This window comes from Helianthus annuus, chromosome 9 (genome assembly GCF_002127325.2).
Source record: "Helianthus annuus cultivar XRQ/B chromosome 9, HanXRQr2.0-SUNRISE, whole genome shotgun sequence".
NCBI classification, from domain to species: Eukaryota; Viridiplantae; Streptophyta; class Magnoliopsida; order Asterales; family Asteraceae; genus Helianthus; species Helianthus annuus.
The window spans coordinates 175,173,839-175,245,927 of record NC_035441.2 but is presented as its reverse complement, the minus strand read 5'-3'; the positions used below and the strand labels follow the sequence as shown (position 1 = coordinate 175,245,927).

At 33.7% G+C, this 72,089-nt stretch overlaps 3 protein-coding genes and 1 non-coding gene across 14 annotated transcripts; 2 read left to right on the top strand and 2 right to left on the bottom strand.

Annotated features, from left to right (window-relative positions):
- Positions 1 to 12,305: 12,305 nt before the first annotated feature.
- Positions 12,306 to 29,492, bottom strand: LOC110876809 (protein FAR1-RELATED SEQUENCE 5-like). The gene is made up of 5 exons (XM_022124971.2): positions 29,426 to 29,492; positions 22,943 to 23,577; positions 13,943 to 14,089; positions 13,100 to 13,663; positions 12,306 to 12,929 (listed from the first exon to the last, which is right to left on the bottom strand). Exons 1-5 carry the CDS (start codon positions 29,490 to 29,492, stop codon positions 12,306 to 12,308), a joined length of 2,037 nt encoding a protein of 678 aa, XP_021980663.2.
- A 433-nt stretch (positions 29,493 to 29,925) lies between these two features.
- Positions 29,926 to 30,705, top strand: LOC110876808. Its single transcript, XM_022124969.1, has one exon. The coding sequence runs from the start codon at positions 29,926 to 29,928 to the stop codon at positions 30,703 to 30,705; it is 780 nt and encodes a 259-aa protein (XP_021980661.1).
- A 727-nt stretch (positions 30,706 to 31,432) lies between these two features.
- LOC118482536 lies at positions 31,433 to 31,526 on the top strand. Its single transcript, XR_004868570.1, has one exon. It is a non-coding gene; the product is annotated as a small nucleolar RNA snR60/Z15/Z230/Z193/J17 (small nucleolar RNA).
- Positions 31,527 to 62,139: 30,613 nt separating this feature from the next.
- Positions 62,140 to 66,176, bottom strand: LOC110879707 (glutamine--tRNA ligase-like). Of its 11 annotated transcripts, XR_004867931.1 has the most exons (9): positions 66,057 to 66,175; positions 65,800 to 65,959; positions 65,404 to 65,609; positions 65,157 to 65,222; positions 64,940 to 65,067; positions 63,801 to 63,927; positions 63,587 to 63,723; positions 63,411 to 63,510; positions 62,140 to 63,330 (listed from the first exon to the last, which is right to left on the bottom strand). XR_004867931.1 is itself a non-coding variant. In XM_035977895.1 (8 exons), exons 4-8 carry the CDS (start codon positions 63,808 to 63,810, stop codon positions 62,726 to 62,728), a joined length of 375 nt encoding a protein of 124 aa, XP_035833788.1. In that variant the 5' UTR covers positions 63,811 to 63,927; positions 64,940 to 65,067; positions 65,157 to 65,959; positions 66,057 to 66,172; the 3' UTR covers positions 62,140 to 62,725. The 11 variants fall into 11 exon arrangements, 4 of the variants coding, with proteins under 4 accessions (XP_035833788.1, XP_035833789.1, XP_035833787.1 ...); XR_004867929.1 differs by having other exon boundaries at positions 65,404 to 65,959; XR_004867930.1 differs by having other exon boundaries at positions 65,157 to 65,609.
- Positions 66,177 to 72,089: the final 5,913 nt, after the last annotated feature.

The following is a 72,089-nucleotide window of genomic DNA, read 5'->3' as shown; positions in this document are numbered from 1 at the left end:
TGACTTTCTCCTATTTCTGCCCAACATACGGGAGTTCTGCACTTGCGTCCATATAGTGCTTCGAATGGAGCGGCTTCGATGCTTGAGTGATAACTATTGTTATAGGAGAATTCGATTAATGGTAAATGGTTATCCCAATTACCACCAAAGTCAATTACACATGCTCGGAGCATGTCTTCTAGAGTTTGGATCGTCCTTTCACTTTGTCCGTCTGTTTGTGGATGATATGCAGTGCTTAGATTGAGTCGGGTTCCCATTGCTTCTTGGAAGCTTGTCCAGAAACGGGAAGTGAAACGACTATCTCTATCCGATACAATGGAGAGTGGGACTCCATGTAAGGATACTACTTCATCCACATACAACTTGGCTAACCTTTCCATGCTAAAGGTTTCTTTCATAGGTAGAAAATGAGCAGATTTGGTTAATCGATCCACAATTACCCAAATCGCATCGTTACCTTTTCTGGTTTTGTGTAACTTAGTAACAAAGTCCATTGTTATGAGTTCCCATTTCCATACAGGCATTTCTAACTGTTGTAGTAGTCCTGAAGGTTTCTGATGTTCGGCTTTAACTTGTGAACAAGTTAGACACTTAGATACGTATTCGGCTATATCCTTTTTCATTCCTATCCACCAGAAATTCTTTCTTAAATCTTGGTACATCTTATTGTTTCCTGGGTGTACAGTATACCTAGATTTATGAGCTTCCTCTAAAATCTTAGATCTCAAATTTCCCTGTTTAGGTACCCAAATTCTGCTTTTGTGGAATTTCCAAATTCCATCATTTCCTTGTTCCAATTCTTTTAGGTAACCTTTCATTCCTTCGGCATCGTCCTTGATTGCCGTTTCCTGAATTTCCTTCAATTGTTCCATTAAATCTACTTGTAGATTTATTCTAAAAGCACGGACTCGCCTTTGCTTCTCATGATCCTTACGACTTAAGGCATCTGCGACTACGTTTGCCTTTCCTTCGTGATATTGAATATCACAGTCGTAATCACTCAGGATTTCCATCCATCTTCTTTGCCTCATATTTAACTCTTTTTGGCCAAATATATACCTTAAACTTTTATGATCTGTATAAACAGTAAACTTACTTCCATACAGATAATGTCTCCATATCTTAAGGGCAAAAACTATAGCTCCTAATTCTAAGTCATGAGTAGTATAGTTTTCCTCGTGCTTCTTCAATTGTCTGGAAGCATACACAATTACCTTCTTGCGTTGCATTAACACACATCCAAATCCTAATTTTGAAGCATCACAATATACTTCAAAATCTTTTGTTCCTTCTGGTAAGGCTAAGATTGGAGCATTGGTTAATTTCTGCTTCAAGATTCTAAAGGCTTCTTCTTGTTTAGGTCCCCATTCAAACTTAATGGCTTTACAGGTTAGCTTAGTTAATGGTACAGCTATCTTGGAAAAATCCTTAATAAACCGTCTATAATACCCGGCTAAACCTATAAAACTTCTAATTTCCATTGCGGTTTGCGGAACCTTCCAGTTGGTGATTGCTTCTATCTTAGCGGGATCTACGTAAATACCTTCATGATTCACCATGTGTCCTAAGAATTGCACTTCTTGTAGCCAAAATTCACACTTCGAAAATTTGGCATACAAATTTTCTTTTCTTAACAAAGTTAAGAGTGCATGCAAGTGCTGACAATGTTCGTCCTGACTTTTTGAATAAATAAGTATATCGTCTATGAAAACAATTACAAATTTATCCAAATATGGTTTACAGATTCTGTTCATCATGTCCATGAATGCTGCAGGTGCATTAGTTAACCCAAAGGGCATGACTGTAAACTCATAATGTCCATACCTAGTTCTAAAAGCAGTTTTAGGTATGTCTTCTTCTTGAACCTTTAATTGATGATATCCGGAGCGCAAGTCTATCTTAGAAAAGTATTTAGCGCCTTGTAATTGATCAAAAAGATCATCAATCCTAGGTAATGGGTATCGATTCTTAATTGTAACCTTATTTAGCTCTCTGTAATCGATACACATTCTCATTGATCCATCTTTCTTTTTCACAAACAACATTGGTGCACCCCAAGGGGATGAACTAGGTTGTATAAATCCTTTGCTTAGTAATTCATCTAATTGCTTTTTCAATTCTAGCATTTCGGTAGGAGCTAATCGATAGGGTGCCTTGGCTATCGGTGTAGTTCCTGGAATTAGATGAATCCTAAATTCTACCTCCCTATCTGGTGGTAACCCAGGTAAATCTTCCGGAAATATATCTGGGTATTCTGAGACTATAGGAATTTCCTTAAGTTCTTTACCTTTAGTACTAATGATTACTGAAATCATATATACTATTCCTTGTTTTCGTTCATAAGTAGCAACTTTCATTACTGCTATGAACTTCAGTGGCTTTCGAGGTTTATCTCCTGTAATCATGATTACTTCTCCAGTAGGTGCTTGAATTTCTATGGAGTTTTTATCACAAATGATTTGAGCATGGTTGGCTATTAACCAATCCATTCCTAATACAACATCAAATTCAGCTAATTTCATAGGTAATAGGTTTGCAGCAAATTTATGACCTGAAAGTTCTATTTCTACTTTTTGCAAAACCTGATTGATTTTTACTGAATTCCCATATGCGGTTTCGACTGTAAAAATCTGCCTAATGGTAGTTAAGGGTAACTTAAGAGCTTGGCAGAATGAAGTATTTATAAAACTTTGGTTTGCACCAGAGTCAAACAATACTTTTGCATAAACGTCGTGAACTAAAAACGTACCGGCTATCACATCCGGGATGAGCTCTGCTTCTTGAGTGGTTAGCTGGAATGCTCTGGCATTCTTCTTAGTAGCTCCTTCGGTCGCCTTGGTTTTGTTGTCTACTGGTTTGACTAACTTAGGACATTCTGTTTTGAAATGTCCGGCTTCTCCACAATTGTAACAAATTATGGATTTCTTTCTGCAGTTTTCTTCACGATGTCCTATCGTTTTGCAAAAATTGCAAATTTTATTACATTTTCCAAAATGTTTCTTTTTGCAAATTTTGCAGAATGGCAAAGTTGAAGATTGCCCTGCACCTCTTTTCTTGAAATTACTACTATTACCCACCCTAAATCCTTGGGTAATTTTTTGAGCTAGTTCCTTCTTCCTGTCTTCATCTCTTGTGCGTATCAATTCATCAGTCAGGGTGTTAGCTAGTTCTACAGCATCGTCAATAGTGCGAGGTCTCGCAGCCTTAACGATATTGCGAATTTCGCTAATTAATCCCCAAATATAGCGAGAAATGAGTACCGGTTCTGGCGAAGCCAATGTTGGTACCACTCTAGCATATTCAAAGAATGTCGAAGTATAACCACGACAATCCACACCTAACATCCGATGAGTTAGGAACTTATTTGCCATTTGTTCCTTTTCATACTCAGGACAGAATTTTCTTTCTACAAGATTCTTAAACTCCTCCCAAGTCATAGCATAAGCCCTATTTCTTCCTTTAGCTTGTAACACAGTGTTCCACCATTCGAGTGCTCCTTCTTTAAACAGATTTGATGCGTACATGACCTGATCATCTTTGGCACACTTACTTGTTGCAATTACTGCTTCGGTTTTCTCTAACCAACGCAGTGATGCAGTTGCCCCTTCATTACCTGCAAATTCAGTGGGTTTACAAGCAAGGAATTCTTTGAAAGTGCAACCAGGTGTTGCAGCTTTCAGTTTCTTAGGGAGCGGCGTGTGCTGGGATTCATTATCATGATTAACATGATTATTGCCCCCGTTTATACTATTACTGAAGTTATCTTCAGAAGTACGTTTACTAGGAACAATATGTTGTGGTTCGATTGGACTTTTTACAGCAGCAACGAATGCTGGAATAGCATTGGCTATCCCTTGAGCAACAATATTTTCAATATCTTGTCTAGTCATATATTGATCCCCTGGATGTTGCTCCGACCGATTAACCTCATTTACCGGTTCATTACCAATATTTGCCATCTGATAATATATATATAAATTTATTAGTATCTGATAAATAGCAATTACACACAAACAATCAAACAATAATACATGTATAGTCAAAACTATCGATTTCTCGATTCCATTTTATATTGGTTATAGTATGCATCAATACACACCAATATTTTACAAAGTTTTATTCGTAGTTATGTTACAGACTGATTTTACTATTTACTTTTACTATTACACAACTATAGTTTTACCACCCTCCTATCTCTCGCCACTTGTCGTTCTAAAAACGAAATTCCCTTTCATCATACTTCCAGGCAATTTGTCCCCCTATCTCCCTGATTCTATTTTCTGCATCCATCAATTCTTCACCATAATGGCGAAGATCAGCCATATTTTCGTTACTCATTGGTGGATTAGGTAGGGGCTCTGGATCGAATTGTGGAAGAAAGGAATAAGGGTCGTTGACAATATTTTGAAATTGCCAATCATTCGTCCACCATTCGTCCATTTCTACAGGTTGGGAGTGGACTATTGGTTCCGGGATTGCTGGTTCAAAGTTCACAGGGAGTGGATTTTCACTAGGGTAGGTAAAAACATTCGTACTGACAGTTGAATAGTCTCACAGCTTGCCAATAGGAAATCTATTTCCTCCTGAAAAGTTATTCCCTAGTTTTGGTTTGAGCTCTCTCCAATTTCTATCTGAGTTGGTCTAGAACCTTGTCGTACTTCCATTTCTATATCTTTAGAATATTCCTCAAACTGTTTTTCCATTTGCCTAGAATCTTTCTTGACTTCAGTTTCCATCTCTTGCTGTTTAGTACTTTCTTTGATTACAATTTCTTTTCCTTTTCCTAAAGGGTTGTTTATTTTAGGAAGTTTTGTGGCTGGCTTTTTCCTACGGATACGACTACCCCATACATAATTCTTTCTTTTCTTTCGTTTTGGCTTTGTCAAAGGTGGAGCATTGAATTCTACAGGTTGTTCCACATCAGCAAAGTATCCAGTGAAATCTTTGGAAACTTCTACATTCACCGGGTAAAGATCGAGGTTCTGAAAGGCTTCAGATATCTCATTCATGCTGTGTAGCATATATGCAAAATGCACAAAAATACTTAAGTTAAAACTTTGGAACAAAGTTTAATAAATAAACATTGAAGTTTTATTGCACACTATTTGTACAAAATAACAGGAAAGAACACACTCGGATTTATTTATTTATTTACTGGGAAGTGCTATTACTAGACTTAGGGTATTTATAGATTTGCATGTTCTGCTACTGTAGATAGCATATACAAATTTGCCCATTTCTCATCTAGCTTGTCTTCCCAAGGTGATTTATTGATTAATTCCTGGGTTTCCTTTTTAATCCTCTTTTCTCGGATTTGCTCTTTACTTTTCTTAATAATTATACTCCTTTTTCTAGGAGAAAGCGGTTTCTCATATTGTGCTTTTCGCACAAATATTCCTTCTTCAGGAATAGTAGGGAGTTTTGAAGATGAACTTCCCTCTTCATAGACTGACCTATCTAATTTAAGATAGATATCTTGCAGCTTTTGCTTACCCATACTGTAACTAACAAATAATCAGTTTATAAACACATAATCACATAATAGTAATCAGGAAAAATTAAGTATCTCTAAATACTTAATTAGCTTAACTCAGTGGCTCTGATACCACCTCATTTCTGTCACGGCCCCCGACCCGGTTTGACCCGTTTCAGGAGCCGCGGGACAGAAATCCCGTGATATTTATTTAATTGAGTTTAACAGCGGAGTTTTATCATCAGGATCGTTATAAAGCTAAAAACTTTTCCCGATTATTTTATTTCACAATTCGGGATAAAATCCCGGTAATTTACAATAACATGATTTTACTAATAAATCTTTATTTTTAGAAAACATATTTCTCTATTTTATAATGAGCCACTTTCTTAAGCTTGAAATGCTCCCCAGCACTTTTTCCTGAATTACAATAGATCACCTGAAACATGTTTGAAAAAGGTTTTATCAGCGGGAAATACTGAGTGAATCATTCAGTTTACTAAAATGACTCGTTTGTTATAATTTACAGTATTAAGAGTTTTTACATATGTTTCTGATATCTACCAACTACCCACAGTATTTATCACTCGACCGGATCTGTGACTGTGGTCATATCACCATTGGCTGCCCCAATGAATGACGTATATCACTAAATTTTAGGTTCGCCCACCTAATGTGATTAAAACAGTAGTAATGTGCACAATACCCCACATACCGGCTGTAATTTGGTGATTACATAAACTTAATCACTGTAATTATAACTCTGAAAATAATTTGGAGTATTGTAAAACAGTTGATAAAAAGAGAATGACTCACATTGCAGATTTAACCCGGACAGAATATGGTTTAGCCTTGTGAACCTAATTTAAATAATAATGCACACAAAACCGGGTTAGTGATCAATACAGCATTTACGATAACTCACGAGATCAAATTCTCACAACGAACGACAAAGTGCGATACTTAAACATCCATCGATTTAACGACGAATGGCAACGTATAACCCTATGTGGGCGGCACTTAAACATCCATTGGATATATTGATCAGTCGGAAAATGAATCGTAATAGCGATCGAGTGATTACCCTGTTTTGCGGCAGTAATTCGATATTAGTATACTATGGACTGTTTCTGCTTATAACTCGACGTCTACAAGGAATTCTTACGTCGTTTTCAACACAGAAAGCAATTGCCAATGTCTGCTATTTATAGTGATTTTTGGACAGGCTTACGAACCGTATGCCATTTCCCCTTACGGTCCGTAAGGGGTGCAATCTAATTACATAGGCTAGCTGGGTATGGGACTAGCTTGCATGACTCACTATTAAATTGAAATTCAATCTGGACAACGTAATATTGTGGATAAATATCACTAGGGTTTATCCCCCCTGAGTTTTAGGGGCCCTGATCCTAATTCCGATTGTTCTGAAAATTTTAGGGTTAGTGCAGAATTACTTGGGTGTCTCAATTAGGGTTTTCTTATTGACTAATTATCATCCTAATTATGGATTTTAATGAGAGTTATTACACAATGCAAAGTAGTAATGTTAATCAAAGATTCTTGCCATCAATGAAAAGTGACAAAAAAAAACCCAGGATTTTAATTGGTGTGAATATATTCTGACCGTTTTAAGGCATACAAGAAGACAATGGCCTGGAAATGAGAAGCTCTTCAATGGACCTATTGCATTGTTAGCGGTATGAAATCTGATCTTTCACTATTGCTACATATTTGCTGAATGCTTGTTTAGGCTGCTTGTTTATATTCTTTGTTTGTTTAAAACTATACTTTATAAAACGCAATGTATATTATAAAACGCAATGATCTTTCATTTTTGTTTCTTTATATTCTTTGTTTGTTAAAACTTCTTTTCTAGTTTAAAACGCAATGTTTTTGTAAAACGCAATATATTTAAAGTTACAAAACATTAGTTTTGTAAGTTGTTTACAATGATTTATATTTTAAAACACAACAAAATTTGAATTGATTATATTTCTAAAACCCAATGATTCATACAGATACTATATGCTTACAAAAAACAAGGATTTGACGATGCTGAAAACACTGAAGAGTTCTCTCTTGATAAAATTGACTCTACAACATTACAAGAATTTGAAGATGAATTGGAAATTGCTGCGCAAAATGAGGGGAGATGTCTTGTAATGGATAAAAAGAAAAAAGTCAGAAAGAATAAACAAAAAAAGAAAGATGAAAAGGATGAATTTTATGTTTATCCAACTGAATCCGAGAATGAATACGAAGAAATTTTTGAAAATGAATCTGAAGAAAATGATGAAGACGATGCTGAAGAACAACCAATCACATTACTTAAAGCTGCAACAGACTGGATTGATCAAGAGAATCAAGAAAATGTTCAAAACAGCCCAATTAAAACCAATGAAACTGAGAAAACAAAAACAGAAAGTGGAGGATCATGGGGGCAATTCTTCATTAAACCATCAATAGGAAATAAAGATAAAATGTGGGTAGACAGTCAAAGCCGACTGCGTAATTTCATGCCATCACAAAATCAAAGTGAAGGTCTTTCTGACATTCATTCAACAAAAAGTGGCGATGAAAATATGAAGAACATTGAAGATAAAAAATCACATGAAGAATATCTTGTGACTGTTTTGGATGATCATTTAAAAGGATTTGAAGAAATTTTCGAAAACATCCAATCACGCATAAATGAGATTGTCGAAGAATATCCAAACAGTGAAGCTCTTCATAACAAAGTAAACGAATGGGTGTCACTGATGGAAAAATTAAACCATCAAGCAAAAAAGCACAAGAAAGTTAATATTGATTCAACTATGATGGAAACACCATCAAGATTTCTAAATTTGAGCCAAAATGAAGACACTGAAAATCAAATCATTTCAACTCCATTGATTATAAAACGCAATGATGATGATGATGCAAAACGCAATGAGGATAACACAGCTGTAGTCCAGTCCTCCAATCCAGAAAAAATCAGTAACAATGACCCTGCATCTATTCTGCAAACACACATTAAAAAACCTTCAATGGAACAATCATCATTTAGCGAAGAAACTCCATCATTAATGTTGGGGATGATCAAAAAGACAGATGAAGAAGAAAAAAAATCAAATCAAAAGAAAATTCAGGATAATGAGGTACCATCCTTTGATTTGAAAATTTCTCAGTTGTCTTCAAATGTTGATGAAAATGAAGTTGAAGTTGATGCTACTCCTCACGCTGCACAAACCGAAATTCAAGCGGAATCTGAAAATAGATCAATCGAAAAAGATGTTCAAATTACTGGAATACAAACAATGTTTGATAGAATTGAAGAACAGGATAATACTGAAAAGAAAACCAGTGATCTAATTCAAAACACATCATTCCTCAACCCACAAGAAGATCCGTATAAAACACCTGCAAAATCAGTTCATCAAGAACAACCAACAACGGATATAAGCAAAACAGAAGAAATAATCACAAGGATGGTACGACCTGATCGAGAGAAAAATGTACCAGAAATATTTTGTTCACCGTACTATCTAAGACAAGTAGCAATGAAGGAAGCAAGAACGGCACACGAAAACAACATATCGGGATATGCTTTCCATGCAGAAGGAGAAATGATGTAAAAATTCATTTATATACACTAAAACAAAAAAACAAAAATAAAGAAAATTATAATTTAATTATTAATTTTTTTTTGCAGGGATACTCTCTTTGAAATTAAAGATCATGTATTTCTATATAGATATGCTGTTGAAACAATGAGGCCAGGATTGGAAATCACCGGAGAAGTAATCAATTGTTGGTCATATATTTTGAATGAAGAAGAAAAAAGAAGATCAAAAGACAACAAAACTCCAATATTTTTCTGTACTATTCGAATGCTGGTATGATATATAAAACTCAATTTTTCTGTATTCGTATAATGAAGTATTTTGAAGTTTGATTGAATGAAGTTTTATAAAACGCAATTGCAGTTTTATTTCTTTAATAAAACGCAATGCTTACTTTGTTTGAATGAAGTTTTATAAAACGCAGCTGTATGTTTTATTACCTTCATAAAACACAGCTGTATGTTTTATTAACTTCATAAAACGCAATAATATGTTAATTTGTTTAATTTTACGCAGGCTTTTCCTTTGAATGATAAGGGAGAAACAAATAAAGAAAAGATGATAGAAGCATTCACAATGAACATAGAAAAAATTCTTCAAGGTGCAAAGCTAAAAAGCATAAAGGATTTTAAAATTATCCTTGTCCCGATTCTCTATATACAGCATTTCTTTGTGATCTCCTTCAATCTTGAAGAGAAACAAATATTCATCATTGACAACAGTGCCAAAAAAGAAACAAATAAAGCTAAATATGGGGATGTGCCTGAAAATACAGTAAGTATTCTTACTTATGCTTTTAAAACACAAATATAAACCACCTAATCTTTTTGTTTTGTTTTTTTTTTCTGTAGAGGAATGGTTTGGCAGCTTACCTTAAATCTGTTGGACATGAAAAAGCAGATGATATAAAGGGAATAACCCCTGTTAGAATGCAGATGAAATGGAGGACACAATATAATGGCATTGACTGTGGTATATTCACTATGCGTCAAATGGAATGTTATCATGGAGAACCGGTCGAAAAATGGGATTGTGGGTTTAACGTGGAGTATGAAGAACCTGCAAGGGGTAAAAACAAAAAAACAGTCAACAAGCAGACCGCACAACTTGAAGATTTAAGAAGAAAGTTCATCGCGAAGATATTATTGCACGAAATCAACGAACAAAGAGATTATGTTATTGAGGACTCAAAGAAGTTTCGAGACCTCAGTGCGAAACTTAAAAAACAATCCTATGACACTAGTTTAGATAGGATTAAAGACAGACTTTCTCTTGCTGGTTTACTTTGATTTTGAAATGCTACTTATTATAAAACGCAATGTTTTTTCATTTAGCATGTTTTTAATATAACTCATTATTTTCTTGATCTTGCTAGTTACTTTGATTTAGAAATGCTACTTATTATAAAACGCAATATTTTTTCATATAACGCAATATTTTGATGATATTTTTAAAATGAACTTATTTGTTTGTTATTTTAAAACGCAATATGTATCCTTTAAAATTATTTAAACATTATTTTGAAAAAAAAAATATTAAAATATATATACAATTTATAGAACGCAACATTTTAATAGTATGCTATAACTCAACATTGTCAATTTTAATTTTAATATGTTTTGAATATAAAACGCAATGTTTTTTCTAATTATTCATTTCCAAACATATAACGCAATATAATTTATAACGCAATGCAATTTTTTTTTAAAATTTTTATAACACAAAAAACAAATTAAAAACATAATTACAATAAGGACAATAATAAAAATAATATATTATAATCTTCTAAAACGAAATGTTATAAAAAAATAAAATAATATACAATATATGAATACTGTATAATAGAAACTGATACAGTTGATTAGACCAAAAGCCTTAAAAAGCCTTAAAAAAGCCTTTTGGATTCCTGATACCAAATACTGTGTATGATTGAACATTCAATTCAAAGAAAAAAAATAATCATTTTTATTATTAAACAGTTGATTCAAATTCCTCTACCAATATATAAGAACAGAAACCCTAAACTATTTTCACATTGCTCTCATCATACACCAAAAATACACCAAATACCCAACACACACAAACCCTAAAATGGCTAATCCACAACTATCAGTTTGGTGGGTTAAAAGAGACAATTTCGTTCTTCAATTCCTTGATGGAAAAAAAAAATAAAATACCATTCCATTGCTTCTGTTCTTCATAACTGCAATGAAAATGTTTTGAAAAGAATGAACGAAATAGGTATACCACCTTCTTGTTACACAAATCAAACAGCCGCACTATTCAGAATTCTACACAAGAGATATGGTGATCCGAATCAAACTACAACTAAAGATGCCCAGGTTACATCTTGGGAGTTCATTGAGGAAACTTTCAAAGTTTCAGTGACTTGGGACGATGGTGAAGTGGAGATGTATGACCCAAATGACATATCTACCAGTGAGGATCTAAAGTTTTTGAATCAGTTATCCGAAATACCAATCATCAACAACTCTGGTAGCAAATTTGCATAGAAGCTCCAAAACGCAGTAGTCTCACAGGTTGAACTTTGCGTTGAATCTGAAAGTGATGAGGAAATCCCTGATGGAAGCTTAGGGTTCTCATCCGATGAAGAAACAAACTTTGATCCATGAAGCTGATCATGCTAGTAATTTTTCTTTAATTTTGTGGTTTGAAAACATCATGTTTGTGGGTTTAAAAACTATCATCATCTATATAACGCAATGTTTATTATATCCAATTGCATTTCTTGTTTAATTTTATGTATGAACTGTATGATAATAAAACGCAATAATCAACAAATACCATTTAAAGTATATTGTATTGTTCTATGTATATAACGGAACAACCAAAAAAAGCTGATAAGTGATTTGGAAATCCCTGATGGAAGCTTAGGGTTCTCATCATTTCTTCTTTAATTTGATATATGATCTGTGTTACAATAAAAAGCAATAATAAAAAAACAATTTAAAATATATTGTTCTATGTATAAAACGCAATGTTTATGCTAACCACTTGCATTTCTTGTTATGATTGTTCTATGTATAAAACGCAATAACGATATATTGTTGTTATCATAAAACGCAATTAAACAAAACAAACTGATATTTATGAAGGATATCTCAAAACGTAGTAACAAAAAGAGATGAAACCTATACATCATAAAACGCAATGATAAATTTTTTTTACTTATTGATATTTGATTTTGACAGAATTTGTATACATAATTACATTGCATTGCTAGAACCTATAGCATTAGAAGAAACCTTATCTTTACATGTTCGACTGTTAAGTCCTTTTCCACCACATACACGACACGATTTCTGGATCTTTGATGATTTCTGAATTGCAATCTCACGATTAGACTTGATCCTTTTTTGTACACCGCATCCTTTGGTCCTTACTTTGATCGGGACACGAATCATAGAATCTGATTTTTCTATGTTCCCTCCAATATCAGCAAATCTTTCTTTGCGACTAGGAGGCGGCACAGCAACCATAACCTCATCCGCTTTATCAATATAACTTTTAATATGATCCCTGTAACGACACAGTTCATCTAAATCGCCAACCAGCCTATTAACCACATACTCATTTGCAACAACGATTTCTCTATAAACTTTATCAATTTCACTATTCCTACAAATTCCATCAAATCGAATATTGGAATGATTTGATCCCACTGAAACAACATCTCTCATCCATCTTCTATGAACATATCTTCTAGGAAACTCACTTATATCCTCATACCGTAATACGTAAAATATATGGCGGCACAATATACCAAATTGTTCAAACCGTTTACAAGAACAACTTATACTTAAACCATCTTCTTCTTTGCTGTATTGCACCTGTAAATAAGATTAAAAATCTATATAAAATTAGTGAAATGTAATATAAAACGCAATGAATAATAAATATAATACAGATATAACCATATGATCATATAATGTTAAAACGCAATAAAACATGAAAAATAAAACGCAATAGATATTTAAACAATATAAATTTAAAAAAATACCTTGAAAAAAGAAGTGCATGGCTGTCTGAAATCCTTTATTTCAAAATATTGAACATCACCCACAGTATCAACAGACTTTGACATACACTTTGTAATAGCAGCATCAATTTCAATCTGAATATCCTTAAAAATTGTTTGGGTATATATTTCTGATGCTTGTTTCTCCAATACAAAGTCACTCCAGGGTTTACACTCAATATACCTTGTATCATGATCATTCCTCCTATGCTCATGCCTTTGAATATCCATTGCAGTCTCAAAATGAGTGAAAAATTCAACAAGTGTACATCTTGGATTGCAAATCTGACCAAAGAAGTAATTCTCGCTTTCACATCTTGACGTAGCACGCATAAGCCCAGCCAAATCCTCTCCATGGTAATAAGCAGGAATCCAATCAAATCGAAGATCGTACATGTCTTTTAACCACTCATGATTTTCCAATCCAAAAGTAGACATTATTGAATGCCACTCAGTTTCAAAATCTTCTGGAATAATAGTATCATTCCAAACAACATGAGTCATCCTTGTATTAAAATCAGTGTTTGCTGACAAAACAGGACCAACCTGAATAAAAAGTTATAAAATCATTAAACATAAAACGCAATAATTTAAAAACCAATATATTGAAAATGGTAAACATAATGCATTGATTGTAAAACGCAATTGTTTTGTAATTCTATTGATAAAAATGTTAGAGGATCTTATTGTATAATACATAAAACGCAATAATAAAACAATTATAAAATTGCAGTTTGTTATATCATAAAACGCAGTTAACACCTTTGTCTTCAATTTCTCCCATATATGTCACATACATAACCTATGCCTACTTCTTGGAAGTGCATCCTTAATAGCTCTCTTCATTGCAGCATCTTGATCAGTAACAACAACTTTAGGCTCACTTCCAAAAGCATTAACAAAGCATCTTAAAAGCCATCTATACGAATCTGCAGTCTCCGAACCAAGTAATGCACCACCAAATGTGAATTCCTAAAATGATTATCAATACCAGTAAATGGTACAAAAACCAAATCATACCTGAATAAAATCAAATTAAAAAAGCATTAGAAAAATTAGAACAGGATATATAACACAATAGAATATACAACGCAATAAATCAAAAAAACTTACTTGTTTGATTTATAAGTAGCATCAAAACCAAATATGTCACCAAACACTGTATAATTTTTTTTTGATTGCTCATCAGCCCAGAAAAGCCCTTTCAATCTTCTATCTTCACCAATAACATAATTGTAACACCCCAAAAATATAAATCCTTATATTAAAATGAAAGAGATTTAATAAACGAGAATTAACCAACTAGAAATTTTAATTTAGTTAAAATTACAAATCTTGAAATAACTCATGATAGAGTTAAAACACTTAAAACTTAGGGATGGATCAAAGTTAAGGGACCAAACTTAGCAAAACTGAAACCTTGTTTACTAATGTTGTAGTAAACACCAAACATACACAAAAGTGTATGCCTGGGTCGATCAAAACACAAGGGAAATCAGAAGTTCTCTTCAAGAACCCTAGTTCACTAGAATTTGAGCAATTGGAGTCCAATTCAGTCCCAAATCGAATTCCAAACACAAACTAGTGATCACCTCGTCATAGGGATCAAAAGGTATGTAAAATTTAGTGAAAATCCTATAACTTGAATTTCTCATGAAATTGGGAAATCTGAAAATTTGATGTGCATGTGTGTTACTTGGCTAGTTTAGAACTGATTGGGTGTTTTAGGGGTGAAGACCCAACCAATTCCATGTGAAAACATGACCAAATTCAGGAAAACTCCATGAACACCTTGAAGGTGGGTTGTGGGTTTTACATGAAAATGATGAACACTAGGTTTTAGATGACTACCATAGTGTAAATTGATCATAGAAGATAACTTATAATAAGAATATGATGTTACATGCTTTATGAGAATTTCTTTGATAGTGAATTAGCAAAAAATGAGCTAAGGACTTGAATATGAATGACATGAAAATTCTGCCCTCAAGGTGTTTGTAGAAATGCCTCAAAGAGGGCTGATAAATAGAAATTTAAAGCTTAAACGCCTAACTAAGATGTTCCGGTATATTATGCAAAATGATGTCTAAAAAGGGTTCTAAATTGGTCTTGAATTGAACTCTATAGGACAAGATACCGGGACGTCGAGCGGACAAGCCGGTGGTGATTCTCGTTTGAAGGGCGTGCGCTAAGGTATGTAACATGTCTCGTTACATTATGTAAATTTTAGATCGTGGTAGTGGATTATAAAAGTTCTAGTTAAATTGGATTGGAGCGAAGGCGTTGTCATATTTGAATACTAGTATGAATGATGAATTTAGCTCGTTGGTAGTTGCCAAGAAGGAAGGGAATTCCGTAGGCAAGCCAAACGGGTCAAACAATCAAGTAAACAAGATCCATATTCCGAATATGATAAATTGATGTATGTAGTGGCTATAGTATGATGTACTAGAAATATTAGACCTGTGCTACTTTGATAATGCAGGATGTTGAAACCCGAAAGTTGAAATTTTTGGTTGAAATGCTCAAACCAAACAAAAGCATGAATTCCCAGGTGCTACCGTAAATTACGGTGTCACCGTAATTTACGGTAGAGGGTTTTGATTTATGGTGGTTTGCTCCTGTGTTACGGTGCAATCAGGAATTTCCAGCACTCACCGTAATTTACGGTGGTACCGTAAATTACGGTGGAGCCTGGAACACTTTTATATTCTTATTCTTTTTAGTGGGTAGTTAAGACTTTAAACCTTATCATTCTTAACCATCAAGAGCTAACGATCTAATTGTTGATTCTTAGGTATTTAGAAGTCAAGGATGGCGATCAAGCGTTTAGATGAATGAACCGAACACTCCACTTCGAAGCTTCCGCTATGTTAAACTTGTTAAACAGTGTTTCTTTGGTTGTAATCAAAGTCTTAAACAACAATATTACGTTCTACTTTTGTTCTTAGTAGGCTAACCAGTAAAAGTTTTTGAAACTTATGTAAATTTTAATGGCTTTTGGTATAAAATAGATATTAAATTCTAATATAAAAACAAGGGTGTAACAAGTTGGTAATCAGAGCCTCAGGTTGTCAATAAGTGTTCGGTTCAAGCTTGATCGACCATCCGGTAAGAACTAATCTTAGTTAACAAATCTTATATTACGTAAAGAACGAGAAATGAACAGATATGCATGAAAAGAGCAAGTAAGCTCAACCAACAGCAAGAACAATCAAATCAAGTTGTGAACTTGATTGAACCAACAGCAAGAACAATCAAATCAAGTTGTGAACTTGATTGAACCAACAGCAAGAACAATCAAATCAAGTTGTGAACTTGATTGAACCAACAGCAAGAACAATCAAATCAAGTTGTGAACTTGATTGAACCAACAGCAAGAACGATCAAATCGAGTTATGAACTTGATAAAATCAAACAAGAACAGCATGTATTAAAAATGAAATGTTTTAACAATTTGTGTAAACATTTCAGAAACGAAGATGGCTGATAAAGGTAATGATGATGCGGTGCCAAGAGTCACCGAACAAGTCAGGGAGGCGATTGCTGAAGAGGTTGGAAAGGCAATCGAAAACAGTCTGGCAGGCTTCATTGATAGAATTCAAAACACAGTTCTATCAATGGTAGAAGATAGAATCAAGAAATTAGAAGACGACTCAAAACTTGAAAAGGAAAAATATGGAGGAAGAAAACCTTGTTCATACAAGGAATTCATGGCTTGTAAACCACCGGTATACAATGGGGAGGTTGACCCAATAGTGTGCCAAAGATGGCTAAGTGATATCGAAGGGGTATTCGAGAGAACCCATTGTGATGTAAATGACTATGTGGCCTATGGTACGGGTCAACTAAGAAATCAAGCAAAGGATTGGTGGGATAACAAGAAGAGAGAGATCGGTGCTGAGGCCGTTAAGATCATGACTTGGGATGAATTCAAGACGCCATTTCTGAAGCATCATAGCCCCAAAGCGGTTATGAATAAAATCAAGCAAGAATTCATGCAGCTCAGGCACAAAAACGAGACCATAGACAAGATCACGGCAACGTTTATGGATAAAATGAAGTTTTGTGATGATCTTGTAACAAACGAAGAACAAAGGATATATTATTATCATAACATGTTGAGTGCCGAGTATAGGGAGTTTATCACCCCTTCCAAATACGAGACCCTTACCGAGATTATAAATGCTGCTCGGGAAAGGGAAATAGAGCTGAAAAAGAGTATCGAAAGGGGTGAACGGAGGGCACCTGATGTAAATCCCAGCCCTACTAAAAAGGCACGAACAAGTGAGAGCTCAAAGAAGTCTGATACGAAAGGCGGGTCACCGGGTTGCAAAATTTGCGGGAAGGGCCATAAAGGCGAATGTCATTACAAGGATAAGCCTTGTCCTATATGCAAGAAAACGGGACATATAGCCTTATCATGCCTGGAGAAGGTAACGGTTTGTTACAATTGTTATCGAACGGGTCATAAGAAATCTGAATGCCCGGAGTTGGTTGAAAAGAAGGGTGGGCAGGAACAGAAGGGTGAAGCCCCTAAAGCAAAGGCAAGATCTTTTCAACTAACCGCCGCAGAAGCCAAGATTGAACCTGACGTGGTCTCAGGTATATTTACTGTAAACTCGATTCCTGCACGTGTGTTATTTGATACGGGTGCGAATAAATCCTTTGTTTCATATGGATTTATTCGACATCCTTCATTTATTCTAACTAAATTACCTGTGCCCTTAGAAGTAGAGATAGGTAATAATAAAAGTTTTATTGTTTGCGATGTATGTGAAAATTGCAAACTGAGCATTGACGATGAAGAATATTTGATAAATCTAATCCCGATGTCGATGGGAGAATTTCAAGTCGTCGTTGGGATGGATTGGCTATCTCGACACCATGCAAAGGTCGTGTGTTTCCGTAAAGAGATAAAACTGACATCTCCGAGCGGGAAACACGTCACTATCTATGGCGAGAAAGGAGGCAATCCCATTGTATGCTCAATGTTGAAAGCACACAAGCTAATGAAGCAAGGATGCAAAGCATTTATGATATACGCAAATGAACCCGAAAAAGAATCACGAAAGGTTGGAGATGTACCGGTAGTACGAGATTACGAAGATGTTTTTCCGGAAGAATTGCCGGGGGTACCGCCCGAACGGGAAGTAGAGTTCGGAATCGAATTGATTCCGGGCGCGAAACCCGTAGCAAAAGCCCCGTATCGACTTGCGCCATCAGAATTGCAAGAATTGATGTCCCAAATCCAAGACCTGCTTGACAAAGGATTCATAAGACCGAGTGTGTCTCCTTGGGGCGCACCGGTATTGTTCGTGAGGAAGAAAGACGGGAGTATGCGCATGTGTATCGATTACCGGGAGTTAAACAAACTCACGGTAAAGAATCGATACCCGCTCCCGAGAATAGACGATTTATTCGACCAACTACAAGGTGCGAATTGGTTTTCCAAAATTGACCTTAGATCGGGGTATCACCAATTAAGGGTCAAAGAAGAAGATGTGCCGAAGACGGCTTTCCGCACGAGATACGGACATTACGAATTCCTTGTGATGTCATTCGGACTAACAAACGCGCCCGCGGCTTTCATGGACCTCATGAACCGGGTTTGCAAACCGATGCTGGATAAGTCGGTCATCGTGTTTATCGATGACATATTGGTATATTCGAGAAGTGAAGCTGAACACGCACATCACCTACAAGAAGTGTTAGAAGCCCTTAGACGAGAGAAGCTATATATGCAAAATTCTCTAAATGTGCCTTTTGGTTACGAGAGGTACAATTTCTTGGCCACATTATAAGTGCTGACGGAGTACTGGTGGATCCGTCAAAGATCGAGGCGGTGTCAAAATGGAATTCCCCAAAGAACCCTTCTGAAATTAGAAGCTTTTTGGGACTTGCGGGATACTATAGGAGATTTATTCAAGATTTCTCCAAGATTGCGTCGCCACTAACCAAGCTGACCCGAAAGACAGAAAGATTCATCTGGGGTATTGAACAAGAGAAAGCGTTTCAAACGTTAAAAGAAAAGTTAACTCAAGCTCCGGTACTAACACTACCGGACGGGGTTGAAGACATGGAGGTTTATTCGGATGCTTCATTATCGGGACTCGGATGTGTATTGATGCAACGGGGCAAGGTTATAGCCTATGCCTCGAGGCAATTAAAGGTACACGAACAGAAATATCCTACGCACGATCTCGAGTTGGCGGCGGTAGTGTTTGCATTAAAAATATGGAGGCACTACTTGTACGGAGTAAAGTGCACCATATTCACCGACCACAAGAGTTTGAAATACTTCTTCGATCAGAAGGAGTTAAATATGCGACAAAGGCGGTGGCTAGAAACGGTGAAGGATTATGATTGTGAGATACGTTATCACCCGGGAAAGGCTAATGTAGTGGCCGATGCGCTGAGCCGCAAATCGGATTATACCCCAATACGGGTACGATCAATGCAACTGGTTGTGACTTCAAGCTTGCTTGAACAAATTCGAGAAGCACAAGATGAAGCTGTAAAGGCAGAAAACTGGAAAAAGGAAAGAATTATCGGCCAAGTTAAGGATCTAGAGGTGGGCGGTCACGGCCTGAAGACTCGCTATAATAGAATCTGGGTCCCTAACACGTGTGGGGTTAAAAAGCTTCTACTAGATGAAGCTCATAAATCCCGCTATTCCATTCATCCGGGAGCGACCAAAATGTATCAAGACTTGAAGCAAAACTATTGGTGGCCCGGAATGAAGCGGGACACGGTGAAATACGTGGAAAAATGTTTGACGTGTCTGCAAGTCAAGGCAGAACACCAAAAACCATATGGTAAACTTCAGCCGTTAGAAATTCCGGTTTGGAAATGGGAGCAAATTACGATGGACCTATTGACCAAACTGCCTAAAACAAGTCGAGGTTTTGATGCTATTTGGGTAGTAGTGGATAGGTTAACCAAAAGCGCTCACTTTATTCCCATTCGTGAGACTTATACTTCGGAGAAAATGTCGGAGGTTTACACCAACGAAATCATAGCAAGACATGGGGTACCGATATCCATTGTGTCGGACAGAGATACCCGGTTTACTTCAAAATTCTGGCGTGAATTCCAAGAACAGATGGGAACTAAATTGTTCCTTAGCACTGCTTACCATCCACAAACGGATGGGCAGAGCGAGAGAACAATACAGACATTGGGTGATATGCTACGGGCTTGCATTATCGACTTTGGGGGTAGTTGGGATGTTCATTTACCTTTGGTCGAATTCGCATATAACAATAGCTATCACGCGAGCATTAAAATGGCCCCGTATGAGCTATTATATGGCAGAATGTGTCGGACTCCGGTATGTTGGGGAGAAGTGGGTCCGCGGGGGCTAGCGCCAACCGATATAATCCGAGCTACGAACGCTAAAATTGATATAGTTCGGGCACACTTGAAAGCGGCTCAAGACCGGCAAAAGGCATACGCAGATAAAAGAAAAAGGCCAATTGAGTTTCAGGTTGGCGATATGGTCATGCTAAAGGTTTCCCCATGGAAGGGTATCATTAGATTCAGAAAAAGGGGGAAGTTAAGCCCGAGATTTATTGGGCCATTTAGAATCACTGAACGGGTCGGTAAAGTGGCTTATCGACTTGAATTACCTGAAGAGTTGAGTGGAATTCATAGCACATTCCACGTATCACAACTTCGAAAATGTTTGGCCGACGAAACGGCTCATGTCCACTACGATGACATCGAGGTGGATAACAGCCTCAACTATGCGGTAAAACCAATTGCGATTTTAGATCGTAAGGAGAAAAGTTTGAGAAACAAGATAATAAGTCAAGTCAAAGTCAAATGGGAGCATAGAAGGGGCTCGGACACTACATGGGAGTCTGAGGAAGAAATGCGACGACTCTACCCCACATTATTTGGTACGTAATTCGGTTTCGGGGACGAAACCCCTTTTAAGGGGGGTAGACTTGTAACACCCCAAAAATATAAATCCTTATATTAAAATGAAAGAGATTTAATAAACGAGAATTAACCAACTAGAAATTTTAATTTAGTTAAAATTACAAATCTTGAAATAACTCATGATAGAGTTAAAACACTTAAAACTTAGGGATGGATCAAAGTTAAGGGACCAAACTTAGCAAAACTGAAACCTTGTTTACTAATGTTGTAGTAAACACCAAACATACACAAAAGTGTATGCCTGGGTCGATCAAAACACAAGGGAAATCAGAAGTTCTCTTCAAGAACCCTAGTTCACTAGAATTTGAGCAATTGGAGTCCAATTCAGTCCCAAATCGAATTCCAAACACAAACTAGTGATCACCTCGTCATAGGGATCAAAAGGTATGTAAAATTTAGTGAAAATCCTATAACTTGAATTTCTCATGAAATTGGGAAATCTGAAAATTTGATGTGCATGTGTGTTACTTGGCTAGTTTAGAACTGATTGGGTGTTTTAGGGGTGAAGACCCAACCAATTCCATGTGAAAACATGACCAAATTCAGGAAAACTCCATGAACACCTTGAAGGTGGGTTGTGGGTTTTACATGAAAATGATGAACACTAGGTTTTAGATGACTACCATAGTGTAAATTGATCATAGAAGATAACTTATAATAAGAATATGATGTTACATGCTTTATGAGAATTTCTTTGATAGTGAATTAGCAAAAAATGAGCTAAGGACTTGAATATGAATGACATGAAAATTCTGCCCTCAAGGTGTTTGTAGAAATGCCTCAAAGAGGGCTGATAAATAGAAATTTAAAGCTTAAACGCCTAACTAAGATGTTCCGGTATATTATGCAAAATGATGTCTAAAAAGGGTTCTAAATTGGTCTTGAATTGAACTCTATAGGACAAGATACCGGGACGTCGAGCGGACAAGCCGGTGGTGATTCTCGTTTGAAGGGCGTGCGCTAAGGTATGTAACATGTCTCGTTACATTATGTAAATTTTAGATCGTGGTAGTGGATTATAAAAGTTCTAGTTAAATTGGATTGGAGCGAAGGCGTTGTCATATTTGAATACTAGTATGAATGATGAATTTAGCTCGTTGGTAGTTGCCAAGAAGGAAGGGAATTCCGTAGGCAAGCCAAACGGGTCAAACAATCAAGTAAACAAGATCCATATTCCGAATATGATAAATTGATGTATGTAGTGGCTATAGTATGATGTACTAGAAATATTAGACCTGTGCTACTTTGATAATGCAGGATGTTGAAACCCGAAAGTTGAAATTTTTGGTTGAAATGCTCAAACCAAACAAAAGCATGAATTCCCAGGTGCTACCGTAAATTACGGTGTCACCGTAATTTACGGTAGAGGGTTTTGATTTATGGTGGTTTGCTCCTGTGTTACGGTGCAATCAGGAATTTCCAGCACTCACCGTAATTTACGGTGGTACCGTAAATTACGGTGGAGCCTGGAACACTTTTATATTCTTATTCTTTTTAGTGGGTAGTTAAGACTTTAAACCTTATCATTCTTAACCATCAAGAGCTAACGATCTAATTGTTGATTCTTAGGTATTTAGAAGTCAAGGATGGCGATCAAGCGTTTAGATGAATGAACCGAACACTCAACTTCGAAGCTTCCGCTATGTTAAACTTGTTAAACAGTGTTTCTTTGGTTGTAATCAAAGTCTTAAACAACAATATTACGTTCTACTTTTGTTCTTAGTAGGCTAACCAGTAAAAGTTTTTGAAACTTATGTAAATTTTAATGGCTTTTGGTATAAAATAGATATTAAATTCTAATATAAAAACAAGGGTGTAACAATAATCACATGTGAAACCAGGACAACATTCTTTCTTCCTAATAAGACGCCTAACTACCATTTCTGCATCATACTCTCCGATGTAAAGATTCAAATCCCTTCTATAATTCTTACAATCAACTTTACTAGCTCCAACTTCACCAAAACCACCATACATTGTTTTCATAATATTGAATGCTTTAACAGGTCCAATATTGATTGCAGACAATCCAGATATAAAATTTTCTTTCACATAATCGATACTTCTGGCAGCCGGTAAGAAATGAATATCTTCATCTTCAACAAAGATATGATTATGTTCTTCTTCAAAGTAGTAGATTTTAAACATATTATTGTTCTCTAATATTAGTTTCACATGAGCATTGCATCCAACTCTTTTTGAACCTCTATTACGTCTAACAATCTTTTTACTATTCTCAACTGAACCAGAATCTATTTCTTTGCTAACATGAAATCCTTCTTTTGAACAGACAATATATCTTATTTTTACTAAACCACCAACATTTTTCCAAGAGGTATTTTTTCTTGCAGAAAAACCTGCAGCAAGTGCATATCTCTGATAAAATGCAAATGCCTCATCAAATGACTTAAAAAGCATTCCAACAGCAGGTGTAATAGATCCACTAACTTTAGGTTTGAAAAACTTTCTTCCACTGTTTATGCATACACGTTCCTCCCACTTGGAAATGTTATCTGAAACAATTAAAAAGACTATAAAACGCGATACCTCTTACAGAATAATGTTTTTATTGATAAAACTAAAAATATGTTAATAAAAATTTAAAAAATACAAAACTTTAAAGTTTATAAAAGCATAAAAAGCAATACGTTCAGTAAAACGCATCATGTGATCTGAAACACTTTACAAAAAATCATAAAACGCAATACAACCTATATAATAATGTGTTTACTGTTAAATCTCAAAATATGTTAATAATAATTTAGAAATACAGACCTTTAAGGTTTGTATATGAACTATTATGAATAAAAGAATAAAACGCAATACATTCAGTAAAACGCATCCAATGATGAACAAACAAAAATTGTACAACAATAACAGATATAGCTTTATATAGCTTTATATTACATAAATCTTAAACTACAAGTTTGTATGCATATAATTTAATTAATATCATAAAACGCAACTCTTCACTAAAACGCAATAAAATGATGAAGAAACAAAACAAACAAATTATGTTAAATTATACAACAATAACAATTAAACTTATGAAATATCAAATATTAATTACAGAAACACGAATTATAAAACGTAAAACAATGAAATTTGGACAAAAATAACAAAAAATAACTCAAAATTGAAGCTAAACATACCAGCAGAGTCTGACGAAGACGTTGAAGTTATCGAATTGACAAACGAAAGAAGATTAATGTTTGAAAATAGGTGAATTTGCGATCGATGGCGATTTAGGTTTATGAAATCTTCAATTCTGTTATGAGAGTGATGAACTAAGAAAAGAAGTAACAGAATCTATAAATTAGAACGAAGATATGATAATGTAAAAAGACGAAAAAGCCCACGCGTCAAAAAATTTAAAAAAAGATGATGAACGGCTGAGATTGCTTCCTATCCTTCCTAACGAAAATTAACTTCCTATTTGATCTTTACCCTATCTAACTATATAAGTCAAGGCACAAAATATAAGCTAATTAAATAGCATTACTCAATGGGGCATACCCTCTCACTACGTACTAAATAAGTCTACATCCCTCCCAATTGAATTTCCGGGGCTTGGAAACATGCAGCTTTAAGACTTTTTATGTCCTTTACAGCCTTCTTCACATCTAGAAGGTGTATGCCAGAAATGAGGGCTTCTTGCATTCAAAGGAAGCTTCCTTTGAGAGAGAAAATTGAATTAATGGAAGAGTAACGGCTTTTAAGCTAGCATGCATGGGAAATGAGACCCCGCCAAGCTCTTTTTTAGGCTAGAGGGTATGGTGATGGTCCTCCCTCGTAGGATGATCCGTCACATAGGCGCCACATCATAGTTCTCCCAAGAATGGTCCATCCCAGAAAACTAGAAGGTATGGAGGATGGTCCTAGATGATCCTATCCCACTACTTTTATGTTTTTATTTTTTTAATCTTCTACTTTTTTTTAACATTTAACAAATAAATTAACAAAATATTTTCATTAATATTAAAAAACATTACATAAACTTAAAAAAAAATACATTAAAAGCAACAATTGTATTATTTTTTATTTTTAATTTAAAATAAAAACCAAAACCATTTGCAGCACACACTATTAAAGATTTTATTTTTCTAAACAAACATCATTTGTTGCAACTAGCCTCCATCATCTTCTTCATTAACCCTAATTCTCTAAAACCATCTTCCTCCACTTCTTCGATTTAGCAAACACAACCTACAACTTTGATTATCAAAAATTACAAATCCCTTCAACAATAAAATCTAAACAACACTAAATTCTTTCTGATGTAGCAGTAAACAATTCAGATCTAGAAGACTGAAGACAATATACCTTTCATCACCTTTATTTTTCCATTCGTTTTATCCGGCGGATTTCCGGCAACTCCAATCCGATTCAACCCACAACTCAAATACTATTCCGAATTTAATTTTTTTTTTTATTTTTAACGGTCAAAAATGATGGGGGCCCACAAAAAACGGACCGTCGCCAACGTCTTGAGCAGGATGCATAGGATGGGGACCCGGGGGGGGGGGATGGTTTGCCGGCGTCGCCGGTCCTCGACGAGGGTGGGGACGAACCCAATACCCTCTAGCCTTATTAACTATCAACACAAGAAATAATAGAGAAAGAACGTGATACTTCCTCTAATAAGTTCTTTTGATTCAGTCATGAAATAATAATGTATTAATATGCACATTTCTCTTTATATATAAAATTTATGAATATATAGCTATGCATTCAAAAATCATAAACCTTCTGCGTATATAGCTTTAGAAAAATAGTTTTTATGATCTTTTACACTTAAATCGTTTATAAAACTCAAAAAATCCAAATAATTTATCCAACTCAGCCCAACCTAAACCATTTTACGTCACGTTAAATAACATATATACGAAGGCACTTTGTTGTTGTTGTTGTTATTATTATTATTAAAACAATTTTCTAATAGAATACATGTAAATGTTTAAGGGAACCTCTTACTATTGGAATTTTATTAAATACGTCTACTTTTTTGTGACCGGAAATATCAAAACAATCTACAAGTGGTCAATTTTCTTACAACATATAATAAACCGTGAATCCTCCTTTGTACCGACCAACATTTTAAAGGCGGTACAAAAATAGGTGGTGTTTTAATTAAAAGTTTGTAGTTTTTTTTAACGGTTACTTTATTTTTGAGTGAACCAATGTCATATCGCCTAAACGGCAGCCCTAACAAAGATTTGTCAAGACTACGTTGTCTTAACCAGAATCACGTTGGGTTGGTCAGACTTGGTTACGGCGTTCCCCAGAAACCGTACTACCTCCACACGAGATGCTTCGCTGAGGTAACAACCTTTTAATTAAAAGTTTGTAGTTTTTTTTAACGGTTACTTTATTTTTGAGTGAACCAATGTCACATCGCCTAAACGGCAGCCCTAACAAAGATTTGTCAAGACTACGTTGTCTTAACCAGAATCACGTTGGGTTGGTCAGACTTGGTTACGGCGTTCCCCAGAAACCGTACTACCTCCACACGAGATGCTTCGCTGAGGTAACAACCGGATGAAAATCGGGGTGCGGCTCAGGATCAAACCCCCCTCGGTGGGTTTGTCACCGTCATTGCCCAATATCCACCCTAATATGACACAAGTGGGAATTGAACTTGAGTCTCCATTGAAAAACCCAAGTCTCCTACCACTAGGCCACAAATGGACAACAACGAAACATGATACAGTAATTTTTTTAAGGCTAAAATCAAATCATACATGCACTTTTTAAGGATTTAGACTTAAAACTATTGGGTTAAAAAATACATCACTTTACCATCAAATTATCTCTTTAACAACATATATTATTTTGCGATCTCAAACCTTGGAGAGGAGTCTAAACCATCTTTTAGGGTTATATTCAAGGGGATTTCCCAATGGGCAACTCAGGAACGACTGCCAAAGCCGCTGCTGATGAAGATCAGACCAGAAGCAAAAGTGTTGATTGTAGACCAGGTAGAAAGAGAAGATTGATGAGGAAGAACCCAATCAGGAGAGAAAAAGCAATTCCTCTCCTTTCAGTATACTGGTAAATGATAAATAAGCTAATTAAATAAATTGAGTTAGCATGATGCATGCATTGGAATATAGGTCTAAGAGCATTCAGATTCGACCCCCCAAATTATGTGAGTGATGTTTTTATTTTATGAAAAGTGGTTGTAAGTGGTTGTAAATGGTTATGAGTAGAGGAGATAAAATGTTACTGTTGCTCTATAAATTTGAGAGAACATTGTTCATCCTTTATAATTTTTTAATTTATTTGAGTAAGTAGTTGTGAGTGTATGGGAGAGAAAATATAATGATAAAGGTATTAAAAAATATTATTTAATTGAAAAAAAGAGAGAAAAAATAGTAATTTTTAGTGTAATAAAGGGTAAAAAATGAGAGGTTGGATGTGAAAGCTCTAATGGTTTTTGAGTATTGATATGTTTGGACAATTTTCCTTTAAAAAAAGATCTTCATAAATTAACAATTGTTTATGTTTATGAAATAATAAAAGTACTCGTTATAACACTTAGGCTAAAGGGTGTGGTCATAACTTTCATGATCACCATGATCCTTTACATAAGCGTATGTCACCCACCTCTAATCACCATCCAAAACAACTACCCTAACTCCCTAAGGGTGTGGTCATAGCTCAAACCACTATCCTCTTTATTATTTTAATTTATTTTTTAAATTGTCAAAATCTAGGAAATTAAAAAGATGACCCATGGTGAAACATGTTTCAACTATGACCCCAGACCCTTCGGTCTAACAATGTGTGAGTTTGTATGTGTCTAAATACATGTGGCAAGGTTGGTGAAGTTTGTTAGGTGTAGTCTAGATTTCCGGACTTGTTCTATAAGGTAAAAGTGGATCTCCAACTCTCACAAATATATTGATCATTTGATATTTGATTCTATGTGTTAAAAGAGTAGTTTTATAATTTTTTTATATGTAATTTTATAATTACATATATGTAAATTGGTTCCTTTGCATATATGTAAATTAATTATTACACATAAATAATTTAATTTTTCTTATATGTAATAATAAAAATACATATAATAAATGATAGAAGTATCCTTAAATAATGTTAAATATAAAAACATATAAATAAAATAATTATTTATTAGAGTTTCTGAAATGAATCCAACCCTCTATATATATATGGGAGAGTTCAATTAAAAACCTATAGTTATTTAGAGAACTCGAAAACCCCTCCTTAATAAAGGGAATGCGACTTTTAATGAAGGAGTGGCAAAATTGAATATATATATATATATATATATATATATATATATATATATATATATATATATAACTTTTCAAATATTTCTATCTTCGTCATATGTTATTATTTTTTTTTAAAAAATTGCACCACAAGATCAAAAGTTTTCTTATCTTTCGTACGAGTATATTCGAGTATATTTTTTCGACATAAAAAAAGATATAACGTGTCATACTTTTTTCAATACTACTGTTATAGTATTGCACATATATAATACTACTTAACCTTAAGGTTTAGGTTTTAGTTTAACTTTGGGTTAGTTATTGGGGGTTTAGGTTTTAGTTTTTTTATCTTAAAAATGCTAGAATTATAGGCATAAAGTATTAAAAAATGTGTGTTTTTTAGGTTTTTTTTCTGGAGTTTTTGAGTTCTTACAATAAAAGGAGTTTCTGCTTAAACTCTCCCCTCATATGTATATGGGAGGCTTATCTTGAGAACCGTGTAAACGACAAACTTACACATGTATAAATTTTCTTTATTTATAAATACATGTAAAATTAAACGTGTAATTTAATTTATAATATTGTTACATAGATGAACCCGATGATCTTAAAATCGTTGTTGTTTCATATCAAACATTTGTTTGGCCTGAACAGATGTTTGGTCTTCTTAAACAGGTATTTGCTCCAATAGCTTTTTGGTCTTGATCAGTGCTTGGTTTTTCTTCAACAGTGGTTTCCAAGGCTTGAATGGATGTTAGCATGTCTTCAACAGATATTCTAATTAGAGTTCAAGATTCAGGGGCTGTTTGTTTTTTTAGAGAAAAGCTTCCTGGCCTCTTATGTCTACGTCGCGCAGACCACGCGTAGACATTGAGGTTTGAAGACTGTTTGTTTTCGTGAAGACATTTCATTAAAAAACATTTGTACATCCTCTTATTGGTGCTTTTTATTGGTGAATGGTCTGAATAAAACGTCATAGCTCTCAGTCGTCTGCTTCGCTGCTTTGGCTTGGTCTCGAGTCTCAATATTAACGCCAAAAAATGTAACTTGATCGGTGTCGGTGTCGGTGACTCGGAGGTAAGTAGAATGGCCAGGATCCTCAATTGCAAGGAAGGTTCGTTACCTTTTGAGTATCTCGGCATTCCGATAGGGGCTAATATGATGATCGCAAGCAGATGGATCCCGATCATCGATAAATTTTCCAAAAGGCTCGCTTCTTGGAAAGCGAAATCCTTATCCTTCGTTGGTAGAGTAACTCTCGCAAAATCCGTATTAGGCAGCCTCCCTTCTTACTACTTATCGATTTTTAAGGCCCCTCAGTCGGTTTTGAAGAGATTAGAGAGGATTCGGAGAGACTTCATCTGGAGAAAAAATGGCAATTCGCACAAGATGAGATGGGTGCGGTGGGATAGGCTAATCAAGCCGAAAGACAGAGGTAGTTTGGGGGTGGGTGGAATTAGGGATTTTAACTTAGCCATGCTTGTTAAGTGGTGGTGGAGGCTGAGGGACGATCCTACTTAACTGTGGGCTAAGGTTATCTATTCGATTCACAGATCGAGGACCGATAGCAAGCTGGTTCCCATCAAGAAATCGATAACGGGTATTTGGAAGGACATAGCTACTATGGACGAGGTGTTAGTCAAAGAAGGAATCAGCATTAAAAACAAATTAAGAGTCAAGGTGGGAGACGGGTCGGGTACTCGGTTCTGGAAGGACGTCTGGATCGGTCAGTCCACTTTAAAAGGTAGTTACCCTGCTATATACCAGCTGGCAAAGAACAAGAACGGTCTGGTGGCGGACTGTTTTTTGGGCCGAAACAACACACAGTGGGCCTGGGATTGGTTGAGAAACCCTGCGTCGGTGTCCGAATGGGTACAAACGGGATCCCTCTTGACTGTTCTTCACCAGACTCAGATCTCCGATTCGAAGGACCAATGGAATTTCGAGAATTCTGAAGGTGTTCCGTTCTCGGTTAAGGATGTTAGAAAGCAACTTGTTGATCAGACAACGCTTCAAAGTTTTGTTCAGCCGTTCGATTGGAATAACTGGGCAGCTTTGAAGGTTAACTTCCTGGCTTGGCGCGCACTAATGGGCAAAGTGGCTTCTAAAGTTGGATTAATTGAAAGAGGAGTGAGCATTCCGAACAACATGTGCGATAGATGCGGGATCGGGATTGAGGATGTCGATCATCTTTTTGCTTCTTGCTTATTCGCCAGAAGTATTTGGTGGAATATTTTTGCGTGGATTAGAGTCCCGTTCCCGCTGGCGGCTTCTTCGCTCGCGGCTATCTTCGAGTATATCAAGCATAGTCCGGGTTCAAGTAAGTGGAGGAAAACGGTGCTCCTCGTTATTCTAGCTACTGTTTGGAGGATTTGGATGGCACGTAATAAAGAAAACGTTTGATGGAGCCTTTGTCCCCGTCAGCAGAAGCGTGGAATTGATCAAGGAAGATTCATACCTGTGGATCTGTCATAGGAGGAAGTCGAATGCCCTGGAATGGAAGAAATGGATCGATTTCGACATTTTTGATTTGCTGTAATCTCCTTCTTTTTTGTCTGTCTAGTTTTTGTTGGTGGTGTTGTGTTTTTCGACTGTTCTTTTTCCAGCTCCTTGCTGGGTTCTCTCTCTCTCTCTCTCTCTCTCTCTCTCTCTCTATATATATATATATATATATATATATATATATATATAGAATTTTCGTCGTTCAAAAAAAAATCCTCTTATTGGTGCAGATGTGGGAGAGGCTCTTCAAAACTCTTCTTCCCTTTCTTTTTACCCTCATATCACAAAAACACACATTCAAAACCCTAGCAAACCTTCTTCTCCTCCACCACCCCTGCATCGCCGCCGGCTTCCTCCCTCCACCTCCACCACCCCCGCCGTCGCACACCGTTTTCTTTATTATTTTAAGTTCGTTTAATTTTATTTTTTAGGTCCGTTTTTTACTTTCGATTTGTTTGGCCGATGATTAAATTCAAAATAAATGACAAGGATATGTCTGAATCATACTATGTTGTTAAATCTAATCTATGAGGCCCATCGTTTTTCATTGATTTTTAAACAAATAGTGATTTATGATTTCTGTCTTTTTTCTCTTTTATTTTTTATTTAATTTTTAAATTTGAATCGAGAAGCTGAAGTGATGATCATTTGCATAGTTCAAATGACAATATATTGTGATTATAAATCTTTTATTGGTCTTTCGTTCCTATCCGATGAGCTTTTTGTTTAACATTTAATTCCATAAGTTTTTTGTTTGTTTTTGTTAATTTGATAACCGAGAGATTAAACGACTGTTTCTTTTTACCCTGTTCTTTTATGATGTTAGTTCTTGATTGTTTTTTATGATGTTTGTTCTTGATTGTTTTTTATGATGTTTGTTCTTGATTGTTTGCAAAAGTTAAAAAACAAACAATCTTCTTCTTGTAGACTGTAGAGGTATGGTCCACCTCTTCTGCTACAGAGGTATGCAGATGTGGTCCGTAGACTGCAGATGTTTTACCTCTAAAAAAAATGAACAACACCTCACTATCTTTGGAAGGAGTCTGGTTCAATTTGCTGTTTGTTTCTTGATCAAATAGGTCAAGTTTGACTTTTGAATATTATCTGTTCTTTTGTAGGGCCAACATTTTTCATTTAACCCAACCAACCCTATGTAATCCAATTGAAATCTTAAAATATTAAACCCAATTAAAGAACAAAATCATTTGTTGTGGCACGGCGATAAAAGTGAAAGGCCAAAGACCAATTAGTGATTGCCTAAGCCCCCCAATTCTCTAAATCATTTTTTGCATATAAGTTTATTCTTTAAGGGGTCATTTTTTTCTAGTAGCACACGTCCCCCGAATTCTCAAGAATGGACTATGAACTTGGAGGTGATGAGCCTATTTTGGACATGAAGATAGCAGTGAAGGTAATAAACATGATTAGGATGTGACTTGTTAACAAAGTCTATAATTGTTCCAAATACAATACAACTCATCACATAAGAATACATTATGAGCATCTAGCTGTTATCCCTCATGTTTGTCTCTTTCATATTTTACACTTGCTTCTAATACGTTAAAGAGCATCTATATGTATACATATTGTATATAATTGTGTGGCAAACAGTAACGACCAATCATGTGGAATAGAAACATAGCCTCGTACTTAGGTTAAAGTTGAAGTGGGTCAACTAATATAGGTCATGCATGACGAATATTAGAAGTACGAATTATCATGCAACAAGGAATTGGTTACCCTTGATACAATATTTTGTGGTCCCATATATTTATTTAGTATTTATTACACAATGTTCTACTTGTCTTCTTTATCTATAAAATAAAAGGCTGAATCTATTAATTCGGATTTTACACTGAATCCATTAATTTCGTTTAGTTTAAAACAACAAATCACGTTATGAAATTGTAATTGATCAAATCACGAAAATTATCATGTTCTTTAAATAAATATAGGCCACACGATCCTGGCTGAAGGCTAATGGGCCGAATTTGACGTTTGTACGCTCTGCATGTTAGGCCCATACATTTTCAAGTAGGACTTGGGCTGAGCCCAAAACTAACAAGTAACACAACCATTTGAGCTGGTCCAACCAAAATGTTTAATCAAATATATGTTTTTTTTGTTATGAGAATGTTTGATACCTTGCTCTTTCCTCCACCATATGGCACACATCAGCTTCCAATTAGACAAATCATATCCAAAATCATTAAATAGTGGAATAATGCTTAGGCCTATTTGATTGAATATTCTAAGTAGTTTTATTTTTTCAAGATATAATCAAATAAAAAGTTATTTATAAAATATGCTATATTTACCGTAGAAACCTATATCAAGTTTATACAAACTAGTTTTTCATATCGCGCGTTGCAGTGAAACCGAGCAAATAATAATGTAAAAACAAACGTGATTTGAAAATAAAACATATTGTTTAGAAAGTCAAATCATTAGAACGATTTAGTTTATCATCGAACCGTTTTATTATACCAAATAAATACTTTATTTTGAGTATAACCTCGTTTTAACAAAACTTATAACGGAATGTCAGGGAAAGAAATCAAGCACAACTACGTACTTATGTTTTTCGAAAAAAGTTATAAACGTAACTTATTAAAGAAGTATCAAATTAATCGATAAATTAATATATGTTAAAAAAGAAAAAAACAATTATTAAAAAAAGTAAAGGAAATAGAGTTTAAAAAAATATGTTATTAAAAGTAAATATAATAATAAACTATTATAATATATTAAATAATAAAATAATAAAAAGCTATATACTATTATAAAAATAAAGTTACTATTCATCGTCCATCGAAATCAATATATATATATATATATATAATTATGCAGATTACTTTTTCATTTAACTACTAAAAAATACAGATAAAGTATATTGTATATAAGTAAGAATAGACTAAATTAAGAAAAAAAATATGATGTAAAAAGAAAGACAAGTGGATTAATTAAACAATCAAATTTAGGTTTTTTAAGTCACTAAAGAAACTAACTAGAAGATAACTATGAATTTACCTGTCTCGCGTTGAGGCGGTGTAATGCATCTATTAAGTAATATAAGGAGGTTTTTAGAACGTAAAACTTTTGAGATCCATAGAGTATTATATGTGTTTTTAGTGTTACATACAAGGGCGGATTTAGAGGGGTTTACCGGGTTCCCAGGAACCCAGTCGATTTGGAAAAAAACGTTTTTTTATAGTGTAAACCTTGTATGATTTGGAAAATAACGTTTTTTGTAGTGTAAACCTTGTGTGATTTGGGAAAAGGAACCCAGTGAAAAAACTAGCTGGATCCGCCACTGGTTACATAGGAACATATGTAAAGGCATGCATGAAAATATATGAAAAGTTACACGAGATGTATATAAATAGAAATGTAAATTTTCTTTGAATACGTTTAAAAATGTATATGGTTTAAGTAATTTGTCTATTTAAACAATGTAATGTCTTTTTAAGTAATTCAAAAAGGTGGTTAAGTCCATAGCGTCGAAGTATATCGTATTATATAATAATATATACATAAACCCTTGTGTTACTTAAAACTACCTCACCATAACATTCAGTCTACTTTTGACAAATTAGGAGAAAAAACAAGTCCATAAAAAGTACAAGTATAATTTAGAGAAGAAAGAAAAAAAAAGCATTATTTTTTTTTTATTTTTTAAACCCATGACAGTATCAGCTAAAGTGGTTAACAAGCTATTAATTTGAATCACTAGCTTTAAAGCAAAATGGCAGTCCTTAGATTTAACGAGCACAGCGACACAGGGAAATTACACGTCTAAATCATCAAGAAAAGATATATTAGCCTTTCGAAATGTTTCTTACAAACCCAAGTGCATACCCTTACATTACACACCAACTACATACCATAAAATTAATAAAAGAAACCAATTTGTATAGATAAAAAACAATTCACATGGTTTATTTTATCTATTACACCTTTCATTCTTGATTTAGTTAAATTAATGGAACATAAAGGGCATATAATTAAATCAACAAATCAAAATAGTTCACACAATAATTTAGTCATTTAAAAACAATATAATAAATTGTGTCATTAAGTCAAATGTTACATACTAAAGGCGAGAAGTGACATAATAAGCAACTTCATTACCATCAAGAAAAGTGATACCCACAACCTATTATCATGGTGCTTGTTGAGTAAATACATTTCACCAAGTATAGTTTTCACACTTGTAAAATTTTTCAACATTGTGACCATGGTAACATTGAAGTACCTTAGGGTGCAAACAACATGCCTAATTTATCAGTCACATGTTTATGTTTGTAAGAAAAAAACAGTAAAAAAGACGGCTCACTGCACATGTCAACCATTATATACCTATCATATATAGTATTGCATGAATACAGATTTGGTATTAAAACAAATTCGCCAAGTAGTTGATTTAGAATGTAACTTCGGTGATCTCCACATAGACATTAACTTAACTAAGATATAGATTAATAAAAACCTGCAACGTCACATAAAATTAATAAATTAACACAAAACTAAACATACAATACACCATATTCCAAATTGAATTGGAATTATTGACAACTTGCATCACCTAAAAAACACTCTAAATGTGGTTGATAACTATTCCATCATTCCATTCAGACTATTTGGGTGATGGGCATGGCACAAATATTACAGATCTGTTATTGCTAAATATGAACATATAAGAGCAGTACTTGTTTGAATGTAAGGGAGTGCGGGGCACCTTCGGGAAGGTTAATCGGGGACCAGTTTTGCCGAATTGGGGGGTGCCGCCAATAAGGCGGGGGGTGAAATCGGGGAAGAAGTTGGGGGTGCCGCCACCGAAGAGAGGGGAGGAGAGAGAGAGGAGAGAGGGAGACTTGGTCCAATCACAAGCTTTCCTTTTTTTTTTTTAAAAAAAAAAAAAACCAATTCACCTAAGAGGGGAGTGGCGCCATCAAATTGGGGTGTTAGGGGAGTTTAAGAGGGGACTTGACGTGGCACACGGGGATTGGTTTGGCGTAAGAGAGGGGACTCACCTATTAGGTGAGCACCCCCTTCACCCTAACTTCTAAAAAATGTGCAACACATTGTTTTGTTGCGTAACAAATAAGAATTGAATATTAATGCCTAAAATCAACTATTCTATGTATATCTCAAATAACGGCTGAAAGGTAAGGTTGGGGTTTTTGAAGAGACAGATAATCAATGCCTAAAATCAACTATTCTGTATACATCTCAAATGACGGCTGAAAGGTAAGGTTAATGTTTTTGAAGACACAGATAATTAATGCCCAAAATCACCATTTTTTAACGAGAGATCAGCGGGTATCTAGCTTACTTCAAAGGGCAAGAACAAGCTTTTAAACCCTCTCCCCAAGTTCGAATCCTTCCCAGTGGTGCTCACATGTATTTACTGAATTTGCACTTAGTAGAGATTAAACCTGAGACCTCCCCGGGAGGAAACTACTTAGTGGAAAGCCCCTGATAAACTAGACTATACCATATTGGCAAATAATTACATCTAAATAGACAGTTGTAATGTAATGTTTTCACCTCCCGTATATAGCAAAGCTTTATAAACTCATTTCATTTAAATCCTTTAGAAAATTTCTATTGTATAAATAACATGACTTCTTCAGAAAAATTCAGGTGGTCTGAAAGCTCAGATGTAAAAAAAATTGTGTCACGTGGTTGAATGATGAAAATGATACAGAGATTGATATCATGGAGCTCTTGGCCAAAGTAACACAACTACTCATGCATCAAGTATGGAAGAAGAACAATTTGCTCAAAAAGGTGTTAACGACCCCGACCTCAAGGGATCGCCATGTAGGAGTGTCTCACCTAGAATTCCAATATACATATATGCAGCGGAAGTATTGAGTAAAAGTAATTAATTTTAATAAAAATTTGTATATATATATATATACATATATAGGGGAAGGATGTATAGAAAACCCACTTTAATTTAGAAAACCCGGGAAACTCAAAGCTCCCGATATTTTTTTTCTTGAAAAATTTACACATGTTATATACATGTTTTTAAGGGTTTTGGGCAAAAAAAATCAAAAAAGCGCCGGGTAGATATTTTTTTAAAAAAATAAACAAGTTTTGGTGTAACACATGTTACATTCATCTGACATATTTGTAACATGTGTTATACCAAAACTTGTTTATTTTTTTTTAAAATATCTACTCGGTGCTTTTTTGATTTTTTTTTGCCCAAAATCCTTAAAAACATGTATATAACATGTGTAAATTTTTTCAAGAAAAAAAAAACATCGGGAGCTTTGAGTTTCCCGAGTTTTCTAAATTAAAGTGTGTTTTCTATAGATACTTACATTACATATATATACTTATATATATACATATACATATATATATATATACATAGGATAAGGATCATGTGAGAAGTGATAGGCTAGTTGAGAAACTTAAGAAGCATTCTGGACCACACATTTTTCTAAGCCTTTCGTAATATACACATATGTATAGTTTAAAATTGACTATATACATATGTGTATAACTCAATATACATATATGTATATAGTCAGTTTTAAACTATACATATGTGTATATTACGAAAGGCTTAGAAAAATGTGTGGTCCAGAATGCTTCTCAAGTTTCTCATATAGGGTAGACTTCTCTTAGGAGCCCTACCCTATATACATATATATATATATATATATAGGGTTGGGCTATATAGAAAACCCTATCTATATAAAAAACCCTAGAAAACCCAACCTCCCGACATTTTTTTTTAAAAAAAATAACACATGTAATATACATGTTTTTAAGACTTTTGGGCCAAAAAAATCAAAAAAGCGCCGAAGGGATAATTTAAAAAAAAAAATTCAGCAATTTCTGTCTTTTTTTGCCTAACACATGTTAGGCACTGAAATTTGTTTATTATTTTTTTTTTAAAAATCCCTTCGGCGCTTTTTTGTTTTTTTTTTTTTGCCCAAAACACTCTAAAACATGTATATTACATGTGTAATTTTTTTCAAAAAAAAAAATGTCGGGAGGTTGGGTAAAAATGGGGGGAGATTTGGGTTTCCAGAGTTTTCTACCTAAATGAGGGTTTTCTGTCTAGCATTGTCCTATATATATATATATATATATATATATATAGGGGAAAGATAAATCGAAAACCCATGTGAGTTGAGAAAACCCAAATAAACCCTATGTAACATTTTTATTTTTTTCTAAAAAAAATAGGGAATGTAATATAAATGTACACGGACCTATTTATGAAAAAAATGTAAAAAACGCTTACTAGTTTTTTTTTTTAAAATGTTGAAAATTTGTATGTTACATTATTTTTGGGCATAGATATTATGTAACCTGAAATTTGTAACATTTTTTAAAAAAAAAACTACTTGGTGTTTTTTTGTGTTTCTTTTTTAAAAATGTTCAAATATATGTATATTACATTTCCTATTTTTTTAAAAAATGTTTCTTGAGTTTACATGAGTTTTTTACAAAGGTTTTCTGAGTTTTCTCAACTCAAGTGAGTTTTCGATTTATCCTTCCCCTATATATATATAATATATATATATATATATATATATATATATATATATATATATATATATATATATATATATAAGTTTACAAGCGTTCAAGTACACGCCGACATGTGGGATCAATATAAAAAGAGCTTTTAGACATTAAGCTAGGAGTTGCAAATTACAAAGCTTTTATCATAGCCGACCCGGTTTCCTAGCCTAGTATCAAGGTTCAGTACATGTGGTTCAGTTTTTTGAAAATACGTCAGCTTTCGCTGGTAAATACAATTAACCGACGCGTTTTGAAAATAGTTTTTCAAAAAGAGTTTTATAGATAGAGAAAACTCGTAGGTAATCATTTAATATTTCTTGAGATTTTATGTTGTCACTAGTTTTACAATACTTGTCATATAGTCAGGAACCTGAAATCATAGCCGGTCATTTTCAGTGCTATAATGATTAAGGTACACACCAAAGTTTAATAACGCGTCTTATAGTCAGAATGCCTACCCCGACACGTTATTTAGTATGGCCATGATATTTTATGATTCGGGACGCCCGGACACGGTACCATTAACCCCCAATTGTTTCAGTTATCAAGTAATACAGATTAAACTGAGTTATTATATTTATAAGTAGATCACAGGGCTCATTTATATAATACCCGCTCCAAGTGGCATATTTGCCATACCCCAAGTTTTAAAATAAAATAAGTTAAGAGTATTTACCTTTAGCTAGCTTCTAACCGATAACGATTTTAGTTTAGCAAAAGCCGCAAGTCTAAGTATTATTGACTTTTTCTGATCTCGGGGGGTTCTATAGTCTGGAATGAACAGAACTAGTTATCCGTTAGAATGTCTACGGGTCATGGGTAAGTTCCTTAGACTTGACTCGTTAACTTAGGAATAGGTTTAGTTTCGCTAGATTAAGTGTAAACCGGATGGAATGTGGTTTAGCTTTGTCCGAGTGCAATGACTCATTTGATAAAGGTTATTTAACTGACATTCTATTTTTGAAGTGATTTCGAAGTATATAGACCCGTTACGCCTAGTTTATAAGAACTAGGTTCATATAACTAGTTATACGTGTATAAGCGGGTTCGGAAGGTCGGTTGGGTCTATGACAAGTCCGAGGTGTCAAAACGTATTTTAAGACATTATACACTCTGTTAGAAAGTCAGAATGTTAATTAGTTTAGCCTAAAACCATTTATTTAGTCATTGTGTAAAAGGGCATAGTTGTCATTTTTAGTATATATATATATATAGTGGAGAGTTCAAATGAGAAGAAATTACAAATTAAGAATAAAAAGAATAAAGAATACAAAGGTAATTTGAACAAATCATTTAATGAGTCTATCATTTATTTTTGCTATTCAAATTAATGAACTCTAATAATTTAATGAGTCTATCTTATAAAATACTTATTCACCTTACACAATAAAAAAAATCATGCATTAATGGTGGTAAAGGAGAAAATTATGGTGATATTAATGAGACTTTATAATTTTGTGTTGTGTCCTATACATATTTTATTATGAGTCACAAAATTATTTAAATGTTTACAGTATGTGTAGGACTTTAAAACATTTAAATAATTTTGTGACTCATAATAAAATATGTGAAGGACACAACTCTTTTAAATAATTTTGTCACTTCTAATAAAATTAGTATAGGATACAACACATTAATAGTGGTAAAGGAGAAAATTATGGTGACATTAATGAGACTTGAGTAACTCTTTAAAATATTTATTAGTATTCCACGTCAAATTGTCTATATTACCCTTAGTAATTAAAACATTAATTAAAAGTGGACAAAAATGATATCTTAATTCCCAACCATTGATCAAAAAAATATAAGGTATAGATTAATTTATTTTTTCTTCTTTCAAGAAGATTCTTCTCAAATGAACCTCCCTATATATATATATATATATATATATACAAGACTTGCCATTTGACCTACCAAATGACATGACCAAGAGGTATAATTTCAGAGGGTTATACACTATATTAATACAGTCATAATGTCGGGTTTAAACAGGTTCTAACGTTGACCAAACGAGTCAAAATCAAAAGTCAAAGCAGAAGTCAAACTGCTTGACTTTTGATATAGAATGAGGTACTAAACTGAATTAGACGAGTTGGGCATGCTAAAATAGGTTTATACATGTTATACATTTTGTTTAAGAGTTCATTTATACAATTTTGCGAATTGTTGCATCTCTGACTTTTAAAGTAGCACGCTTGACCCCTCAATTTACTTGCTTAACATGATTGTCGGAGGGTATGATTTCAGAGGAATGATAGCATCATTATTAAGATCACGTGGGAAAGTTCGATTCGAATTTTGACTTGACCAGAGTGGTCAGAACTGAACGTCAAACGAAAAGTCAAAGTGTTTGACTTTCAGTTGAATTCTAAGTAATTAAATGAAATTGACCAAATGACAAGACTTACTAGTGTAGAGGAACTACTAAGAATACTAGAGAGCAGCTCCAAGGCTCTAGAGATTGCTCCAAGTGAGAGATTTAGAGTGAGAGTGATGGTGTGAATGAAATGTTCAACATGAACACTTATTTATAGTGCTCAAGAAGTCACCAAATCAAGCCAAGTGTCCACCCAGGTGTTAAGAACATGCTTAGTGTCACCACAAGTGTTCAAAGGAGAAGAATGGTGGCAAAAATCACGACTAGGTGGCATGGAATGTAGCTGGGAATGACAGTTGTGATTCTGCTGTCACTGGGCACCTCTTACGGACCGTAAGATGTGGGTTATGGTCCGTAAGGGGTGTTTAAACCGTATTACTAGTAGGGCTGGCAATTTTGACACGAACACGATAACACGACACGAACCTACACGAAGTTAACAGGTTTCGTGTTTGACCTTAACAGGTTTCGTGTCTAAACAGGTTGACACGATAAGACCTGTTTAAATTTCGTGTCTAAACAGGTTAAAACCCGTTAACCTGTTAAGACCCGTTAGTGACCTGTTTATAATTTTAAATTAAAAAAATATATCAAATATGTGGGGTTAACATGTCATGTTCGTGTCTTAACAGGTCGTTTTCGTGTCTTAACAGGTCGTGTTCGTGTCTTAACAGGTCGTGTTTGTGTCTTAACAGGCCGTGTTCGTGTCTTAACAGGTCATGTTCGTGTATTAACAGGTCGTGTTCGTGTCTTAAACAGGTCATATGATATGTTGGTAACATTTTCGTGTCTTAACAGGTCATTTCGTGTAACCTGTTTATTAACAGGTTCGTGTTCGTGTTTGGAAAATTAGACACGATAAGATTTCATGTCGTGTTCGTGTCTTATCGGGTTCGTGTCTTAACAGATCGGGTTGACCCGATATGCCAGCCCTAATTACTAGTTTTGAATCACTTACCATCCATAAGGGGTACCCTTACGGTCTGTAAGGGACCTTCTGTCACGACCCCCGACCCCATCTAGCCGGAATCGGTGCCGTGAGCAGTCCAGTGGTACCGGTGATTATTTTAAAAACATTGCAGCGGAAATTTCATCAGGACCGTGAGTTAGGAAAAATATCAGAGTTTAGAAACACCGGATTTTATTTAAATGAATGGAATAAATTCCAAGTTTTACAAAGGTAGCTTTTAATGAAAACAATATTTCTTTAGTTGATTTAATTAATAAAATAAGCCACTTCTTGAAGTCTTTTAGTGTCGGATCCAATCATTACTCCAATCTACTGTAATTACCTGAAACGCGTTTTAAAAAGATTTTGTCAGCGGGAAATACTGAGTGAATTATTCATTTTACTGAAAACGACACATTTGTTATAATTCACAGTATTAAGAGTTTTTACATATGTTTATTATCAACCAACATTCAAGAATAGGTATTTGTCACAGACCAGCTCTGTGACTGTGGTCATATCACCATTGGCTGTCCCAATGAGTGACGTATGTCACAATTAGGCTCGCCCACCTAATGTGAAGGAAACAATAATAACAATACTGTGCACAATACCCCACATACCGGCTGTAATTTGGTGATTACATAAACTTAATCACTGTAATTATAACTTTGAAAAATGGTTTGGAGTATTGTAAAACATTTAACAGCTCACAAACGGTGAGAAAAGAGTTTATAAAAGAAGAATAACTCACAAATCAACATGCAGGATTTAATTAACAAACTTCCTGATTCTACTTCTTCCGATAATTAGGCATGCACTTTATTATTCCGGATCTTCTGATGATTTTATAGTTTGTTTGATTGTAAGGGTGTAGTTGGGAGTATTTTTGGTAGTTTAACATAATAGAATACGTATTGGTGTAAAACCCAAATCAAACCTTAACGGTAGTCATGAGATTCGAACCTTAATGAATTTCATAAAAACCGGGTTAATGATCGATACAGCAGTTACGATAATTTCCCGAGATCAATTTCTAATGAATGTCTAAGTGCAATACTTCGGCTCATTTATCAAAATGACAAACGATAAAGTATAGTACTTCGGCTCATTATCGAATTATCGACAACGATAAAGTACAATGCTTCGGCTCATTCATCGGATTACCGACGATCGATAAAGCATAACCCAATGTGGGCGGCACTTAGGCATTCCTTGGATATATTAATCCCGGAAACTCAATCGTAATAGCGATCGAGGAATTATTGGTTAGAACACCAACGTATAGAGAGAAGAAGAAAAGAATTGAGCAAAGAAAAATGAATCCTAAGCTTCCTATTTATAGTAAGCAGGCAGGCAGGCACCTCAACATAATTTCGTCGATGTGGGACTAAGTGACGTGCTTGCTAGCTAGCTTGACGTGCTAGCTAGCTAGCTTAGTTATTTTATTTCAGCTGCTTGACTCGTTTTTCTTGTATAACTTTTTAAAATATAACGTTTTATAAAACGACGAATATGTCAATAGAACGAGCATATTTTTATCTACGTTTTAACCTAAGTTTCATTAAAAACGGAGTAAGGAAAATAAAATAATATATTTTATTATTAATATTAAACGTTCTTATACAACCTTATATATATCTATTTTTAATAGACCTTACTTAGCTTAATTAATCTTGTTAGCTTAATTAATATTGATTAACTGATTAATTAATCATACTAAACTTAATTAGGGTTTCCTTATTGCATAATTATCATACTAAATATTAATTTTTAGTGAGGGTTGTTACATCCTCCCCACCTTAATAAAAATCTCGTCCTCGAGATTTGGACTATGACATTTTCTTGGAATTTTGTTTCTTCTTTTAATTAGGAGAAGCAATGTATCGTGGAATGGAGTCAAAAGATATTTTGAGGGGTATGAACATTTTAAAAATAAAAATAATTTATAGAAACAGTTGGATTTAATATTCAAAATGAACTTACTTTAATCAATTGAGGGAGATTCTGATTCGATAAATATCTATTGGTGAATGGGAGTATGGAAAATAATTTGTTAATGATTATCCGAAAATCAGTATTGTTTACTTAAATGGTAATCAGGATTTAGTGTATTGTAATCTGAGTATATAATTGTACCAAGAATATGACAAATCAAACGAATGACTTATGAATAGGGTTTAACACAGGCTACAGCTCTATTCGGATGCTACAAAGCGTTTGTAGTGATTGAAAGAATTCAATAATGATGACCGAATAAATTCACCGTTTTCGAAATTGTGAGTTTCAAGGAAGCGAATCTAGATATTTCAAAAGATGAAATGTTTAAACGAATGAGATGAAATGGTATAGTTTTTCAAGGTAATTGGGTTTAAGCCAAAAGATATATGATAAATAGATTTTAAAATAAATGTGAAGGACTTTTGGAATCAATAAAATTTTTTATCAAAAGGAATCTTACTTGATTGACAACTGAGAAAGACTGGGAATTGACGGGTTCAAAAATAAGAGCATGAAAAATGATTTTTCAAATAGTAAATTATGATATGAAAAATTCTATGTGTTGAGATGAGTGAATTGCAAAGATACACCAAAGGGCAATAGAGTTAGTGTATTATTATTTAGAGTTCCAAGTTGTTTTAAATTGTGAAAGTATATTATTGGTGACTATATTTTTCATACTATGTCATAGAGATGGAAATATAAAAAGAACAAGTTGTTTTGGCATGACCAACTATTATATTATATTACTAAAGCAAATGTAATATATATACTATTTGTTTCGCATTTTTACTATATGAAAAAGGGTTACCATTTTCAAATAGTTTTATATTATGTAATATAGATTACAGAATACTATAATGAAGTTATTACATTTACAAAATATTTTAGTATTATGATTTTGTAAAAGAATCACTATTACTTATAACGTTTAAATGAAAGTTATGAATAAAAGGGGTAAAAGTATTTGTAAAATATTTTATATAATACTGGGTCAATTCTAGGTGAGTACTCATTTTTATTTTGAAACCATATAGCGTTGTAAAAATGTAGTTACAAATGTTGTGGTGACTATTCTTTATGTATTATAATGTTTTCTTAACCTAATGTAGTCGCTGACTACTATATTATTCTTATATGGTTATTTTCTTGCTAGAGTGTTATAGTACATAGTTATCACAAAATATAATTATTTGTATTTTTTTTTATTTGTCCCTCTAATTTTGGTATTGTTTTATAAAAATATGTCTTTTCTTTTTAGTACAAAGTAAAATATTTTTATAATTAAAATTTACTAAATAAGTATGATGACTTAATTAACTAGTCATTATCACGGCGGATATTGGTTAGTGCTGCCTTGTTTAAGCATAGGTGGCCAGTCCATGCCTAACTAAGGCTAGGCTATCCAATTCATGCCCCTGATAATAACTCTAGTATCTAAAAATAATATTAACACTATTATTATTAACATATTATTGCTAATAATAAAACTAATATTAATTACCAATAATAAATGCATAAACTTAAATGAGAATATACTTTAAACAAAATTTTATACGTAAAAATATAAATTCTTTACCTTAATGGTTTAACAAGAATTTTAAATATAGGAGTACTATATTGTAAGTTTTCATATATAATCAATTAAGTTTATACAATGTTTTTCGATAAATGATGATAAGGTAAGAAATATCACGAAAGGCTCGATTGGTTGTAAGGACTACGGAATTTAGGACATGAAATGGTGGATCATTATTTTAGCATATAGTTGTGTTAAGATTGCTTTTATAAAATAAAGCGGATTCAATATAAATAAATAATTAAATCTTAGATTAGCGCAATTTTCAATTTTGTGAAAATGTCATCACAAAGTGATCGTGATCAAAGAGATGATTTGATGAATTCGAAGACTAAACAAGCATATTATGGTTTAAGAGAATTGAAGTGCTTGTTAGGATTATTTTGAATATGATAGTTTCAATCCATCATATGGGACTTTGAATTGAGTACGTATTGCGAGCAAGTTAACTGGGTTTGGATAAAACGAGTTTTAATGATCACAAAGAAACCATGTATCCCTTTCAAAAGAAAACCGAATTTTTCAATAAATTCATTGATTCGATATTAAAGAATCATTGCTTTGTAAAAACGTGGTTTACAATGCAAAGATCAAGTATAGCGGAACGATATTTGAACTTTTGATAAAACAACAAACTGAAAGGATGCCTTCCTAGGGTCTTATAACTCAAATGAACCACATGCGCAACAAATAGTGCATGTGTATCGTGTGGATTTACACAAGAAACGAAATGGATCAATATTTGCTATTATGAAAGAATTCTTTATGGTATGATGACCATTAAAAGAACACGAAAGTCAACTTATTATAGACAGAAGTTAGAATTGTAACGAAAGAAATATAAGAACTTCTTATCTGAAATTTCGTGTGATAACCGTTGTTACGTGACAGTACCAAGGAATGTCGAATGAAACGAAATAAAATAGGGAATTTGCAAAACTATATGACTTCTTTTGTAGTGCTAATAATTATGACTCAGGTTAGACTATGCACCGATGTTTGTGAAATATTATTCCAACGTACCTCAGCGACATTTTGATCGTTTGTAAGATCATGTGGCAAAGTGCTGATTTTTTGATTTAGGAGTTCTTTTACTGATGGAATTAGTGTAGGTATCATCGTGCCTAATTTATATTTTTTTCAAAGATCTTGCCTTTAGAAGTCGTGTGTGATAAACTTCGACATCTGTGGATGTATAATTTAAGGTTCATGTGTTTTCTTGTGCATTAACTTTACCAGCTTCTTACTGGCGTTAGTAGTTTATGGTAACGTATTGGAAATTCTTATATTTTTGATGGTGTCCCAACTTAATGGGTTTCCAGTATTATTTTGTTGCACGAGTTACGAGGTAGATGATCAAACGAAAGAATGTTTGACATCAAAATTAAAGATATATGCGAAAGATTCCTGATAAAGAAATCTATATACATATGCTTGTGCTTTATTCTTAATTAACTTTTTGGAATTCCTTATAGATGTACATATCTATATTATATATTTCACATGTTGTAATATACATACCTTTTATAGGGTTAAATGTATATAATAGATTCATATTTCCAAAATCCAGTCAGATATTTGGTCATGATACTATTTAGGGAAATCTTGTTACTGGTTTGACATACCATTTATCCTGTCTTATCCGGTTCGCGCCGGAGCGGTAATTTCAGTATATCCGGACAAGCTGGAGAGTCTGCTACTCTATACCCAGTTTTGCCGGAGAAAATTTCCTATTTCCCATAAATAGTATTTTTTTTTCAAAAGTGCCTCTTTTATTAGGGCTTTTATCCAGAATTAAGGAAATTTATATTTCCATAATATATCTTTATTCTTAACCAAGTAATATCAATAAACAAGAATAAATAGCAATTAAATGCTATTGCCTGCTAGTTGTTATTCTTATTGAATAACAATTATACTTCTTTATACTCATATAAGTAATTTTATCTTGAAGCTTATATTAAGACAAAATTCTTAAGTTCGAGTCTAAATATTATTCAGAGTGCTATCAAATAATATTAAGTTTCTAACCTTCCGTTTAAGCTTAGGTATTATTATAACACCTAAGTGGCTTAGCTTATACTAAGGCATCTTTTCTTATGTTCAAGTCTAAATACTATTAGATGTGCTACCAGTTAAGTTAATAGCAATCTCCTAACTCTTTTATTTAAGCTTAAGTATTGTTATCACAACACTTATAGGCTTAAAGTAGTGGCTTAGCTCTGATACCACCTTCTGTCACGACCCCCGACCCCATCTAGCCGGAATCGGTGCCGTGAGCAGTCCAGTGGTACCGGTGATTATTTTAAAAACATTGCAGCGGAAATTTCATCAGGACCGTGAGTTAGGAAAAATATCAGAGTTTAGAAACACCGGATTTTATTTAAATGAATGGAATAAATTCCAAGTTTTACAAAGGTAGCTTTTAATGAAAACAATATTTCTTTAGTTGATTTAATTAATAAAATAAGCCACTTCTTGAAGTCTTTTAGTGTCGGATCCAATCATTACTCCAATCTACTGTAATTACCTGAAACGCGTTTTAAAAAGATTTTGTCAGCGGGAAATACTGAGTGAATTATTCATTTTACTGAAAACGACACATTTGTTATAATTCACAGTATTAAGAGTTTTTACATATGTTTATTATCAACCAACATTCAAGAATAGGTATTTGTCACAGACCAGCTCTGTGACTGTGGTCATATCACCATTGGCTGTCCCAATGAGTGACGTATGTCACAATTAGGCTCGCCCACCTAATGTGAAGGAAACAATAATAACAATACTGTGCACAATACCCCACATACCGGCTGTAATTTGGTGATTACATAAACTTAATCACTGTAATTATAACTTTGAAAAATGGTTTGGAGTATTGTAAAACATTTAACAGCTCACAAACGGTGAGAAAAGAGTTTATAAAAGAAGAATAACTCACAAATCAACATGCAGGATTTAATTAACAAACTTCCTGATTCTACTTCTTCCGATAATTAGGCATGCACTTTATTATTCCGGATCTTCTGATGATTTTATAGTTTGTTTGATTGTAAGGGTGTAGTTGGGAGTATTTTTGGTAGTTTAACATAATAGAATACGTATTGGTGTAAAACCCAAATCAAACCTTAACGGTAGTCATGAGATTCGAACCTTAATGAATTTCATAAAAACCGGGTTAATGATCGATACAGCAGTTACGATAATTTCCCGAGATCAATTTCTAATGAATGTCTAAGTGCAATACTTCGGCTCATTTATCAAAATGACAAACGATAAAGTATAGTACTTCGGCTCATTATCGAATTATCGACAACGATAAAGTACAATGCTTCGGCTCATTCATCGGATTACCGACGATCGATAAAGCATAACCCAATGTGGGCGGCACTTAGGCATTCCTTGGATATATTAATCCCGGAAACTCAATCGTAATAGCGATCGAGGAATTATTGGTTAGAACACCAACGTATAGAGAGAAGAAGAAAAGAATTGAGCAAAGAAAAATGAATCCTAAGCTTCCTATTTATAGTAAGCAGGCAGGCAGGCACCTCAACATAATTTCGTCGATGTGGGACTAAGTGACGTGCTTGCTAGCTAGCTTGACGTGCTAGCTAGCTAGCTTAGTTATTTTATTTCAGCTGCTTGACTCGTTTTTCTTGTATAACTTTTTAAAATATAACGTTTTATAAAACGACGAATATGTCAATAGAACGAGCATATTTTTATCTACGTTTTAACCTAAGTTTCATTAAAAACGGAGTAAGGAAAATAAAATAATATATTTTATTATTAATATTAAACGTTCTTATACAACCTTATATATATCTATTTTTAATAGACCTTACTTAGCTTAATTAATCTTGTTAGCTTAATTAATATTGATTAACTGATTAATTAATCATACTAAACTTAATTAGGGTTTCCTTATTGCATAATTATCATACTAAATATTAATTTTTAGTGAGGGTTGTTACACCTTTAGAGATGGAATTTTTAGCATTTGTCATTTTAGTCCTTGGACTTTAGATCTTTTTCCATTTAGGCATTTTTGGTCCCTCTCCTTTCACATAGTCAGGATTAAATGGAGATTTGGGACACATGTCGTCACATAGTTGGACAAAAATTTTCAGGGTGTTACAAGGAGGCTTATTTCTGAAGGAAAATCTAAGGTCTAACGAAGAAAAGCTTAAATCTGTTAAGGAGCTAACTGATTCCTACTTGAAGCACTTAAAGGAAAAAATAAATTTGTGAAAGAAATGTAGGATTAGGTTTTAGTATCTTTTTTTGTGTGTATGGCAAGTGCTAGATTGTCATCTTTTGCTTGTTATGGTTTTATATAAGTCATACATTTTGCCAATGACATATGAATATGGTTTACATTTTTCTATGATTCATCGTGCATATTTAGGTTAACTGAAATTTAGGTGTTTATGCTTTTATATAATGCTAAAACATACATTGTATATAATAAGCAGGAATATGATACATAAAAGGGGAAACATTTATTGACTAAGCATATGTAACGACATATTGTTACATCTATATTAGTGTTTTCTTACATATGTAATAATACACAAAGGGCCAACAAATAAACGTTTTGTATGCCATTAACATATGTAACAACATATCGTTAATGATGTAATCGTTAAATCATTTCATGTCTAACCTTTGGAAACAGAAAGTTGGGAGAAACTTCCACTGTCAGATCGGCTTCCAGATAAATCAAATTCTAACATTCAATATTGTTGGTTCATTATCATATATATTATAATGAAATCAAAACTTACTTAGTTGGAACGAAATATATATAAACTTAGGTAATTAAAAAAAATAAAAAATATATAAAACAACATTGCATCATGTTCCCAATAGCTACATGAGTCCTATTTGGTTTATAAGTGATATAAATGTTTTCTCCATTAAGTTATGTTTGTTGTGAACATTTACCACGTGTAATATTAACAATTATGCATAAGGACAACACCCAAATATCCCTCAAGGTTTCATTTTATGGTTTACTTTCAGTTAAAGAATTGGTATTTGGAAACACAATATTACTTACTATGATTCTATGAACATCCCACTGAAAAACTACAAAAGGGTCTTTATAAATATTTACAACTTTTCATCAGGCAAACCTGGACCCAACCCGAAACCAATGTTTGGGTGTCCAGAGAGGAGCCAAAGGACAACCCTATTATGTAATAAGTAACCCTAAAGTGATGTAAAAAATGAAGAATAATCACTAAAGAAATGACGCTACAATAAATCAAAAACTGGGATCATCACTAAAGCAAACGATTGCATAAGAAGACATAAACAACGATCATAAAAAAATGAAGAATCATCACTGAAGAATCGGCGATACAATAAATTAAAAACAACGACCATCTCTAAAGAAAACGATTGCTATATGCATAGCAAAAAAGAAAAATCAACATTAAAGAAACGATGATACAATAAATAAAAAAACAAGATCACCACTATAGCAAAAGATCACATAAGGAGACATGAACAACCATTATACTAAAGCTATCCATAAGGATTACATGTAAATATCCCTAAAGTTTTCATATTTCATGGTTTACTTTCAATTAAAGAATTGGTATTTGGAAACTTCTATGAACATCCCATTGAAGAACCACAAAAGGAGTCTTAACGGATTTTTTTGAAGTTATCATTGGGCATACCCGGACCCGACTCAAAACTAATGTTCCGGTATTTAGAATCCTATTAAATACTAAACAACCATAAAGTGGTGTAAAAAAGAATAGTCATCACTAAAGAAACACCAACACAATAAATCATCAAACACGAAAAGCAATCACTAAAGAAACAATGATACAATAAATCAAAAACAACAATCATCACTAAAATAAACCATCACAAAATGCATTGCAAAAACGAAGAATCATCAATAAAGAAATGTCAATACAATAAACAAAAAGAACAATGATCATCACTAAAGCAAACAATCGCATGAGAAGACAAACAACGATTATCACTAAAGTTATGCATAAGAATTACATGCAAGTATCCCTCAAGTTTTCATATCTCTTTGAAGAACTACATGGAGTCTTCCCGGATATTTTCAAGTTGTCGTCGGGGATACCCGGACCCGGCCCGAAACCAATGTTTGGCTATTCAGTGGAACCGAGGACCTACTCTATTGTATACGAAGCAACCCTAAAATGATGTAAAAAAATGAAGAATTGACACTAAAGATACAATGATACAAATAAAAAATAACGATCATTACTAAAGCAAACGATCACAACATGCATGGCAAAAGCAAAGAATCATGACTAAAGAAACGGTGATACAAAAAATCAAAAACAACAATCATCATTAAAGCAAATGATCACAACATGCATAGCAAAAATGAATAATCATCACTAAAGAAACACTGATCATCACCAAAGAAAACGGTCGCATAAGATGACATAAACAATGATTATCATTAAACTAAACAATTGAAGAGGAAGACGTTAATGTAGACACCGTTAAAATCACAGGTAGAAGATTGGTGAAGTGAAACAAAGAAGAAAGATGCATAAAAGGAACTTAAAGAAAAAAGAAAAAAAGAAAAAAAGACACATATAATTAAAAGAACACACATAAGTGGCAGCTAAAACCTACAGGGACCAAACATGCAAAAAAAAGAAGGTAAGACTGATAATGCAAACCTAGGGGACCAAGAGTGCAGAATTACAAAAAAGAAGGGCTAAAGTCAGGAGGTGCTTTGATCACCGACTTTGGTTTTTCGTAAATAGGGTAATAAAAGTCAAATAAATGACACTATAAGATACCAACATTTATAAAAGTAAATGTATGTCCCATCTGTAAAAAGTAATGCGGACACCTACGTGATATTTCAAGTAGACACAGACTATGACTTAACATTTATAAAAACATATATACGGACTAACATATAGGTAGTATTGTATATTTTTAAAACTGAAATTATCAGAATTTGACCATTCCAGAAATGAAAATATTGTACGTTTTATTTCAAAGTTTATTTTCTATAAATGTTTTACATTTGATTTCTTAATCACCAATAAAATTAATATACTTATCACTTTGGATCAAGAATTTTTGTTTTCAAGTTCCATCTTTGACGATTTGACTTTTATCAATTTTTTTATTTAAGAAAACTTCCTAACTTTTTATTATATTCAACAAAAATATACTAAAAATTTATGCGAAAGCCAATCACAGGCCTACGATCAAAGGGCTATCACTACCTTGTTGCGGACCTTGTGGAGAAGCCATACTCTAGCTTACTAGTCGTAAGAGACTAAATCTCATAATTTTACAATCAATTCCTCAACATGAATCTTTGCTCAAATTAGCAACTTTAGTCCCTTGACTTTTCAGAAGTTAATTCAGGATCGAGTTTTAGGATGCATGTCGAGAATTTAGGTCGATAGAAAAATTCAAGGTGTTACAGGGTTTAATCTAGTAATATACATAAGCATAATTATGAATCACCCATTTTTTTCAATTCTAAAAACCTAAAATGTAAATGAAAATGTTACAAATGTAATATTTATTGTTTCTCACACTAGAATTCAAAACAAAATATGAAAAATTTTCAGTTTTTATATATCCTACACATATATAGATTATGTGTAGGTTAAATTACATACATATATGTAGGCAATGTATAGGCAAAAATATTTAGGTTTTTTTTTATATATAATACACATATGAATGTAAGAAACATAAAATTTAAAAAATATAAACCTTAGATCTCAAAATTTAGTGATTTATAGTTGTTCTTTTTGTTCTCGCAATAATTAGTGTTCTGTAATGATCCACATCCTATACACACACACACACACACACACACACACACACAATGATCTACAAGCATAGCTGTCACACCCCGATATTTCCACATATTACCGGTGGGCCCGGTGGGGAGTATCGTGACTTAGTTGATATCATCATGGTCAAACATACACAGAATAGCACAACGGAAGTCTTGGAATATAAAATATTATTACAAACCCAAATGTCTGAAAATATCAAAGTATTAATTATAAACGAGCCTGTAATATCAAATCCACATGTAGATCTTTACAGAATGTATAAAATGAAGTTTAGCAGACTTTATGGCATCTTTAAGGATTTGCAAGATCCTCTATTTCGACACCGAGAAACTCCCAGCCTATTACGAGTAGTACCTGCCACTTAGTCTTTTGAAAATACGTCAGTTTTCACTGGTAAATTCAATTAACTGACTCTTTTGAAAAGAGTTTATGAAAACTGATTTAATGCACCAGGCACAAACCATTTATAACTTGGGACAATCTTTAATAAAATCTTGTATACTGTTTTACATGTTTGTCATACAATTAGGGCCGGTTTGAAAGCCAGTCATGATTAACCGACTCACCACTTATAGAACCCACAAAGGAGTTATCTCCAACATGTGGGTTTATTTTAGCATTTGCATCTGTCAGGTGTATGCCTACACCTCGTGCGTAGGTCGTGGCCATTTTCAAATGAAATGAGCCGAGGATATCCAGGACACCGTCGTGTTAACCCCCTGTGTTTATGTTATCAAACAAGGCAGATTAAAACGGGTTATGTAAATTTATTAATCACAATCCAATTAAATGATTTCATACCCGACCAAGCGGTATTATTATAATACCGTATCCTAAGCGCGTATAAGGGAAAATAAATTAAAAGTATTTACCTGAGCTAATACTTGATTCACAGCAAAATAACTCAGTCGTATCCAATCTATCTAAATGCAGGTAGCTTTTACCGGGTGGCTCTAGTCTGGAGTGATGGTAATATATAACCAATTCAGAATGCTAACGGTCTTATTTAAGTCGTAGACTTAGACCGGCTAGCTTAAAGTATCTAAAACGGTACGATACGCTAAATTAAGCGATGACCGGAATAGAATGTTATTTAGACCCAACAAGTACGAAGACTTGTATAATATGGGTAAACTAAGTACATTCTGGATTTTGAAGCAAAAATAATAAGGTTAAACTCGTTTAGGCATACTTACGTAAACTAGTTACATAAACCGATCCGAACGCAAAAATGCATAACGGGCAACCAAATGAACCATATACAAGTCCCATATGTTATTATGCTTAGAATATGTTAATACATCAGTAGGATGTTAACATATATGCCCAAAAAGTATTTAAAACCAAATTAAGTCCCGTAAGGGCAGTTTGGTCATTTTAACATTTATAAAAGAGGTTTTAAAGTAAACTGATATTCTGGTCTAAAACATCCAGTAAAAATACTTATTTTATGATGTTAAAACAGTAAGATATCATTCATATGTGTGGTTTACCATTTATGGCCAAACTATGCCCCGAAAGGGTATTTTGGTCATTTCATATATGATTTTAAGGACATAATTGGAAATCTGAGTTCACGACTCATACCTATTATAAAAGTATTAAAAATAATTTATAAATTCAGTAGGTAACAAGTCTTGGGTGCTAATTATGGTTTTAAACCATACTATGCACCTAATAAGCGTAAAAGTCGATAATTGACGATATTTAAGATGTTTATGTGATTCTGAGGTTTTGAATGCCCTTGTATGTTTAAAATATTTTATTTTTCATATCAAATCAGTAGGAAAAGGTTTGGCATGCTAATCACATGTAAATCACATTTTATTAGTCAAAAGGGCATTATCGTCAATTAAGGAATTTACACAAGAACTCTATGTTATGGTCAGTATCAAGTCTGACCCAACATTCCAAAAATTCCTAAAATTGATATCATAACAGTAAGTAATGATTTTTGGGTCAAAATCTATGTTTAAACATGTATTATGCATAATAGCGTAATTTAATTTACAAAAAGTTCTAATTTACGATATCATGCATAACATTGTTTTGAGACCAGAGAATCATGTCAATTTAACTTAGACATGCTTATATATCAGTACTTAACTTATTAGTACGCTCATATGTGCAAAAATCTCATTTTTAGATCAAAAGGGCAAAATGGGCATTTATAAGCATAATAACGGAAACTAGCATATAATTCAGAATATTAATGACCACGCAATATAACCTCAGAGGGTTATACTACAATATAATATGGTCCTAATGGGAGCTTAAAACATAAAGGATCTAAGCTTAATCGGGTCAGAACTGAAAGTCAAAGCAAAAGTCAAGCTTTTGCGACTTTTGGTCGTAAACCGACCCTAAACTGATAATTGTCGGGTTGAACATGCTTAAACATGTTCTAATAATAATTACTAAATTATTAGAGTGATAAAATATAATTCATAACCTCTGCATTGTTAGTTATGATTATTATTCCAAATTCTGATCAGTTTGACTTTTTAACTTAATAGTTTAACCCGACAATTGACTTGGCAAACGAAATAATTAGGAGGTGCCCTTTTAAGGGTTAATCACCTACCTAATTATGGTCACATAACCACCTTTAATTCGGATAGTGGCTGGACCATTTGAGTTTAAACCGAAAGTCGAAGTCAGATTACGATAACTTTGACTTTTCGGTTTTAAATTATAAAACTGAACTAAAGAAGGGGGCTAAGACACTTACAAAGGGTCCTAGCTATCTTTTCTACAAGAATAAGCTTCCCTTTTTAATCAGGAATCTCCAGAATTTGAGAAGATAAGAAGAGAGGGAAAGGTGCAAATGAAATGGTTGAACTTAACATCTATTTATAGTGTTTGGTGAGTCCATGGACGATCAACAAGTGTATTGTGTGTTCACCAAGTAACACTAAGATCATAACATGTGTAAACCAGGTTTAAAAACCATTAAAGAGCTCATGGTTTCAAGTTTTGTGAGAAGAAGTGGTTTGTGTAGGTTGCAAGGAAGAAGAAGGACAGCTGCACAATTTTTCTGTCCAGATCATGCGCTCGCGTCGCGCAACTGAGAGGGAGGGGGGCTGTCGTGCAGCGCGACCCCCTAAAGTTTCAGTAAAACAAGTTTAAATGCTGGCAAGTTTGGTCCCTGCACCTTTAAACCCAATATAACTTTCATATTCAACACTTTTGGCCCCTCAAATTAATATGTAGGTGATTCAGAAAGTATAACCAAACCCCGTTAGGTCCGGCTTCGTTAAACGATCACCAAAAACACTAGTTTCATCTTGTTGACGCTTTAAACCCTAATTCTTGGGAATTTGCGTAAACAACATATAACTATCTCGAAACCTCGTGAAATTTATATCACTTATTCTTGAGAGTTTAATCGAACATTACGAAGCCTCGGGTTTGATAAAAGGTCACTTTATGGTGTAGTTTCACCAGTTGACGTTTTTAGTCCTTTTAACGCACAAAGGTGTGCGTAATATCGTTTAATGACATGAAAGCCTTCCTTGGCCCATATTAAGCATTCCCGAGCGTATGATTGCATATATTAATGCTTTGGGTTATTTAAAAGGTCATTCAGAGGTATAATTAAACATGTTGACGCTTTTAACCCCTCAATTCGCAAACTTGCGCGTAATTTTACTTATTGGCATAAAAGCCTTGAATGGCCAATATTAGGCATTCCCGAGAATATGATCAAACATTATGAAGGTTTGTTAAGAGGTCACTCAGAGGTAAGAATTAACATGTTGACACTTTTAACCCTTCGACGCACAAACTTTCACATAATTACGCAAACGGCTCCTCTCGTCCAACAAGTGGTTCATTTGAGAATACAGACACCGTATAAGGTCACTCAGAGGCCTAGTTTAGGCATATTGGCACTTTCAGTCCTTCTATGTTCAAGGTTTTCGATTTTGACGAAATTAGTCCCTCATAGTCAACGTTTGACTTTATTAGGGTTTATTATACGTGTCGACACATCATTGGACACAATTTTACGAGGTGTTACAATAGCTTTAAATGTAAGATATGCACGCGTTAAGCTTGAGCGTAAGACATAAAGCTTGAAATGAGTTGAGTTTAAGTTCTCTTAAATTAAAGAAAGCCAAGCTTGAGTCTAGCTTGGCTCAGCTCGCAGGGCTCCTTTCCACATCTTTATGTATATTTTTAAACCATTTAAGATTATGTTATGTTTAAGGAATTTCTCAGGTGCACGTAGAGTAAGATTAGGGTGAGAATTCTCGAGACAACCTGAAAATCGGCATGGATATAATTATGTTTTGGGTTGTAATATGTATGTGCTTAATAAACATTTAGTGTTTGAGTTAATATGCTTAACTAGCATAGTAATTAAGTCATGCTCTAGTTGATTTGTTTATCCATTCAAACTTGAATAAAAAACATATATTAAAACTTGATTGGTTTACTTGGTTAAACTTGATTAATCAACCCCTTTACAATCCTTTAACCCATATACAACCTACCAATCTATAAATGATACAATTAACTCGTTTACACCAATTTTTACAACCCATCTACCCATTTACAACCCGTCAACCTTTAGACTAGCTTAGATAAACAAGTTACACGATCTGAAGTGTATTGATTAAGGATGATGTCTCGGACACATAAATATATATATAGCATGTTCAGGTTCATTAATTCAGCCTGTCATCCGACGACCCTAAAAGGATTGTCACCTCTAATTAACTAATATCATATAGAAAAAAAATTACTAACTTGAATTCTCTAGATTTCTTACGGGCTAAAAGGAGCTGAGATTGTTTATCGAAAAATTGTATAGCAAATGTAAAACATGATAATAGTGAGGACCTTAATTAATAACTAATTAAAAAGATTTAATTTGTGTACGCATTCTAAAATTAAGGATTACTAATTTACTTTTTGCTTTTTATCTGAGCACATACACATCCTTAAAATCTAGACTTAGTATTTATCTATTTTCTATTTTGTGAGACTTGATCAATCCGCGTTACTTTGATAGAGATAAACATTCGATGCTACAAGATAAGAGGCCATTGATTACTCAGTTTTTACCAAGTTCTTTATCTCTTAAATCTATTCCATCAATCAATTATCTCGACGAAACTCAACATTTATATTAATGTGATAACAAATGAGTCGCACCAACTTGGTTAGTACAGGTGTTATATACAAATCTTTCATCCGTTAGAGAGCATGGAGTGGAAACCGGGAGAGTCCAGTGACACTCGGCCCTATCCAGGAACACCACCCCCGAATCCGCTTTCTTTTTCCAACCCCGACAATTTGGGAGCTACATTGTTGGGAGACTTAGGGATACCCCAAACATAAAAAACTGATATGACGCTGATGTGACACACATAAGAAAATGGGATGACTCCCTTCCCCTTATTGCTATAATTAAGGCTGTAAATGAACCGAACGAACACGAATAAGTCCTTGTTCGTGTTCGTTCGTTAAGAAAATAGATGTGTTCATGAACGGTTTATGACCGTTTACCGAACGAGATTTTATGTTCGCCTTCGTTCATTAAGGAAATGTGCGTGTTCGCGAACGATTCACGAACACAAATAAATTTGACAGACGCGACGAAGGATATAGGTAAATGATCTAGATAGTAGCACTGGAAATTGAATCCCTTATTGTGGAACGAAGGTCGATCGTATTCGTGATGTAAATAATGAGAAAGGAAAGGGAAATGGTGCATAAACAAGGTGAAAGAGGGTTTCCTAGTTTATTTGTTCGGGTAATAAAATATTAAAAAGTTTAATAATATAAAAAGTCACTAGTACAAAATCATTTTTTTGGTGGTGTCAAATTCAATTTTTAGTGGTGTTTTAGAATACAAAGCACCAAATAACAAGATTACCACACTAATAAATAAACACACCACCAAAAAAATAGATTACAAAGCACCATTAAAAGTGAAGTTAATAGCACCATTAAATTGATTTTTTGAGGGTGAAGTTGTTAATAGCACCAACAAGTGAACCAACCAAAACATTTTGTTAGGCATCACATGGATCATAATCCTACGGTTTTCAATTGCTCTCATCCTATTCAATCAATGGATCAAATTAAGCCTCAAAAAACAGAACCTTTATACCCACATATATACAAACACAATGTTAAAATCAAAATCTTTTTTAGAGAGAGAAAAATGTTAAGTAGGAGCAAAGCATCACCGGAAAGTTTTCCGGAACGACTTCCACAGTATCAAGAAACTGACGATGTGGCGTAAAGCGTATCAGTGGCCTTATCTACGAAGAGACACGAGATTTTTGAAGATCTTTCTTGATGATTTTATGCGTGATGCCATCAAATACACCGAAGATACTCGCCGAAAAACTATTACGGCGATGGACGTCATTTATGATTTGAAGTGCCAAGGATGTACAATCATACACTATGTTGATTTGGTTTGATTGTATGTGTTTAAATTGTTATTTTTAGGAAATGGCTTTATAGAAATCATGTTTGTATGAACATGTAATTTTATTTCATTATGCTTGTAGATTTTATACATTTTTTGTTTGTATAGTTTTTTGTTTTATTTGCCTTTGTATCAGATCTTGGATGTTTTATAAATAAAATAAAACTAAAAAACATTTGTTTAAATAATATATATTTTACGGACTAATTTATAATAGAAAATCTATCGACAATAACCTTTTTATATTTTATTTTTTAACAATATAAAGATAACCCAAGTGAACCAATCAAAGTAGTGTAAATTTTTTTGATATTCTAGTAGTGGATAAAATAGTGGTAAATGCATATTGACACGTGTTAGAGACTTATGGTTTCTATCATTTATTTTTTGGTGGTGTGTTTAGAGATTTAATGGCAATGTTGTAGAAGGCGCTAGGCGCTAGTCGGGCGGTGAGGTAGCCTAGGGATTAATCAGGATTAATAGGGATTAATCGGATTGGACTTTTATATATAATTTTACATTTTTTTTTTATAAATATGTAGTTAATTTTATTCTTTTTATATATAATTTTACAAGTTTAGGAACCATATGTAAACTAGTGAAAGATAGAGGGGCTAAATATCAAAATACCCAAACTTAATACAACCTAATACCCACCCACGTTCTCCATAAGCCGCCTCTTCCTCATCTCCATTGTTTTCATCAGACACAACAAGAAAACACGTACTCTATAACCAATTTCGCTTCTTCTGGTTGATTAATTCTTCAATGTTGTTCCATTTTGCACATTGGTGACAAGTGCAGATCAGATTTAGGTTCTAGTCAAGGCAAGAACTCGTTCTAATTTGACTGTACTGTTCCGATTTCAACTCATTTTGAGCCAATTTTGACCTCATACTTAACCGACTAGGCCCGATTTAAAGCGATTTTTGACCCATTTTTACGAGTTTGACCGATTTTGACCATTACCACCTAATTTGGCCGATTTGGCTATTTCTCTACGATTACCGCCTAGGCACCGATTAATCGACCGCCTAGACCGATTTTTGCAACATTGTTTAATGGTGGACTAATTTGGTTTCTATCATTGATTTTTTTGTGGTATTTAGAGATTTAATAGTGGACTGATTTGGTTTCTATTATTGATTTTTTGGTGGTGTGTTTAGAGATTTAATGGTGCTCTTATTGAGCAGCACCAACAAATCTTTTTTTGGTGCTCTCTCAAAAAGCTTGAAAAAAAGCATAAATCCTAGCACCAAAAAACTGCTTTTATACTAGGGAGTATAGATAAAATATATGAAAGCACAAAAATCTTTAATTAAAACACAAACATGCGAACATAAACGAACGCAAATGAATGAATGTTCATGAACACCTTGAACACAATAGAACGAACGGGACCTCTGTTCATGTTCGTTCATTTAACTAATCGAAAGAAATTTCTTTTTCATGTTCGTTCGTTTATTAAACGAACAACCATAAACGAACTTCCCACCGAACGATTCATAAATTGTTCGCTGAACATTCAGTTCGTTTACAGCTCTAGCTATAATATCTTTTTTTTTGGCTGAATAATCAAGTGATACCGATTTACATATAGTATTTTTCAAAAAGGCATTAATAATTAATTGCACCCACCGTCGGAGATTTACCTGTTTTGTGTGGAGGGGATGCTTTGCATGAATCCCATGTGCTTAAAATACTCGATGTTGTTACTTGTTAGTAAGAGAGTAAAAAATAATATTCTTACTAATTAGGGGATACGGAGTGGGTGCGGCAAACCATCGGCAAACATGGTTGCCGCTCGGTAACCACCACCCCTCACTTGTTTGACGTGCGGCAAAGTTGTCAAATCGGTGATGGATCACCGTTCGGTAAAGGGAGAAGTGTGTGTGGGGAGTGGGGTCCATGCCATCTTTAACCAATCACACCTTTTTTTTTTTTTTTTTTTTTAAGTTTACCACTTCACCAAGTGTCTAACCATTGCCAACACTTTTCAACATAGTTTAAACACTTATGACTGAACCACGTGGCACACTCTCATTGGTTGATTTTCAAGTTTGCCACTTTCAAGTGTCTAACCACTCCCTACACCCTTATAGTTGTATTGAAAGAGTAATAATACAAGATTCATGTTACATACAAAAATTTAAGCACCGCCCACATTTGTTAAAAGAAAATCAAAACACACACAGAACTATCTAAAGGTTTCGTGGATGAAAGGTGGACCAGTTTATTCAGGACCAATGGGCGGTTTTGTTGTTTTGGGCTCTCAGTGCGCGCATATCATGTTAGGTACACGTACGTGTTGTTGGAATACTTGATCGGTTGATATGAAAGATAAGAAAAATGAGGAGATAAAGAAAAAGTTTAAATTAAATTGATTAGTGTTATATAATAACTAGAACCTATTAGCAACTAGTTTAATACCCGTCCGTTGGACGGGTTACGTACGTTAATGTAATATAACATGAATGAATGAATATAAAGATATAAAACAGAGTCAGATTACACAATTATATGAACTAATGTGACATAAAAAAGCTAACCTATATTAAGTGTACACAAAATTATACAACGGGACAAAGAAAAACACCATTCTTTTTATAAAAGGAAAACGAACGTCACAAGTGTGTAGACGGTTTTGTTATATTCATTCAGACGGCCAATAAACAAAATAGAATATAATATTCACCATTAGCCTTAAAATGTCGGCGGATAAAAGTAAAACTGACTTTCGCCAAAAACTAACAAAAAACTAAATGACCACTACTTAGACCGTGGGGCGTGGGTTGGGGCGGGGAAGCCAAGCAACGTCGGTTCAGCCACGTCGGGTCAGCGTGGGTTGCGGTGTTGCCCGCTGGCGTGGCTATGAAGCCCGACGTGGGGCAGGGGAGGAGATGACGTGGATGGCTAGGACTGGCTGGGCATATTTGACCCAAAAAAAGCCACGCCAGGCCACCCCACACCCAAAAAAAAAGCCACGCCCAGCCAAGCCACACAATGTGGAGCCCACCTCCGCCACATGTCAACCCAAGTCCCCCACACCCCGCAAACTACACACACATTAGACCCAACTGACTCACAATCACAACTATGAAGTTGCTTAGAAGCAGGATCACCTTCCTCCCCCTGTGTCTTTCATGTGAAGATGAAGAAAAGTTAAAAGCTACACGATTGTCATTAGCAACACCTCCTATGACAGTGAAGCTGAAATAAGCAAGGTCGGAACCACCTCCCATGTCATCAGACATATGTGCAAAGAATTGTTTATGTAAAACATATTAAAAAAAGAACTTGATTTCTAAAAGTTTGAAGTAAGCAAGGTCGGAACCACCTCCCATTTAGTATGGAACCAACCTACCTGACCCGTTTCGACCAACTTACTTGACCTGCTTTGACCTATACTTAAAAGAAAACTCGTTTTAACCGCGTTACCCAAGTAAGAAATCTATCTTGTTTCACCCTTTGGTAAAATGAACTCATTCGACCCGTTAAAAAGAAAATGACTGTTCTACCTATTTAAAAAAGCTTACCTGCTTGACCCGTTTTATGAAGTTGACCCGTTGGTGCCATTTAGTACGACCCCCAACGTACCTGACCTGTTACCCAACCTACCCATTTTTGCAATACACCATCATAATACCAATACATAGAGAGAGAGAGTGAGAAGTCTACCTTGTAGTATGAAGATGCATCATCAACAGGGGCATCTGGCCATTTCTTTGCATCAAGATCTATTATTGAACTTGGTTCAAGATTGGTAATAACTACCTATAATCATAAAGACTAAAGATTAACAGTAGAAACATGATAATAAACAAAATGAATAATAATAATAATAATATAGATACCTTTAGTGGATGTAGCACAACCATCGCAAGAGAAGCTGTTTTATTAAGTTCTTCCCGTACATGATATTCAAGGCGCTCCAAACGTATCATACTACTATCACTGCAGACCCATACTATTCTTATTAATCCACAGCCAAAACACATAATGAAATGTTTATTTTAAAATAAACTACAACCTTTTGGTAATCCCAATTCCTCTAACAAAAGCATTTATTGCTGTAGAAGTGACACCCCTACGCCTCAATCCCGCTAGTGTCATCAAACGTGGATCATCCCATCCATCCACATAGTTCTCGATCACTAGTCGGTTCAACTACAAAAGTAATTATTAATAACCAACGGTAAATATCTTCATATTTTATTTAAGAAAAACAAAAACAATTACTTTACCTTTTGACATCGCAGTGTTGGTTATATTCAAACGTGAATACTCCCATACGTAAGGCTGGTAAAGACCCAGTGCATCTAGTAACCAGTAATATGAAGCACGCCGTGTCTCAAATTCAAGTGTGCAGAGCTGAAAAAATCACTGGTATATAGTAAATAACTAACCTTAAACATGGACATTTGAGGAGAAAATGAGTTGTGTAAAGTCGATTTACGTACCTACGTTAATGTAACAATATACATGAATACTGAACATATTAGCAGGTTGATTCATGGCAACATACTAACAGTGACCTTAACTCCAAGTAGATATATTAATTTATATGGGTCAAAAGGCTCGAGCAGGGTTGATTAACTTCTTTCTGCCATGTATTTATTTTTTCAATTTATAAAATAATTTGTATACATCTGATTAGAGAATATATATTGTTATAATAATAATAATAATAATAATAATAATAATAATAATAATAATAATAATAATAATAATAATAATAATAAGAAGAAGAAGAATGATTTTTTTAGATAATGCGATTTCATAGGCATTTTTAACTGTTATCTTTTTAAATATAACTTTTTATTTATCAATTTGACCCGTCAAAGTTAAGACAATTTATGCTTATAAACAAACCAATACATGCATCAAGAAAGCAAAGCAAGATTCGGATAGAAGCAAAGCAATTTATGACAATGCAACCCGACAAGTATTACCCACGTCGCACATTTCTATATAATAAACATAGTTATTCTATATTTTTTTAAAACACCCCATTTCGACCCTATCCAATTTGACAAGCCCGTTTTTACACAAACAAAAATGATCATTTTTTAAAAGAACCCAGCCTGACCAGTACCCGTACCCGTTTTGACCAGCTGTGACCCGTACTCATACCAGTTTTGACCCCAACCTACAAAGTAGTTTCTTTAAAACGATATTAGAAATGCCTGGCACATGTGCTCACAAGAACATAATTGTATGCACAACTTAGTCATCACAGATTGTAAAAAGTATCTTTTAAAAGTACCGGTAGGAACTTAAACATAAGCAATTAACGTTTAATGCACCAATCATACCATGAAACTAACTAATCTGGTCCACTTTTTATTAACTGGGAAACTGAAAATATGCAAGAATAGCAAACCTTCTTATCTGGCCAATTGTGAAGACAACACTATGAGCCCAGCACCTGAACCACTAAGTGTTCCTTTCGAGGACCTGATGCATTATTTAAACATGTTGCCACAGAGAGAATCAATGCCTTGAAAACATCTGAAAGAAGATTATTATGTTATCAAAGGAAACCAATCAAAATTAGAATATGAAAAAGTCATATGTTTCTAAAATAGGGTACATCCAACCTGCATTTCTTTAACCAAATCAGTGGAAGGGGCAAAATTGTAACTGTATTTGTGCTTGATACACATCTAAACCATGAATAGATGTAATTAGTACGCATAAACACACATATATTGTGCAGACTCACTCAAATAAACTTGTATACATGACCTAAAACGAATCAAACAATTAGTGATGGAAAAAAGAACCTAGGAGCAAGTAAGAGAAAGACATTGTTTGATTAACAACGCAAATAAAACAAATACATACAGTAAGAGTAGTGGTAGTAGCTCTAATTAGACCAGAAATTAGAATCCCCCAAATACCAATCTCGTGTTCTTCTTCCATTATGTAGCGATGGTAGGGTATCTTTTGCAGAGTGGGTCTTGAATTATCCCAATTTCCTTTACCTTTTTAGACATCGTCGTGGATTTGCTTCTTGAACCCATAATATAAGGCTATTGTTACAGAATCATCTGCAAGAATTGCCAAAAAAATGCAGAATTGACAGTGTTTCGACCCTAAACATCCTAGACATGCAGATAAACACAAAATTGATCGATAACACCTATGTGTGGATGAAATTCAGACGAGTGATTTAGAATAAAGGGAGAGAGAGAGAGATGAAGATTCAGAGACTTTAATCGTATGTTTTTGAAAACGTACCTGTGGATGAAATCACGTCTCGAACTCTTGCAACCATAGAGAATCTCCTCAATGTCATCGGGTTGTGATTACATGGATATGATTACCTGCTGAGTAAAGCTATCAATCTTTTTGAGAGTTTGATTCATAGAAACATCCATTTGTTCATCTATAGGTGGATCTGAGAAAGAAGAAAAAAAGTTAGGGCTTTCTGAAGAAAGAAGAGTGAGGATGGAGATGATTAATGCATACTGTACAGATTTAAGGATGGAGGTTACCTGTGACGTAGGGAGTAAAAAGAGGAGACCATAAAATTGAGGATGGAGGTTACCTGGGACGTGGGAGGAAAAAGGGGAGAACATAAAACTGCTGATAACTGACGTAAAAGCGGTTAAAATGATGAGTATTACCTGCTGTAGTTTAAATGGCTTGATCATGGTCAGAAAAATGTGGAGTAAAACCACCAACTGAGAAACTGTAAAAAACTGCTGTGAACCACCACTGGAGCAGTTAATTTTATGAGTTTAAAGGGCTGAGATTTAATCTCAGCATGATCCGACGGTAGGAATTGATTCAAAAAAGTGATTAGACTTAATGGGTTCCATAGATATATATAATGTATAGAAAAGAATAGGAGAATGGGAGATCAATTTCTTATTGATGTACATGTATGAAAATACAAAGCCTCTATTAATAGGCTCAACATTAACATAAGAGTAAATACAATGAGGAGTTAAGGATGTGGAGAGTCACTATAAATGATATATTCATAACACTCCCCCTTGACGATCCACATGATGAAATAGTACAATCTTGTAATACGCTTGGTGATGCTGCCTCATTAAAAACCTTGCTAGGAAAACCCAGTGGGATAAAACCATAGCTAAGGGAAAAAGAGTGCAGCACGTATTGTCTCCCCCTAATACTTCTGGATCAGGTATGTTGCCTCATTAAAAACCTTACTAAGAAAACCCAATGGGACAAAACTTAGTTAAGGGAAAAAGAGTGCAACTTGAATAAGTCTCCCCCTCATTTTAACATGTATCCTTTAAGTGACATGTGTCCATCTTCCTTAAAAGTTGAATAAAACTTTTGTAGCCAATGATTTGTCGCTTGATTCCTTAATGTGCAATCCTTTATGTTGAGCAATGTTGTGTTTTGTTACATTCCTGCATCTACAAGGCTAACCAAACTTGTTTTGATAGGTTAGTAAAATATAATCAAATATCGTTTATACCTGAAATATTTCTTTGAACTCATTCCAATGTCTCTTTGCTTGACAAAGGTTATATCATGACAATATGGTCAAGTGAAAGATATTATGACCATACATAGCTAGCAAAACATATTAATGCACTTATGCATTTAACGATGGTACTTCTAGAATGAGAATCTCTACTTTGGTAGGAGATGATAATATGCATTTCTTATAACAAATGACTTAACAACCTTTAACATACTTTAAGGTTCAACTATGTCCATACTAAAATATCCAAACATCATCTTCCAGATGTACTTGAGGGATTAGTAAAATATAATTACATATATACTCGAACTGCAGTTCGAGTAATAATTAGACCGTGCCAAGGTCATTCAAAAATTCTCCCTCTAAAAGCTCGACAATTTCTCTCAATGATGCCTAGACATCATTACTGTAAATTGCGATTATAGTGAACTTTTAAAAGTAGAATGTTCATAGAACATGGCTAGTTTAATCAAACTTATATCCCTCTTTATGCGAATATCTCGAGTTGTATAACACTCGTTTTTACTATTTAGTGCATACGTATTTTGTCAACTTCATATAATACGTTCTTGAGGTTTTGACATCATTAATGCTTCTAGCATTATCAATCCATGAGAGAATTCTTTCCATCTTATCCAAATATGCATGTGCTTTCACTCTTTAGAAGTTTTGCTACATAAATTTGCCCTTTTAACACATAGATATCTATATCATATGCAAAAATATTATGAACACTTGCTTTTATATCCAAAATCCATATTGTACCATGTTTGTACACTGTGTACATTGAGATGCCATAATAACCAGGTACACATTTTCTATGTATTTTTATTGGAGTATTGGTGCACAATAATTACATCCATAAGGTGTTTCAATTAACCTCTTAAGCACTCAAATGCTTTAGGATACTCAGGGGGAGTTCCAATTATATTCAATTCAATAACATATACAACATGTATATGTATTCAGATCCGAATTTATATAATAATCATAATATTCTCGAGAACTTATTTTATATGACTTAGTATCAAGTGATACATAACTTTCATAAGACGCATGTCAATTCTCTTTTATATATTACCAGACTAATAAGATATTGGAAAATCAATGCATCCACCACTGGAGAATACATTTTCTCATAATCAATCATAGGTCTTTGTGAAAATTCTTGTGCCACCCATTTTGACTTATATCACTTAATTTGATTTTCACATGATTCGCGTAAAAGACAATTTTGTATACAACATATTTTACAACTTTAGTTGTATGGACTGTTGGTCCAGAAACTTTCCATTTCATTAGAGAACTAAACTCTGCCTTATTTGCGTCTTTCTATTTTGGCCAATCAATTCTTAATATTCATTGATAGGCAGATCTTAAATCTTGATCCTCATCATTTAATCATTTTAAGCGCTACATTATATACAAAATTATAACGACGTCGATTTTTATTTCGATTCCATACATATCTTAGACATGATACAACTTATCGAGATCTCTTTATTTTCAGGTACCTGAGGTTCTTCTTGAACCACCATATCTATTATCTCTTCAGGAGATCTTATTACTATAACCTCGACTTGACCATCTTAATTACTTGCTCCAATTTTCAAAGAATTTTATTATTGGAATCAACTAGTCTACCACGCTTTAGGCGTGCAATAAACTCATTACAAAAATATGTGGTTGTCCTCTTGGGACACAAATATAACTGGAGCATAAGCAGTTGATTACATGACTTACTTAGTCACTTTATTTAGGTCAGTGAACTTGTCTGGTAATTTGTTCTTTAACATTGGTAAATGAATTATATTTTAAACTTCTAGTTCATAGTTTATAGTTTGAGGATCAAGATGACATGATAATTCGTTTCACTTTTCACTTTCCAAATGCTTGTTATCTCCCCCTAATGTTGGGAACATTTATTCACTAAAGTGAAAACCAATGAGCCATAAACAAATTTCTCACTAATGGCTTTAAGTATTCAATCATAAACGATTATTTATACCCAACATATTCTCAAACTTTTTAGAAGTCCCATTTTTGTGCGGTGTGGTGGATGAGTTTCAATATATGTCGCACAACCAAAATCTTTGATGACATCTTTGGTTCATGACCAAAAACCAACTGTATGGGGAGAACTATAACTTATTGGCTTGATGTGAATTGATGGTACTATATGAAATTACATGTACCTAAATGAACTTTTGCTCCTCTCATGATTATTGGCTTTGTAACCAATAGTAGACGTTCAGTGATCACAATAACATTTATTCCAATGATCATTAATAATTTGGGAATCAAATTCACTATTAACAAATAAATATACTAATCTGGATTAATATGCTTGCTATCACATTAGCTAAGTCATAATCACACAAGCTTCAGGTTGTGGATTTGATAACCATTAGACGATGCATCGATTTAAAACCACTAAATGGTATCATGTTGGGATATGCATATCCTTTAATCGCTTCCAGAATATTTAGGTATACACACCCTCGTTTATTTTGTAAATGTATAATTTCCCTTGAGAGCAAACATTACATGCTAATTATTATCTTGAAGAATCTTCTAATTCTTCATTATGTTTCACATCATCATTGACTCGGTGTGGTCTAACCGGTCATGCCAAGTAAGTAAATAATTATAATTTCAAAGTTAAAACCATCACGCTATGCAATCACTCCTTAGTTTGCCACTTTTGGTGGTCCATCTCATTATTAAAATGGCCATCATTACAATTCTTATAGTCAATCTCATCATTACAAATGACTCAATTAGGTCCATCATTACATTTACAATGATTAATATATAATCACATTCACTTTGGGGAATGGAGTAGAACCAAAACAAGCTCCATAGCTTTTCATTATTTACTTTGTCACGTGAGCATAAAATCATTTCATTTTTTCATAACTCTTATAATGATATTGCTACTTTAGGAACATATCTCTTAAGTGTGACAAACGAAAAGAATTTAATCGATTTTTCCTTGTAAATAATGTTCTCTTTGCTTACCATCAATTGAGAAGTAGTTGAGTCATATAAGATTTATCAATCTTATATCTTAAGACCTTTATAACGATCATTGTATAGTCATCACATTATTAACATGGTTGATCTCATTACATGAGCATCATAACAATTTCCTCAATTACCATGATTACGAACTTTACACCAATTATTTTATCATCACATTCAGTTCATGGAATGGATTATAACCAAACAACTATCATCGTGACATCATTACAATTTTCTTAGTTATTATATACATGATCGTGACCTTTACATTGGTCATTATATCATCACATTCACTTCATGAATGGATTAGAATCACACAACTTTCATGGTGGTCATTTCAAACCTTACATATTCTTTAACAATCTTGCTTCTTCAAGAGCATATTTGAGGTTTGACAATGGAACTTTTTTTTATTCCACATGTATAACTAATCTTTTCACCACATAACATCAATTATACGACCGAATCATTAAGATTTATCAGTCCAAAATCTTACAAGCATCAATAAATTTACAATAAGCTTGAGTGAGTTTGAAACTTCGAATGTCATACTATAAATGAATCTTGATCACTATTCAATCATGTTTATAATGTGTGATCCTATACACAACTTTAATTTAGCTGCTTCATTGAAGACGGTCTATATACATAAACAATATATAGCATATAGATGACATATACTACAAAGTTAAATCAAGCAATACATAACATTATAACATGTTATCAAATAAAATAAGGTTATAATAAAACCTTATGAAATAATAATATATCATCACATTCAAGCAAAATATATAAATTATGCATTAACATATCATGGCATAACCAATCACATGCATATCTTATATAAAATATTTGTTGCTCTCACAAAAAAAAAAAAAAAATAGAAACATCTTAAAATATATTCAATACAAAATAAAGAAACCTATTGCTTACACCAAATAATATGTGATAATATCATGCACAATTATCAAAATCTTAGTTGATTTAGTTGATATTGAAATATTATGCAATTCAGTTAACACATGTTACAAAATAGTGTTGGTTCATGAATCAACAATTTAAATAATGCACTTTACGTATAATAAAAGTTCATATCGACTTAGAATATGTTTATATGGTTCGATCATTCTTATCATTTAAGGCATGTGCTATTGATGTACAAACAAGACAAATAGACTAAAAACATTTTTCTATGTACCAGCCAATTACATAAGCCATAAAGTAATCTTAAAACCAATTTTCTAACGACAACTACTTAATTTATTTAATATATTCAGTTCAAGCAAAATATATATGAATAGAAATAACAATTAAATCTGAATCATATATCATCATAACAAATTAATTATATCAAATATTAAAATGGTTAATTTATCATCAACATTCACCATATATTCCACAAATAATTGTTTCAAAATAAAAAAAAAGAATATAAACTTTATGTATGCCAAAACAGTAACTTAATAAAATATCTTAAAAATCACATTAACCATATTGTTTTCAAACTAAAACAATAAATATAAACGTTATGTATGCCAAAACAATAACTTAATAAAATATCTTAAAATATCACATTAATCATACTAATTAATAGCATAATAAAATCACTAGCCATAAAACACACGCATGCATAATTCAATCTATATATTTTTATGATTAAACACTTATTTGCATCACTAAATTATTATCAAATCAAATACTATTAAAATTTTACAAAATAACATGTAGTAATAAACAAACATTGATGTGGCTTGTAGTTATATTGTCTAGCCTCAACCGAATATAAAATTCTTACAATCCCATTAATTCATTACAATATAGTATCACCGGAACAATAATTTCATTAAAACATTAATAAGCTAGTATTAGAAACCACTAAAGAATATGTATGTATATCAAAATTAATTACTATTATTATTGTTATTATTATTATCTTAAATTCAAAACAGTCATTTGGCTATATTATTAAAATAAGAGTTTGAGTCCAATAAATATTTAATGATAAAAGAGAGATAACCAAGAGGGGTAATAAATTAATTAC

Bases quoted from the DNA above. Each gene is read 5' to 3' on its own strand.
- LOC110879707 (XM_035977893.1), bottom strand. The intron at 63,511-63,586 runs GTTGTAGTTTAT...ATGGGTCTGCAG, and splicing joins GGAATTGGGATTACCAAAAG to TGATAGTAGTATGATACGTT. The intron at 63,331-63,410 runs GTATCTATATTA...TTATGATTATAG, and splicing joins TTGTGCTACATCCACTAAAG to GTAGTTATTACCAATCTTGA.
- LOC110876809 (XM_022124971.2), bottom strand. From the start codon at position 29,492: ATGATCGGGATCCATCTGCTTGCGATCATCATATTAGCCCCTATCGGA. The intron at 23,578-29,425 runs GTAACGAACCTT...TAATTGTTTCAG, and splicing joins AATGCCGAGATACTCAAAAG to ATAACATTTCCAAGTGGGAG. The intron at 12,930-13,099 runs GTATTTTTTTAA...TCTTATTTACAG, and splicing joins CATGCACTTCTTTTTTCAAG to GTGCAATACAGCAAAGAAGA.
- LOC110876808 (XM_022124969.1), top strand. From the start codon at position 29,926: ATGGACGAGGTGTTAGTCAAAGAAGGAATCAGCATTAAAAACAAATTA.